At 38.5% G+C, this 64,729-nt stretch overlaps 3 protein-coding genes and 1 long non-coding RNA gene across 8 annotated transcripts in view; 2 read left to right on the plus strand and 2 right to left on the minus strand.

The window, feature by feature from the left end:
• LOC111264427 (uncharacterized) overlaps positions 1–1,053 on the minus strand; it is a 49,089-nt gene extending 48,036 nt beyond the window's left edge. For both annotated transcript variants that reach the window (XM_022840340.2, XM_022840339.2), the window contains exon 1: positions 836–1,053. The gene's annotated coding sequence lies outside the window, so the exon portion shown is untranslated. The remainder of the gene's footprint in view (positions 1–835) is intronic.
• A 10,240-nt stretch (positions 1,054–11,293) lies between these two features.
• On the minus strand, positions 11,294–26,024 carry LOC111264426 (ankyrin repeat domain-containing protein 13C-B). 4 transcript variants are annotated; one of them, XM_022840331.2, is made up of 9 exons: positions 25,893–26,024; positions 25,067–25,208; positions 17,041–17,123; positions 16,608–16,803; positions 16,173–16,384; positions 15,693–15,830; positions 15,280–15,403; positions 14,662–14,915; positions 11,294–14,357 (listed from the first exon to the last, which is right to left on the minus strand). In XM_022840331.2, the coding sequence occupies exons 2-9, from the start codon at positions 25,176–25,178 to the stop codon at positions 14,160–14,162; spliced, it is 1,317 nt and encodes a 438-aa protein (XP_022696066.1). In that variant the 5' UTR covers positions 25,179–25,208; positions 25,893–26,024; the 3' UTR covers positions 11,294–14,159. The 4 variants fall into 4 exon arrangements, with proteins under 4 accessions (XP_022696066.1, XP_022696065.1, XP_022696063.1 ...); XM_022840330.2 differs by having other exon boundaries at positions 25,067–25,195; positions 25,514–26,014; XM_022840328.2 differs by having other exon boundaries at positions 25,514–26,014.
• A 6,077-nt stretch (positions 26,025–32,101) lies between these two features.
• Positions 32,102–50,595, plus strand: LOC111264444 (aromatic-L-amino-acid decarboxylase). The gene is made up of 14 exons (XM_022840355.2): positions 32,102–32,574; positions 38,299–38,709; positions 39,518–39,673; positions 40,012–40,094; positions 40,294–40,407; positions 43,886–43,937; positions 45,125–45,195; positions 45,469–45,603; positions 45,808–45,951; positions 46,198–46,427; positions 46,942–47,032; positions 47,434–47,634; positions 47,928–48,113; positions 48,445–50,595. Exons 2-14 carry the CDS (start codon positions 38,559–38,561, stop codon positions 48,697–48,699), a joined length of 1,869 nt encoding a protein of 622 aa, XP_022696090.1. The 5' UTR covers positions 32,102–32,574; positions 38,299–38,558; the 3' UTR covers positions 48,700–50,595.
• Positions 50,596–55,895: 5,300 nt separating this feature from the next.
• Positions 55,896–60,124, plus strand: LOC111264432 (uncharacterized). Its single transcript, XR_002682859.2, has 4 exons — positions 55,896–56,003; positions 57,284–57,368; positions 58,744–59,159; positions 59,291–60,124. It is a non-coding gene; the product is annotated as an uncharacterized LOC111264432 (long non-coding RNA).
• Positions 60,125–64,729: the final 4,605 nt, after the last annotated feature.

Genomic DNA, 64,729 nt, shown 5'->3' on the forward strand with positions numbered 1-64,729 from the left:
TAAACGTAGTACAGAAATGGGAGCGAATATATCTAATAGCGTATACAACACTTACTATTATAACGTAATTAAACAGTACTAAAACACGGAAATTATGGGAGATAAACGTATCTTTGTATAGCCCCGGGGCTCAATAGAAGAAGGTGAGGATGGAGTTCTTCGTTTTCTCAGAGACACTAACAGGATACATACGGACATGCAAAAATACATAAAAATGGTCTATAGGGCCATGTCGATGGCTCAATCGAGGACTAGATGCGGTTCGTAGAGTCTGTTTTTTTATATAGACCTTTTGCTAGCAGTCCAGGGTAAATGGAGATATTCTGACAAGTTCATGCTGTCTAGAACAAGGTATTAATATGAATATGTCGTTCGTAAGCTTTTGAAACTCTGGCGCCACGTGCTGGTGATTGTATAATGTAGGAAGCAAAGATGATCGGAGCAATGACTAATATACTATCTTAGAGAACGCAACGAATAAAAAATATTACCCGATATAGCTTAGGCGTTTGCATATCCTTTCCAGTTTCAGGAAAATGTCCACCGACATTAATAAGCTATCGTTTACGAAGCAAACCTAGTAGTGCGAGCTCACAAGTACGCGCTTGAAAACTTTGGAAACGATGTATTTTAGTCTGCCTTATAGACATTATGCCTAAAAATGAGTCAAAGCATAAGGACTATTAAGCCACTGTGTATTTAACAACTACGACTTACTGATCATAAGCAAGCAGCATAAGTAAAAGAAATCAACTTTAGTTAAAGCCAACCTTTCATTTTATCAGTTAATTAGGATATATAATCATGAAACGGATGAGTTTACATAATACTCAACGTTTTGAATGATCTTTGACGTTTGAATGATTGACAGGGCTTCATTGACGAGGTGACAAACAACCGGCTCGTCGAGTGCTCTCGAAAGTTCGCGTTTCACAAGAACACCGTTATCACATCTGCCTTAGAATGCTCCCAAAATAATTGCAGATAGCACGCGTATAGAGGCGAGTTCATCACCAGTAGAAGATGGCACAGTGATCCTCACTCCGCAATAGAAGTGAGTGCAAAAAAGATTTTATGGGAATTTAACCTAGAAAGGGTTGTCTCTCCCAGGCGGGAGTGATTTGTGATTAAATGGCTGTTGCATTGTAACCACTTAATAGCCAAATCGCACGTAGCCAACACGATTGCGCATTTGATGTTTATGTTAGAGTTCTCTAACCGACCTCTGTCTTACCGCGCGGTAAGTTAAGGTATTATCATTGTTATAGATAAAGGTTATTTTATAACTTGTTAGTGATTCTGTTTTTGTTTAATATCAACGTTTTTCACTTCAATTTTTAAGTCATACACTAATTGCCAACAATGTATTTTAGCGACGAAACATTACTTGGCTGTATAATGCATTTTTTGGTGTCTTACTTAGATTTAGTAGCAATCTTAGGAAACTGGCTGTTTTAAGACCGTTAAGAGATACAAAACATAAGCAAAAAGTGAAAAACACAAGGCTAAATTGAAATAGAAAGAGAAACTCAAAAGAACCCCATTTTCCAAGTTCTAAACAAAATCCTTCAAAAATAACGTGTGAACTATTTAGATGGCTTGTTCAGACTTACGGAAAGCGTTCTGTTGCAGTTCTCAGAGATCATTCTGGCAGTAAGCAACGGGAGGACGTCCACTCGACGCTACTACTAGTTTTAAATGTAAAGTGTCAAAAAGTGGCTCGTTCTTCTATAATCAATAATAAACCGACTCTTTCAAGATAGGTAAATACTTATATCACAATTAGATTTAACCAGCTTGAGACTTACGAACTATTTCAAACGGGAGTAAGTCATTGATACTCTTACTAAGAGAAACGGTTCTCGTTTCTTCCCTGATCTCGTAGTAGCATGTGCTTATGCAATACCGGAAACGCTGCTAAGTTACTTTTTAACGTTTAACGTCATTTGCTGACCAAAAAACTGCCGACAGTAAGAACGTTGCTCGGGCTTGCCATTAGCAAGCCAACATTTCGTCGGTTAAGATGTTGTCTCCTTTGGTAACACAAAGTTGCAACTTATATAAGCGTATTGCCTAGACAGTTACAGGTTCAAGATGCACTCTTAGGAAAAAAGTAGATAGAATACAATTAGTTCTTTCACAGCAGTCGCACGACGTATAAGTGTCAATGAAGCTTCGTAAAGGCAGGGAACAAAAGACCGCATGATGCTTTAAACGTACAGTACTTTAGACATAATTTTTCATGGGAAATCAGCCTGAAAGACGTAAATGCATGTTTATCTTTTAAATATGAAACACGTATATATATGTATGTGTGTGTATATTCAGCACTTCGGGTTGAACCACTAAGACCGAACAACTATGGGTCATTACATTTTCTGCTTTTATTTCTGTTACTCCTTAAATATGAAATTTCATAAAGGAAGGCAGCTTTCGTAGGGCAATAAACCCTCATCGACGCCTGTATCTCTACAAGTAGGGAAACGCGAAGTTACTTTCAAACAACTTTTACTTCGCACGTTTTCTACATCAAAAACCGGGTTTTTTTTTGCCGGAAAAAAGAAGGGTAATCGCATTAGGCTAAAACATTTCCAATAATAATAATAATAATAGGAGCCTTTTAACTCTGAAGCCAAATCTGTTCAAATCATTAGCCGTTAATTTGTCCGTCTGCAGGTCTGGCATAGTGGCACTATGAATCGGTTATATTTACGTTTTTGCAATCAAAAATATCCATCAAAAATGGATGTTGAAAACACAAGGTCGTCAACTTTCCGCCCGGATTAGACGATCCTGCTATTTTCCTACGACCAATTGGCAAAAAATATTTTAAGTGAATATACCAAATGGTTCACTATAAAATACAGATGGCGAATATGATTTTGTAATGATGGTTATTCAGAAGCGTTTCCTACTCAGCTGAAACAAATTTAACGTCGTTTTTTAAGATGAAACATATACAGAAACGAAACTTGTGAGCGAAAAAAATGTTGAAAAACACATTCTCATGCTCGGGTCGATTACCACTGCTATTAGGTTCGATCACAACTTCGATCAGAGCTTTAAGGTGCTCACAAGTGTTAAAAAATATTTTTCAAAGTGACGAGGAACTTTTCAATGGTAATTGTAAGTAAAGCAATATCGTCACGTGTAAATGTGTTGAGGCTCCGGTTAAACATGCGAGTTACGAAAAGATCCGCGTATTCAAATTTCTGGTTGATAATGGTCCGAAAAATCCCAAATATATAAGGCCTAACAAGGAATAAAAATACGAAGTGAAGAGTTTGAAAAAGGTTAGCTGTTGAGGCTCAGAAGATATTCTTTCGTCGAAAGGCCACAAATTAGCCAGTGTTCTTCTGATTTATTCGAAGATGACTCTTTGCGCCACTTCATTTTCAGACGCCTTCAATCAAATGCCTATAATGCTTTGTTTCATTGAGAGATTCTGCGGACTCTTCGGTAACTTCATTTAAATGGAAACTCTACACAAATGTATAAAAAATGTAAGCTATACGCATCTCAGTCATTAAAATCTCAGCTTCGCTTCAAAGTGATGTCGCCGGATTGAATGAACGTGCTTCACCGTTTTTCGCAGTGTTTCAGAGAGTTTTCAAAGTCAATCATGTGCTTCTGCATTTATCTATCCTTTTGATTACTTCGATTATAGATTCATATGTTCCCTGAACTTTGACAGGAGGAAAAAGTCACAGGTGAAAGGGTAAATCTAATAAATACGAGGGTTCAAGTAACACAGGCATCAAGTTGTTCTCTAGAAACGACGTGTAAGCCGAGCATTATCGTAGTAAAAAAAACTGCTAGCTTTTCGCAGACAGCATTACTTTAGAAGCTTAGTTTTTAACCAGTATCTTGCAGTCTGGCTTTTTAAAATTATACTCAGACGACATTTTCCACAGCAAACCCATACAGCCAAATCTCATTACCTGTACTAACACGCTTGAGCAAATCTAACTCTCAGATTTTTAACGAGCCCGCACTGTTTTATATTGAGTCTTCGTCAAAAAAAAACTCTGTCACTTTTTTTTTTTTAATATACCTACCTACATCGTGCTTATATATATATAGCTTTTTTTCATGCTAAAGAACGTTGTTAATACAACAATATATATCTTTAAGTATATATGGTAGTTATTTCTCTATTTAAACATGTTTATGTGAACATATCAATAAGCTGCTATTTGAGAAGGCAATTTATTTTGTGTGAATAGAGTGAATCACATATTTCCTTTCGTATATATATATATGTATATGTATGTACTTGTATATATGAATATACAAGTATAAGAACCCCCGAATTTAGGTGGATACACGGTCAAATTATTATGTACAATATTTTTCTCTTTCAAAAAATATTACTAACTATAATTGGTTGTTTGCAGTATCTTCGGAGTTTATACTGCAGTAATATTTTTTTTCTTTGTTTTGAAGTTACTGTATTCCCAAGTATGTTGAGCAGTTATGGGTGAACCTTTTTTTTTTTCTATATTTACAATCTTACACTTTGGTTCACTGATTCTTACTTTTGTTAATAAATGGCTGAAACTCGTTTGATTGAATTTGTTGTTTTGTAGGCTTTTGGCGAATTTCCAAGACGTTTTTCACTGCTTAAATTGTCACTGAGTATGTGCGTATACTAAAGACGGGAAATACATTGTTTAATTCATATGTTGGTGGTTCTTAGGTATCCTGGGCCAAAACGCTTTGTGAACGTTTTTCTTTGAAACGCTAGTATAGGCGTAAATGTTCTTGTTTCATAAAAAAAATAATGCGCTCTTAATTGTCAGAGCGGAGTTGAAACATAAATATATGTTAGTTATGTTACTCATTTTATACAAGGTTTTCGATACATGTGCCATTTCAAGTTGTTCAGAGATACTAGTCCCAACTGTATATAGCTGTTTGTCTTACAAAGTGCAGGCAAGTTGGGTTCATTGGATGTGTTATCGAATAGAAGGGTTAAGCGAATAGAAGAATATCCTGGGATCTAAGTGGCCGTCATCGTCTTTGAGTTATTTTTCTGTTCCATATTATCAGGTGCTATTGGATTGATATATCCGTGACATTTAGCCCTGTGACGATTTGTCGATTCTTTCTTTGGGTGGATTTCTCATACCTCAGTTTTCCCTATGTTCAGCGTAAATCTCTTTATTTTGAGTCAGTAGCTGGTCGTATCTAATGCTTCGCTAAGCCAAGCTCCATCTGTCTAATGACGTTTTACCCAATAGAGACATTGTATATGCCATTGATATAGCGAATAAACAGAATCAGACTTAGTACGAACCCTTATTTATCTAAATCTTTAGCTGTTTTTTTTTGTATAGGAGAGCTTTTATTAAACTGCGGCTTCGTGGAGGCCAGCAAGGATCAGTTTGCTTGTCAACCTATTTCGATTCACACTATACTAGAAGATTAGTTGATCATTAGGATTAGGTCGGTTGGAATAGCCGTTACTTTCCAATATATTTTTGCCAACATTAGCAAAGAACATCTTGACAGGGTTGATTTTTACTGTTCGACAATATTGCTTATGTTTGCTAGTGCGTCCGGATTGTAGTAATCAACCACTTATCGTTTTAGTGCACGTGGAAGTAGAACTTTTTTCCGGGGTTGTTTCGACCACAGCTTTCAAATAGTTTTTCTAAGTAAGCTTCGTGAGCGAATCTGATTAGCTTTCTTAACATGTTTGGCGTTCTATGCTACCTGTATCTAATTAGCTTCTTTTAACTATTCTTTTGAGTAACATTTCAATCCTCCAACGTCTGCCTAATTCGGCTAGCCCTTTTGAATTATGAGCTTTTCTAAATGAAAACATGACTTCCTTCTTTGACTGCCTGTTCATTAGGTCGGCTGCTGAATTTTTATCTAAGCTATCATAGAACTCTGTTTTATATAATTTTATCAGTCGTATCGTTGTTTTAAGTATTTTTTTTTGCACGAACAGTGGTCGGGATGAGATAACACTGCCTAGTCATTAGCTTAAACTTATGAAAGATGTGATCTATTCGTATACCACTGGCTAGTATCATACCATTTCTGCACTCAGCGTCATACATACGATGATGACAAACCTCATAATCTTTGGAAAAGGGTTGCACGATCCTAGAGAGCCCTGAAAAGAGTTTGTCCTTATGCAATTACGATTCCTATCAATTTCCTTTGATACTCCACGCTGTTTTATTTACCCAAAATTTTGCACAAGCTAAATATGATCGTGGAAGCATGTTTAAATAAAAACGTTTCAAGCCATTCTTGTGAGACTTGTTCCTACTTTTAGGTAAACAATTCTATAAGCCTGAAAGCATTTACTTTTCCATTTTTAATACAAGCCTTTTTTGACCTGCATTATTGTCATGGCTTAAAAGGACTAGCTCATTTGTCGGGGTTTTTATTGCCCTGAATTGCTAAACGATCAAACATGTTTGCCAAAGACGTTTGTTCTACAATAGGCACAGTGATTTACTTTTTTAATACACCTTTCAAGAGACTTCTTGAGCTCCCGTCAGTTTGTTTTATCACTGCGACCTACTTTGCGTATGATACTGAGTAAGAACACAGGTAGGATAACTAGCTGGGCTATATATAAGCTCGCATGCGTGCAGCATGTCTGCGAATGCAATGAATTGCATTATATCATGCTAAATGAATGTTACAGTTGACACGTTTATGGCTCGACCAATACTTTTGGCACGCTCCAAAAAATATTTCCTTTAATTTTCGTCCTGTAACCATTAGTGACGGGTGGGAGCGCAAAAAATTTATAGCTATATGTATGGGGCGCATTTGAAGGAAGAATAAACTTTACTAGCACTAATATTAAGGCTACAATGTGCGTTACCTGTTTCGCTAAGTTATAAGGTACTACTTGTACTGGAAAGTCGACTAAAGTGTTAACTTAGTGATATTCCGAAATAGGATCATCAGCATGAAACAAAACACAGATGTCCTACCTAGATGGCATCGATAACCCTATTGTTGATCAGACTATTGCTATATTTCAACATATTCAAGAAATGCCAAACAGACATTTAAAATTTTCCCGTATTGCTGGCTGGAGTAGGCTGTCATAGTGAAGGCGATTGGGTGGCGCATGTGAATAGATGGGTTAAGAGCATACCAAGTCCAAACTCATTAAACATGTTTTCAATGAAAGCCAATTGAAAGTAAATTGGAAAAGTTAGGCATACTATGTAAAAGAAATAAATTCGACTGAAAAAAATTCGAGGCAAAATAGGCACATATTTTATTATAAACTAAAAAAGAAATTATTGAAAAGTGTTCCTTATAGCTTTCCGCCTGGTGTTTTTTCTAATGTTAGCTTCGTTTCTACTTCTTTCAAAGTTTGCTTTTGTTTTTTGAAAAACAAGATTTGATTGTGTGTTGAGTCAGAAAGGCGCTAGGTGGAACTTACATTAATATAACGGTAAGTGATAGTTGACAGCCGTAATCAATTAAGTACCATCTTTCACCAGCTTGACAAACATGGTTATCTGCAGACCTCCAAAATCCCAAATTTTAGGCTTGGAGAAGGATAGACCAATACCTCTCTGGACAAACTAATACAAAAAACAATACATACCCATATTACTTGCAAGTTGTCAGTATGTCTGAAAATCGTTCTGGCGCGTTTGCGGGGCCCTATCTTGAGTTTGCGTCGTAAAAGGTAAATCACCGAGACTGGGAAACATGTGGCATGTGGATTGCCTATAAATTTATATTACACTAAAGCATCATGGCCTATTCAGAGACGCGTGTTTTTTGTCGATAACTTGTTCAAAGTATAATCATTTAGCACTCTGTACTACGTTCTCTTCGCCGGTCGTTCCATGCATTTCACTGGCGGCTTTCCGTCTTTGCAGCTAGCTGGACATTTCCGAAACATTGATAACATAACATTTCCTAAAAAAAAATAAACATATTAAACATGGTCGTGATTATAAGCTATACTTTATGATCAATTCATTGATGACTGTTTCTTCGGATACATGGCAAATAGTATAGCAAAAGAAATAGCCGTTATTCTATCAGCCTCTGTTATAAAGCACAAGTTTTAGCAAGCCACAAACTCGCCCCGCAAGAACGACCTAATCTAAGAGAATGGAACATCTTTATTGGCTTCTCAACTAGCGTTGCACGCACTTTTACAAAATAATACAACGCATAGCAAGAAAGAGATAAAATTAATTGCGTAAATCTTAACTTCACGGCTACTCTACAGAGGCAGATTCAAAACAATGACTTTGAGTCGATACGTCCGATCCTTCTGGCATATTCGTAACATGACGAATGGTGAATTTCCGGAGATGTGCACTTATAATAGCAAATAAGAACATATTATCTTTCCTGGTTGACCCCCGGCATGAAGTTTGCAAACTTTCGAGTTTAAAGTCTGGTACTACTAATAAACACCGCTGAACACTACCAATAAAAAACGCTGGTGCCAATTTTCGCGCGGGTTCTGAAAAATCCGGGAAGGATTATCAGGAGGCAGACCGAAAGATTGTCAATATAGTTGAGGTTTAAAAATCCCAGAAATTAATCAAAATAAACCGAAATGTTACTTTTAACACATCTGGATTTTTTACCTTAGGATTAATGGTCATTAATGGTAGAGAGCAGAGTACCAACTTTTAATTGGGCTGTCCGTATAAGCTTCGATTGTAGCTCGTTCTAGGACCTTTTCGCCCTTTTGAACTTTTCATTATATTTATTAACATTTATTTTTAACATTATTTCTTGCATTCTGAGGTACTTTTGGTATACTAATAACAAAAAAATTTAGTTCCGCTTACTTTCTTCCATGTAGCCTACTTAAGCGGTACTACCAAATTTATACCTATCGTTGTTACTATTATAAAGCTATTTGCGAATTAATAAGAAAACATATTGGGAACCGCTAATGAGTAATCTACGGTCTGAATTGAAGATGTAATCGTTATGTTAGATAGTACATCAGAAAGGACAGTTTTAGTATATATCAAAAAGGTTCGTTAAAATAGCTGTTATTTTTTACATACAGTCCTAAAAACTCATAAGAAGAACGCTCATCCTATCTATATACGCGCGTCGCTTAGCCATCCCACCTTCAAAGGTCAAGGACTTCGTGAAACAGATTCTGGCAGCATTGACGACTGGGGAGCCGACCCTGTTCGCGACACGGCGGATCACCGCAACCATTTTCGAGGTCTATCCCAAAGCTTGCAGTGGAGCCCGAGTTCGAAGAAACACTATTACACAGTGAAACTATAAGCCGGCTGCAACTCTACCGCTCCTTCCCCGAAAGACCTAAATTTCCTCGTGCTAACAGAGAATGGGCAACTACCCATTGCCTTGCGTGGCCAGTGACTAAGTCTCGTAGCAGTTGCTGTTCGGCCGGTCAACCTGCGTACCTGTGGAAAAACTTGTCAATAAACTAGAAGCGCTGCCTCTGATCATTGTTGGCGGTTTCAACATACACCTCTACCAGCCGATCTCGAACCGCATTATGGCACTTCTAGACCCGTTCGCGGGCTTTGCTTGCTGAGTAGTAAATCCCATCTCGACACCGACCCTTTAAGGACAGGTAGGAAGTTAGTCATCGATAATAGGGTAAAATCATACAGAGAAAGCCATTGTTAGAGAACGTAAACATTTGCGCTCACGTACCAATAACGATATACCGCATTGTCTAAGTTGTGCCTGCGCGGACTGTCGAAGTCGTTACAACCCCTAGATGTAAACAAGCTCCTAGAACGCACTAACGAATTTCTTCCTGTCCCTGAACTGGTAATTGCCAAAACCTGTGCACTTACTACAGCACAGCCTTTCCGTTCTGCCAGGAGGCATAAGCCATGGTTCATCTATAGTTGGGACTTTAGACTTATGGCCGAGATACACGTAATGCATGACAAAGGCAACAATACCTTGAATGACTGGGGAAACGTTTGATGGTCGATGTGGAACAGCAACCATACAAGTGGTTAACGCGCCATGACCGGGTTAGCTCCACATTCCTCATGAATCACTCCAAGGAATACAATACCGCGTCGGTTTTCGCCGCAGTCTAGGAAAAAAGAATCCACGCGATACAAGGCGATGTCTCTCAACAATATTTCACAGTGTGGGATCTAATGGAGAATTTTAGGAGCTTATAAAATAAGAAAGCCACCGGTCCAGATAACATCTGTAATAAGTGTTTCAAATGCACCGTCGTTCTCGTCGTATGTTGTAATAAATGGTTATATACTGGTACATTTCCAGCCTAGTGGAGAAGCGTTACTCTGTTAGTGACTCTTTAAGTAAAAGATGATCCTACCGCGCCATCTTCATGGTGGTAGACAGAGATATATAGAGTTTGTTACAAGCTACTTCCCGGCCTGCTAAGAGACTGGACAGCTACTTAAGAATCGTTTACGTCATCCCATTGGAGCAATATGGGTTCGGGAGAAAAGGTTCTGCGGGTATGGCAACAGGATTCTGATAATTCATGCCAGGAGGACATTGGCCACGCCGCGTAATCCGCTATTTCCGCGGTTTTCTTCGACACCAAGACAAGCTTCGACTCGGTACTCGGGGACAAAGTCATGCTTACTCTAGCCGAAATGGTGTCCCGATGAGTGTGCTCAACCTTCTCGCTGCGATCCTATCTGAGAATAAAGTAATTATAGATAACGGGCGTTCGAACATCAGCCCTTTACACAAACATTCGGCCTGGCTTAGGGAGACTATATATATATAACTAAAGCCCACTTTTATCTCCGCTGAAAAGTTCTCCTGATCAAATAAGAAAGCCAAAGATTGACTTCAACGATGGAAAATTTTAATTCTAAAAGCAAGACATTTTTAAACGACTGATTAAATAGACTCAACAATTTAACCTGTGACTTGTTGTCTAAACTCATACATTCTTAGTTTTTTGATGTACATTTTTGAATTTTTTTTTCCATCTACTATTTACAACCATAGCTATGATTTTCGCTAAAACTGAAGCACCTAACATTAAAATAGAGCCGCCGTTTACCTTGTTGCCTGCACCAAGCTTGGCCATAAAACAAACTCTTGGATGAAATATCTAATTAAATTATTTAATAATATGAACTCGTCGGAAATGCGTGCACCTGTTGTGTATTTTCAATTGATTAGACTAAAAAGGGCGTATAGTACAAGTGATTTTGCCTACGATAAAGGTGTTAGGTGCCCACTAAATGAATAGGGGCTGATTTGACAAATATCTAAACTTGTTCCTTAGCAATCCGGTAGTAAGAAACGACAATATGTCGAAATGAGAATATCGGAAAAATTATCTCAACTTTAATCTTCAACTTTATTTACGTTGTTAAGCTTAACGTATAATGAATTCGATAGAATAAATTTGTCACCCTAAAAACTTTAGGATCATTTAAGCGCCAGATTTTTTCACTACAGTCACACTGCTCAAGTATGAAGGGGAAAACATTCGATTATGTGTCAAAGCGTTTATCGAGCAGCTCAACATATCGCACATTATAATTAGGTTCCCCTTTGTCCCCTTGTTCGTTTTCTTTAGTCACTTAAGTGCACCATGCAAAGAATATAAAATTATAATGTAAAATTAAAACGGGTGGTAGCAGATTGTATCGGTCATTCTTGTAGTATCAATTTGATTTCATTTTGCCTTCACGACTTTATTCGTTATTGTCTTGTTGTGTCACAACACATCTGCTATCTATAGAAGATGCGCCCATGCTACAACCCGGTATGCTGCTGTCGTTAGGTGATAAAATGCGGGGGTGGAAAAGGGGGGAGGCGCTCTAGTTTAGTGAATCGGGTGACATGTCCTTGATGTTCTATAACGTTAAGTAGCAAGTATGACATACTTATTATTAACTGCGAAAGGGGGCTTCTCTCGTAATTTACCTGCTTACTATACTGTTCTCCCGTCTCGCGCAGTTTTAGAAGCGACCGTGACATTGAATATATTCGAATTTATATACTCACTGACGGTTAGCTAACGAACAAAATGTTGAAACGTTAAACACAAAATGTTAAATAGAAAAACTCCATTGCGTACATGCTAACTAGACCGGTTTGGTCCACATATAACTTTAAGGGTCGGACAGTGCGTCTTGTAGTATAAAGTCTCTTCTTTGTTTCACTAACGATTAACGTTTGCTTATCAGTATCTCATTCTGTACGGGGACATATTCTGTCTCGCAAATGCGGCGACTCGAAATAATTATAGTGTTAGAACTTCACATTATAATTTTACTCTTATCATAATCCTTGTCAACTAGATCTTCAGAGAAACAGCGCTTTAGTATAGAATGGCTTTTGACTTTCAGTTGCCAGGAGCAATACATGCACATATCTACATACATTTCAACAAAACACTAGGATGTTACAAGTGTAAACATTAACGAAAATTGTCCTTTTGCACTCACTATAAAAATAAGCTTGCTTCTATCCTTGATGCTAGTGCACTAAGACATCCTTACGTCATAGCAACTACGATCTTTACCAAAATAACAAGGTGCTGAAATGCAATGAGGATACACACAGCAACCGAATGCTAAATAGAGTCGCTTTTTATTAAGTATTAAAAAAAAGAAACAAGCCTGATCACTGAATGTTAAATTATTTTTTTATGTTGCTCCTTATTATTTCTACGTTTAAAAAAAAACCCGTAAAAATAAGGCGCCGAGTTACTTCATGTTCCAACAGTATACAGAGTCCAGCTAATAAAGGACACTGAGCTATACCACTTCCGGTTAACACCGTAGCCTTCCGAGCATCATACTTCTAAATAGCTCAGTGTATATTCGCTGGGCATAGGACTAAAAGAAACTGGACAGATATAATGCATAAGTAATAACCCTTATTGAAATTGTCAAAACGGTCTTTCTGACATTCTATAGGGTCGTCATTATTATTAATAATTATCACCATTATTATTTCCCCAATTTTATTATGATGATTTTTATTATTATCCTCAATATATAGTGTATCTAATTAGTAAAACCGCCTCAGATTGATGTTATTATTAATTATTTTCATATCAGATACGATTATGAGGGACACCGACAAAAAAAGGGCTATATTTGTGGTCTATTATAGCTATCAGGTACTCTGAGGAATGAATGATATGTATGCCGTTGAGAATGATAGAAATATATCTTCCTGTAAATAGTCCGTATTCTGGTGTACGGGATGGCTCAAAAACAAGGTAAGGGATCGTATAAATAAATACTTCAATATTAAAAAAGAAACTCCCTAGTAGCAATATGATAACAAACTGACTAGTTGGTGCATGACCTCTTGACATGCACGCAAACCCAGTGCTATACTGTACAACATTATTTGTAGCAGAACTTCCATTTAGGGCGTCGTCAATTGGCTCGTTTCGTAACTTCGTGCTAATCTAAACTTGATTTAAAAAGCAATATTTGTCAAGCAATTTTTTCTGTTAATACGGAAAACTGACAAAGTTTGCTTACAGCTTATGAAATATATTCAGCATAATCGTACCGTTAAGCACGTTCTAGTAGAAGTTCAGGACAAATCTACATTCAAGTTTAAATTGACTGGAAATTCGTCCTTGATTATTTGAAAATTTGTCTTTCTTTGAACACCGCAACTACAATCGAAATAATGCAACTGGAAGTAAGCGAAATCAATTACTGCGTACTGTCTGATGCATTACCCTATATACCCACGTGGCCAGTGCAATGGCACCTAATTGAACGAATGTTGCTTCACATATTTTCGAACGATGGACAATAACTGATGAACGCATGACCATGCGAAGAATGAGTCTTTCAGATACCTACGGAGTGAAAATAACAGTGACCGATTTTGCCGGCCAGTTTCTCAAATCTTGCATCTAAAGCTATGGATTTAGTTATTCACAACGTCAATACGAGCTTTAAGCTCGATTCTCAAACTTGAACTTAGAGTTCGACGACCACTTATTGCTGCGGTAGACTGACCATTTCGCTGGGCTGCCTTAATCCGACGGCCAATATTATTGGCTTAGAGATTATTCTGGATCTTTACGGTCAGGGCTTTCAAGTGTCAACCCTAAGTTATGCAATTCCACTCACTATTCAGTCACTTTTCGTTCTATTTTTTGTTTTCATTTGCCTGTGCGTTCATATGTTTATTCACTCAAATTGTTTCTGTGTCAAATGTTAAAGGCCTGGAAAACGACCTTTGTCTTCTCGGTAACCCTGTGGAATGTGAAACAACTGCGGATGAAGATTGTCACGGAACTCGAACTCCTGGAAGGTCACCCGCGCTGTGACTGTGGGCAGAATCGGCAACTCAATCTTGACGGGGAATCCCGATGGAAGCTTCATTTCAACAAACTCTCGAAGTTTATTGAAGTGCTAGGAGACAAAAAGCCAAACACAGGCAGTTCAATTATTACTTCGAAAGCCTTCAACTCAGATTCCAAGTCGATTCAAATCGTAAAGTTTTCATGAATAGATACGGAGGTCTCTACTATATTCTATGATAATCAAATAACGCAATTAAACGTCGCACCAACTTAGCTAGGTTAATTTTTGCCAGGAGACTAGGATATTTAATAAAATAATCAATAATCATTGGTAAGTTACATTCGATACAATTGCAATTACAATTTCGATGAATATCTGTGACGAGCGTAAAGAACGAAAATTCTTCACTTACCTTAAACGGCGTTATAAACTCAAGGATGTTGAGCAAATGCTCAACCGACATAGGGAAGTCGTTGCTCATGGCAACGACGGCCTTAAAACTTTTTCGTGTGTACTTGCATACAGGCGTCCTGCCAAGTATGGGAGCGTCTTCGTTATTATTATTGTTTATATAATCATCCCATGTCAGCGTACAAGGCGGTGGAGGTGGCAGCGATTCACGACGAGTTGGATGTTCGATTTCGGCAAGCGCTGACGTTTTGCCACCTGAACGTGAGTAATGAAAAATGCAATCTTGGAGAAAGGTTTTCCAAAAAAAGCGCCAAGCCAACTGGGGGCGTTTGCAATAATCAGCGCGATGTCGTTTTAATTAGCTTGAACGATAAGACCTGTTTTTGTGGTACAATAATATTTGCAAATTTGAATCAAATACTGTTCGGCCTTGTTCAGTATATCCTGTCGAAAAATAGTTTCTTCTTCGTATAGAAATCCAACAAATGCGGCTTGCGTATTATGCTACGGTTGAAATTCACTTATTGACTCGACTTAATGAAAATCGAAATGCTATATAAATAAGTATTATTTTTGAGGTAAAAAGTATTTTATTTTTAGTGTTTTTCCGTTATAGTACCTTTGATACTATCCACCATGGCCTTCTGGTTAATGAGATCCTGTTCAGACAGATGTTCTCGTCTTTTTCGCCATTCAAACTCTAATCCGTGTACGTGATAAAAGTCTGCTAAGAAGCGCGATACCTGACAAAAATTAACTTAATTAGCCACATTATTTTACGTATACTGTGTATCTAATAGGTTTATATTCCACTAGCTAATCGCAACTAAAGTAAGGTATATTAGACAAGGCGATAGTCATATTGTACTTGCTAATAACTTTTTACGGTTATTCGAATTGAGTAGTTTATGAGGCAAATGAAATTAATAAATTTATAGAAAATAGAGAAGTCTGAAATATCCAAGCTGAAGTCGCTTGAAATTTAGCACCGTTTAGCAACGATTAAGGTTAATTAATAAAGCACGTTCGAACCTTTTCCGTACGACTTTCCCGTAACAGCCACCCAGTCTGCACGCGTGAAAAGGTGACATTCTTTGTCGAGAAGTGGGCAGACAAAATATCTGTGCTCATTAACATATCGATTTCATCCTCCAGTTCAGCCTCACTTTCCTTTTAATAGAAAAAACACTTATTATGGGATTAAATTTGACTAGATTATGCACAGTATTAGTAAAGTTATTTACGTGAACTTTATATGCTAAAAAATACCTCAGCGTATCTTAATATGTGTGCCTGCTTTCTAAAATCGTTACATCGATAAACCGAATTTTCAACCATCGGCGATTATTTAAAATGTACCTATTCACCTTAAAAATGTATTTAAACCCAGAAACTCGGTTCATTGCTATTTGTATATCGCCAACTTGGTAAACTTAATTATAATTGACTATGTGACATGTAAATATGAATCCATGAAAAAAAAATTTACAACTAACTAAAAAGGCCACTCACCGGGTAGCGCACCATTTGAAAAACCTTTTGCGTATTATCCAAAACAACGACCATTTTTCCAGGCTGGCAGTTGCCTTGCAAAAGAAAAGTGATATCGCCACGTTCCCATTTCATGTCTTGAAAGTCAATGAGAGTTGTGTCCATCCGGATCGAGTTGCCCCGTTTTTGAATTCGGCAGGTGTCCGATGGAAGGATCCTTGATACTAATGGAACTGAAAATACAGAAACAAAAAACAGAGGAACAAGTGATATTTAACTGGTATGGACGAACAATTTAGTTTAACAGAGCAGTGGTTGTAGTGTTATGCGTCAGATATTTAGGACGTATTCGAGCAACCAAAAAAGTATGGCAAATCGTTTTAAGCAAATATGATTGACGTAGCGCTTACTCCATTTGTATCGCTAACCAGTAAAATAACTGCCTATGAAACGTACTCCAGCTCTGGAAATCCCATTTTAATTCCATATAAAAGTCTCCTATAGCAGATAGCATGTTCAATAGATCAGGTCTCCGCCCTTGCATCGTATCCCGTGATTGCTGCTTCAACTTTCGAAGAAGCCCGCCTATCAACTGACGATCTCCACGGCTTACTGCTTCCCGGAGAGGTGTCCATCCTTGAGCATTTCGAACCTACGACACACAGTAACCAAATGGCAAATCTGACAAAAAAGAACTTGGGAAGCTTGTTCAACAAAGATTTAATTCATTGGTCCAGGCCATATTGAATAGGACGAACGAGGTCAAGTTCAGAACTTAGAGTTTCTTTAGTTTTTTTTCTTTATCTTTTTATATACTGTTCAGTATGAAAGCTCGAGCAACGAGTCGATAGATAATGTATTAACTGATGAGGTCGTTAGGACCACGCACCTGTACAGTAGCTCCATTTGCTAGTAGTAAATTCACGATTTCATTATATCCTAGCATCACAGCAAGATGCAGCGGCGTATTTCCTGAAATATTTTACATTCACCTAAGTTAAACACTATGCTTAGTCACTCTACCAAAATGACTGAACGTATGTTATGAAACGAAGGATTTGCAGTAATCTATAGACCTTAGCATGAGATATTCTTCGAGCCACTATCCAATATTCGCTCTAAAGGTTCCCCTATTGAAAGCTTATCGGGAGCATATATTTCTTTACAAATGTTTTACTACCCAAGCATAATTAAAAAATTCAAATATATACGTACCTACGTTCTCGTATACATGCAACCATCTTTTAAAAAATGTATATAGTACCTGATCTTTAAGTAGAGTTTATTGAGAATTTGAAAAATTCGTATAATAATTTTTGACTGCACAGTTAATACATGTTTGCTGTAATTGCGCACCTAAAATATACATCATTAAAAGCACTTGACATATACAGTCTAGTTGAATGATATTTAGAAATTTTATGGAAGAGCTCACAGTCATCTATGACATTTGTTTCAAGTCTCGCGCTATATCGTACATGATTCATATAATATTCAAAAAAGAAAACTTTGATACTTCTCCCTGAACGTGAAATGCTATTAATTTCGTGTTTGCTTCTGAATAGCCAGCCCTATTCCAAAGTTCGCCGTAAGCATATTAACAAAGAAAAAATAACAAATATTCTGCTTCTGGTCTTTGCCATCATCTACCGGGGAGCTACAACGCGAACCTGTATAACAATAGAACGCAGAAAATCGACCGTCGCCCTCATGTGAAAGGTCACCAATATGAGGTGTCTAGTTCAAATGATCGCTTAATCCAGTATCTGCTATCACAAGTGGCAACAATAGCAAATATCCAATCGTAATAGATGTTTACATAGTAAGAACAATGTATGGATCGTTCCATTATTTCAATCAAGTTCACGTATTAATTAAAGCAATTTCTTTTTACTGTGAGCTTGCGACCTTGTGTTGGCGGATTCTATATCCTCTTGAATTATCCGTCGGAACTAAGTAAAACGTAAATCAAAGAACTCAGCGTAAAAGAAGTCAAATAGCAGGTAACAGGTGTTAGCTGACCCAGCTCGTTGCGGAGGTCTGGGGCGTAAGGCAGAAGTAGCTGTCGATATAAAGGGTAAAGCGTTTTCTTTCATTGCAATTATTCTCTTTGCATAGATACATAGACAGCACACGAAAACGACGAGACATGACGAAACAGCTGCCGGAAGCCAAGCCTTGGATGACTAATTCACGATTCAGCTCTTGCGGAGGATTTCTTTTGCAGTCGAATTCACAACCATAGAAGGTTAATGTATGAGAGAAATTCATCGATTTTGTCAACATCAGCTTGTGGGGTTAGTTGAGTGAGCTATAGTAGTCGGTAGATTGACATTTTGCGTCTTCATGGATATGTAGTTTTGTATTTTGACTGCCATTCATGAGCTGTGTGTTTTAGCTTGAAACCGACTTGGAAAAAAATGTATACGTTGATAGGAAAAATGGATCACAATGTCCCTAATTGTAAAACATACACCCTCTTCTACTTCAGTAAATAGTATTATGTACAGAACGCAAGTTCAGTGGAAGCTAGAAACTGTTAAAACTGGTCGACCTGGTATAAAGCCATGGCTTAAGCTAACTTAACGGAAAGCTATGTTTGGTAACGTCATTAGTTTAATGTAAAGTACTCTTCTTTGTAAAGGAGTAAAGTAATAGATAGGTCATTTGTGCTTGCCTTAAAAACAGTTTTGATTAACCAGAGTGAACAATTTTTTATCTCTCTATTATATGGGTATGTGTAGACAGGATATTTCCATCATCAAACGTTATTGGAAAATATAATATGCATCCTAAAGCTCACAAAAACTCATTTGATATATTAAACTCTTTAAATATTTAATTTATAGTTGAGCACGTCATGAACAAATATAAATCAGAATCGATGCCACTAATCCCAACAGCCTTTGGTGTAAATTACTCTAATGACAATATGAAGACACTACATTTAAATGTACAATATCATAATGTTCATTTTCACATTCATGATACAATTAGAAAATAACAGTTTAAACCATACATTTAAATCATAGGAAAATATATTTACAATATCAATAATAGAAATAAAAATACAAGCAAGGTAAATACGAGCATGGGCTTATATGTATAAATCCTCTTAACAATGAATCTTTATCTCACATCTGATAAAGGGCAGACCTGTTAACATTTTTGGCCACAGGAAAGCAGGTTAGGTATTAACGGTTGTATCGTCAAATGTTGCACTTCCAACTTACAGTACCGGAGTATTATACCCCGTAATATACTTCTTACATAGTACTAGGCTGCTACAAGTAAATCACGAAGACTTTTTTTTGACAAAGAACTTTAGAATTACGCACCGCTATTAGACGAAACTTGGCAAGCTGACACTTCAGTCTTCTAAAACACTGAGTGGAAACTTATTGGGTTTACTTTAAAGGAAATTAGTTCAGAAGTAAAAATATTTAATAAAATCAACACTCGGATTTTAAGTTCTTGTTTGTCGAAGGTCACAGCGCCGCGGAAATTTATCGAAGATTGGTAAAGACCTTAGGTAAGAAAGCCTCAAGGGGAAGCATACTACGTGAGTAGTGCAAACTTTTCAAGAACCGAGATGGGAATATTGCCAACCAGTGTGGAGGAAACCAAATACCGGGACCCGAAACACAAGAACGTATTACCCAATCAACGAGTCTTTTCACGACAGCACAGCCTGCAGTTGTGGTTTAAAAGGCTTTGTTAGCCCGAATTGACATTTCACGTACCTCTTACAGATTTACCAATATTGAAAAAAAAAAGCTGAAAATGGGAAAACCTACTCAAAATGGTTCTCCCAAGGAAATACGTGTAGTGTAATTCACGCACAATTTCTGGATTCCTATCCAACAAAAAAATCCGTTTGGGGCATACGGTCGCCGTAGTTGAAGAGAACTTTAGTTCTCCCGGAGAGAGACCAGGGTAGGGATTGGCGTCGCTCTGGAGAGATATCGAGTTAGGTGGCAGCGTCGAGTAGATTCGGACGTAAGGTAACGGTTGTATTTACAACGAACATCAAGGGCATCTGCTACTATGGGATACTAGCCGAAAATAAAACAATGAATGCAACATCCTATCAAATTTTAATGGCAATCGAAAGTATGCATCTGATTATTAATGGCAACGCTAGACCTCATCGCCACCTTTCAATTACTTTGTGGCTTTTTACTCGCTTATTTTTCTGATCTACGTTCGTGCGATTACGGGGCTTGCATATCCTAAAAAGGCAATTGGTAAGCAAGCGTATCATACTATAGATTTACCAAAGTAAATCTATAGTATGATAATAAAAAGAAGAGGTAAATTAGTAAGTATAATCGAATGGTAGGTATAAGTTGTGCAGAAATTGCCAAAGCGCTGGCATCTTTTAAAAAAATAAAAAATAAAAGAGTACGTCTAATATATATGCCTCACCCCACATAAAAAGATATATATGTATGTATTCTGGAGTGATTGTATTAAAGTTGCTGCACAAAATGGTTGTCTCGCAAAAAAATGAATTTACAATGTGTGATTTAAATTAGGCATACTTATGTTTTCTTTTTTTATTTTATAAGCAACTAGGAAGATTCGTAATTTCGCTATATTGTTCCGCTATTATATGGATACCATACATATCTACGGTTTTTCGAACAAGCTTTGGCTATGGGATTACATAACAGTCGTTTGTTGCTCTTGAAGATGCAAAATATCTAAACTGGTTGATAGATCGAATCGAATCGCAGACCCACGCGCAATCTATCACTGAATTAACTGATGTTGCCTAAATTATTATTAAGGTTTATAATACTGACTAAAGCTAAACGACACTAGCATACTGCGTAATCTACTCTAGTGGTAATGAGGGACCTCGAAATTGTCATAATTTTATGTACTGCCAAACAGCAGCCTCCTTAATTGCAAACATCGTTATGAACAGACACAACATAATTTAAAATAGCACTAGAAATAAGAACACTGAGAAGTGCGACTTTTGTTAATCATGTATCGTTACCTAGTACAAAATTTCAATTTAAGTAAGCTCAATTCGCAAACAACGATGATCAACAAAAATAAAGTATTTAAGGTCACTCGGTACTACTTCACCAATGAAATGTTGTTTCGGCTGCCACCTAAGTAAGCTCTAGACGAAATTGCCGAATTTTTTAGACTTATTTTTTATTATTTTAAAAGCAAATCTAGTCTAAACGTTAATTATGGGGTTGCATTACATTCTACGAACTCTGTACACGACACTGACGCATTGTCGCGCCTAGTGCTTTTTTAATAATTGTGCTATACAAATAGACCGCTACGTGGTATTAAACTTTGTCGAACTATCTTCGAGTCATACGTATACGGTGGCCGGCTGGTGGGTATTTAGATAAGAGAATGTGTTGTTTTTGTTTATGGTCTATCAGATTTAAACTGTAAAACACGTGTTTACTCACCACAAATACAATTTCCATTTAAGCCTGTCATGATACTCACACTTTAAAACCTAACCTAATAATACATAGATGATACATGAACCTATTATGATGTCTAGTGGCGTGCCAAGTTCTAGACGTGTACATTTTTCGTGTACTAGACGTGTACATTTACAGAGATTTTAAATTGCATCTCTGTCTTTTGTACACAAGGTCATGTGTTCTTTTAATGATTGCTGATGTGGGAGCACTTGCTGAACTAAGGTGTCGAGAAGCACAGCTCAAAATGAACAAGCGGGGTTACAAAAAAATAAAAAAATTTGACGCGATCAAGACGGTATTTAAAATGATTCATAAAAAATCATGTAACGCAAATAAATAGACAGATGACCGATTGCGACTAAACGAAAGGAACTGCCGAGATACATTATCGAGTACCCTTGCCATAGCTGAAAGAAATAGATATCATACGGCCTTGTCCGCAAAATCCACAGGCGTTGAGGCATACGTCGGCACAATCGAAGAGTAATTCCCCACTGGCGTACTAAACACGTACTGGACACGTACTAAACAGGAGAGGCGAAAATCGTGTCGACAGTATTCAAGAAATAGGTCATATTGCTTCATCGTTGATAAAGGGTGCTTATGCGGCGCGAAGAAAAGTAGTAATCATGGCGAAAAAATTGCAATCATAGTTTTGTCCTAGTTAAAAGGTAATCAATAAAAAAAAGACGTAGATTTAGTAACGTTGTCAAAAGCAAAATATGAAGATACAGCCATTGGTTGGCTCTTATTAGGATTAGATTAGGAAGATATGTAACATACCGTATTAGAATAGGAATTGATTTCGCTATGCAACTTGACTAGAAAATAATGCGGGGCGTTGAACCGTTAACTGAACAATATATCGTTTATTTTTTTAAGAAAACCAATGCGGAGATTCATATTAAAGTAACTCATGTCCTTTTCCTAGGCCATCCTTTCTTTTTAGCACTGTTTAATCCAGATGATCATTTTTGTATCCGTAGCTACCCCAATGGTAACGTGTTTGTTTACTGAACTTTGGGAGCACGTGGTAGTCCAGACTCGAATCCATACGATACACTTTATTTCGTGCTGGCAGCAGCTAGCCGTCTAAAGCAATGCTTAACAGCGTAAATACCGGATCTATAACTCGAAACATTCATATCAGGTAATCACTATTAATGTGGCTGTAAACACAACGTGCTCGCATTATCCACTTTAAAAATCGATTAATGCACTAGAAATATTCTTAAGAACCTTCCTTAATTATTCATACTTCATATATGAGGAGCTCTCTTTTGGCCAACCAAAACTGCGTATCAAATTTTGCGTGTTAGTTAGGGTCTGCTTTATGAATTGGCCAGTAGTTTTAGGCCCTGTATAATTATTGCAGTGACTTATTGGGGATTATTATGCCCCTCAGAGGAGAGCTACCAAAAAAGAAAGCGGAGTCTTAGGTACAATTGGATGCGTATAAGCTACGTTTCACACGCTACGTTTATTCCAAATGTTCGCCTCAACCTCAGCAAATGGATGTGGGCAGCGTGAAGACCATTCCAAAACAGGCGTATCAGCTTTAATCCCGTATCTAGTACTATTATCGTGCCAAAGCAAGCCCCTTGAAGTTTAATAACCCAGTCGTTAACTAACCGCCTGATTTTCACTCAAGCTTACTAAAGGGCTCGTCGTGATGTTGTTGTCAACTGCAGGTCTCTACCAACGTATTGTAAAACAAATTATATCCAAACTTATCATTAAGTTTCAATTCGATTTTGACAATGCTCTCAATCTTTTCAACATAGTTACCTTTTCAAAAACTGTGCCCTGCCTGGGACAGCTTTTAAACTATATCCAAAATGTCCAAATAAACAGGACCATATATTTTCTAAATAAATTCTTATCTATGAGTCTTGGCAGGTGGTTAAATTTAGCACAAAGAAATAAAAGTTGCATTTATTACAGAGTCGTACGGATCGAGCAGATCAGATCTACTGTTATATAGATGGCTGAGAAAAGGTTAAAACACGAAAAAGCGCAGCTATTGCTTTTCATACGGTGGGTATGAGCCAGATCTGACAACCCAGACACGAGCTAAGGGGAATAGGACCTAAATAGAAGTGTATCATGGTTGTTCAGATTCAGAATATTCACCCGACTCAACAACGTACAAGTACACGAGCATAACGCAGAGATCAGTGCGTTCGAAAATTGGTTAACGTATTATTTTTTCCTGCCGCTTAGATCTGAACATTTAAAAATAACCTTTATTTATAGAGGAAACAGTGTTTAAATATTTATAGTGTGGATATTATGCATCTAAAAGTTATTTTGATATTCGAGATCGCGTTATCATTTTACCACTATCATATCAGACTAAAAAAACGAAGAGAAATAATACATGAAACACATTAGTATATAGCGATACCAATCTTATGACCTGACGTGGCATATATGATTCGATAGACACTTTTACCATTCAAATAAGGTAACATCAAATAGCGACTATAACCTAATAGTTCGTTTCATGATACTTTATATACAGTTTTTCATTCAATACAAGTTGAAGACACTTCTCCGCTACACATTTTTTATGGCAACATTTGATCATATATTAACATGGACAGTGCTGGTGGCTCCGTTCCTGTTTCTAAACGGTAGTGCAACGTTGTCTCTAGACGTGTAAGTTAAGAATTATTTTCCACGTTTGAAAGCGGTCAGTTTACGAACAAGCAAATTGTTGTTATGCTCTATGAAAAAAATAAACTTGCCTCTTGGGGCAAAAGTATTCACTCAATCGACTCCATCTCCCGCGCGCAATTTTCTCAGGCGGGACCTCTAATGAGCCACAAAAAACTAGCCAAATCCATAGTCTTTTCACAAAGTCGCTTTGAATCAAACAAACATGCGGATTGACATCTTAAACAGTATACTTAGGTAGGTAATAAAGTTATATATGTATGTAAATATATATGTGCATATAAATTTTCTAACTCATGCACTTGCCATGGCATTTGCTAACATCTTTCTTAAAAATGTATAGTTTTTAAAATTAGGAGAGGCAACTATGATATAAACCTTAACGTTATTCGTGGTGACAAGATAGCTAGCTCAGCACGTATCGCTCGCCCACCACTATCGGTAACGGCTTAACGTCGGTCTGTATACATGAACACATTGAGTTTCTGAACTGTATGAGAGTGAACACTGACATTTATCATAACATACTCAAAGTATTCAAACGAGCATACCTGTATACAGAAGCTTTGACTTGTATTCGTTCTCTGAATAAGCTTTTTGTGACAAGTCCTCATGTGGTGATTGTAGTGACTGGTGCCGTTTAATAACGAGCAGCTTTACGACACTCTTGCGTTTCCATCTAACTCACCCGTTGATATTACAATGTTTGTTCATTAACAAATAACTTGGCATTTTGTATGTAATGTTGCCGACATCGAATAAAGCACTCACCATATTTGTCCTTAAGCGAGAGATCAGTCGTCCGTACAAGCTCTGCCACCTTTTGGACATCGTGTTTAAAGACCGCTTGGTGCAGCTCAAAGCCTGTGCCTTCGGCGGCCATGCCATACAAACTGACAGCTGTTGAGTTACACTACAAATACTCAGCACACATACATAACAAGACCGTCTGAACATATGGTATACGGTTTTGCCCTTATTGTTTTTTTAAGTGTTCCTATTGTTGTTTTCCTTAACGCTTATCTTGCTTCTTAATCGAATATTTCAAAATGCTCGACTTCTGTTTGTCAGCTGGACTGAGCAAGGAATCCTCAACACAAGCAGTTCTGTGTGAGCCGGTGTCACTTGGGTTCAGCTAAGTGGGTTCAGCTAAGTGCATTAGAAGAACATCTACGCCTAAAGTAAATCAGCAGCAAAGAGTACGGAAAGATGCTCAACCTGATCTGTCGTTTTCTTAGTAGTCTTTAATCAGTTTCTATTATGTCATCGCGTGCTAAATATCTCGCACATTGTTCCGTCAAGGGTTCACTGATTTTTACACATTCAAGAACACTCGTTTCGACCCAGCAGCATCAGCAATAACACAACCAACCAACAGTATCACTAACAAAACTAGTATACCCTATTTTTGTACTACGACTCTGTCGTTATTATGATACAATTCCACATATATTTGCTATTATACGTATGAAGTCACCGCTAATCAGTCATTAGAATGGCGAGTCACGAAATAACGTTCGTTTGCTATGGTTGAGGTTCGGGCACACCAACGCTATCTTCGCCTTTTATCTGTCCACTATCATTAGGTCAGACTCACAGGTTAGCTGCCTTTTTGATTCGATTACTCATCTGCAAAAATAAATAAGTGGTAAAGAGAAGAATGGCGGCGGATTCCAATTTCAGCTGAATGTATGAGACGAATAAAAGACTGCAAGTAGACATCAAATTCGTCTGCAACAACAAACAATTTTCACAGTCAAAATTGTGAGGGGAGGGCACCGCAGCGACAAATGGCCTCCTAGCGGTGATTCTGTATTTTGTCGTCTGCCAATGTTTGTAGATCCATTGGTTTACGGCGGGCTGTGACCACGAACGGTTCGGTCTCTTGGTTACGGCGATAGGGTAAGCGGAAAGGTTTTTGCATGTAGAAGAAAATCGTGGAGGTTCGAATTGTGCTGCGGGAGTATGATAAGAAGAACTCTATCCGAGTTGACAAGTTATTATGGAATCGTTGCAGCAGTTGTTATAGTAATATTTTTGATATTCTATATGTACCGATAGATTGATTATGTGTAATGGTTGACGATAAATAAGCGAAATGCAGCAGTTTCTTCTGATGAAATTCTTTGATAAATTGCTAAAGTATGCAAGTGTGAGTGTATAAAAATTACAAATATTCCTAACTAATAAGTCGACTCAAAGTTTAAATAATTTTTTAACAATAAATAAGAACCTTTTAATTATTAACGGATATGGTGATGAGGTTGAAACAACGAACAATCATTACAATAAGCAGCATCCAGTTTATGAATCATCAACTCTTAACACACTAGCGAAATACGTTCAAGTTATTGTGATTAAAAAAAAATGTAAATCAAGCGTGTTAAATACTTTCAGCAAACAAGAAAAACAGAAAATGTTAATTAAGCCCGACGACAATTTTAATAGGAACCTTTGAACGCGTGAAATGCACGAGTATTCAGTCAAGTACTTTGGCAAAGGCACACTGGAGCAATATGGGAAATTTTGTTAAATACCTTTAACGGATACAAATGATATAGCTTGCAAACATATACTCCATAAAAATACAGCATACAACGGTATGAAACTGTTGTGTAAGAAAAATACCCACAGGCAATGCCAGCCTTCTGAGGGTCCTGGTGCCGTATCTTTTGTCGGCCTTGTCTACAGATCTGAAAATAAAATACTATTTTGCTGAAAAAGAACCTGGATACGGTCTGGTACACGTTACAACTGAAAGCTTAATCTTTTTTAAAGCACGAGGCTCAGTACCATACTTTGTTGTGTTCTTTTGCTTATGAGCTACATACATTAAAACGAATAGGCTGCCAGGGTGAGATTTGATGTGAATTAAATAAAATGATTATTTAAAGAGGTTTTTTGATCTACCACGAAACATAATTGTGATGTTTTTTTAAAGCAGCGTTTCTATACAGAAGAAAAGCCACGTAACTGGGAAACTTGCGTACTTGCGCTTCCAACGAAAAGTTGGAAACGAGTCCTTATGGAGAGACATCGGGGCGAACCATTTGTCTAAGCTGCCCTCATTGTTCGTAACCAGTCGATGTAAGCGTTATTTGAAAACACTGGGCCTGCCACCAGCCAAATCACGTAGCTTTGAACCGGGAAAATGACCAATCCTCAATTTAGCCCAGCAATATAAATTGCTCTAAGATACTGCCTATGCCTCAATTTATCTTCATGATAGTTCGGAACTTAGTAAAAGCGACACAAGCAAAGTATTTCTTTGTTAAAATCATAAAATAGACGGATGACATTGTCATACACCCAAAGAACTATTTTCAATTGATCAAATGATGAGATCCAAATTAATACTGACAGGATTAAAGTATTTAAATTCAATGTAGGTGGCCGTCTCGCTACTTTCAGCGAACTCAGGCAACAGAATATCCACTATAAAATTTACCAGTTGTTTCTTTCGTATTAACTAATTAAAAAAATTTTAGTTTCCAGTCATGCAATAGAAAAAAACTCTTCAAAAATTCACATTTGCCATAGCCCTTTGACACTCTAATCAAAAGATAGCATTTATGGTTAGTCATGCTGCTTAATTGAATTTTTTAAATCAAACTAATTTACAGGTTCATCATTCTTTAATTAGGAATTTTTACGGTCAATGGTATTTCTATAAAACACCTGGTAACTCAAGCTTTTACTAGTTCACGTTAAATGGGTAAATTGCTTAGGTTTGCTTTTATTCCATAGCGATGATTTCAAATAAGTTGAAGTCTATCATCTAAGTTGTAGTATATTTGTGAATGCGTATACGATATATACGATAAGGTAAATATAAACGTTATTTAAGACCGCCAGCTAAGATTACTTTCAATCAGCCATAACGAAGACTTAAACGAAGGGTTTTGTGGAAGGGACATACTATCTAATTAGGAATAGCGGTTTTTGCCTGATAAAAGGTATTTTTAATTATATGCACTCGTCCTTAAAGCTTAGGTAACTCTTAGTTCTAAAAAACCGAATTTAGTATTTGTTTACGTTAGGTTCCACGCACCTCCAATAAGAGCAAGTTGTAAGGGTACAAGTCTCAAAGTGGGCGAAGGTTACTGTTTGGTTGGTGTTACGCAAACAAGCAAAGTCAGACCGAAAAAAATGAAACTGAACGAGAAGAATGGCATGAAACGTTCCGGATGATTCGCGCTCACTCAGCCAATAAGCATCTTTGGCCTGAATTTATATAACAGCAATTTGACATCATAGTCTAATGGCGGGGCAGCAGGTTTTTTATATGTAGATCTTTGGCTAATGTACCATATTTCCACGACGCAGGTTTTTAAATGAGTGAACAAAAAAATATATTTATGCTTGTAACCCTTTTGTCATTTTGTAAGTGGCTTATACATACTGTTGGTTTGCAGCACGGTTTCATATTCATAGAAAATAGATGTATTCCTTGCAAGCTGTTAACGTAGTTTCTTTAATAAAGCTAGAAAAAAAATAAATTTGTGAAAAAGATAGAATAACTTTAAAAATATTACGTTTATACACTTGTTACTAAATAAAAGTTAATGTCTAAAGACTAAGAATACTTCTTTGTTTAGAAGGCATCTGGCCGACCTGATTTTAAGGTGTTTCGCTGTACACGACAAGTAGTTAATTTGCGCCCATCTATTTGGTTATTGGAGCTGTAGAAACTCAAGACAGCCAGTTCGTGCCTAAATTAAAGTGGGACAATAATATTGACGTATGTCATTGCCATTTTTTCCAAAAAGAAAAAGCATAACATGCTTTTTACCTATATTATACGGACATTATTTGTCTCAACCTTTTTCCACGAGCCAAACGGGAAATTCGTATACAGTTGTTACCATTCGCATCTAAATAACGAGGGGTCTATTAGGAGGGTCCTACCATTTTCGAAGAACTGTGTCGTGTGAGCTATCTGGATAACTATTAAGCTCAGATAAAATACTACCCGCGAATATCTGTAAAGGATTTCAAATAATATATTTTTGTGTACATTTCAGTGACGCACGCAGTTCACACACACCGAATTCTTCTAATAATCGGCATATTTTTAGGCAAATCCTCCTAGTACGATCACACAGACAGATAAGCAGACAAGCAAAAAACGATCGTTGTCAGTGAGCCCTTACCCCAAATCTCCAAACATTATTTTTTTTTCTATTTACTAAGCAAATCACGCCCCCGAAAAGTGGCTCTCCTTTCATACGAACAGCATCCAATTGTCACGCGTACCGCCTCAAGTCTATTCTTCTAGACAAGAGTGTTGTAGGTGGCCGATTGAGATCTCCGAGCTTACCCGATGAGCCACTGTCCTGTCCAGGGTAATTGGGTAAAATACAAGACTCTGTCTACTCTGATGTCCTCAGCAATTGTGATCGCCCCACTTTGCCCACTTGCCTTTATCGAGACGCTAATCAGATCGTGCCAGTGAAGTGGATAGCCACTCAACATTCGAAATGCTAAACTGATATGTCCATCAGATCCGAAACCCGTTTAGCTGCATCAACATCCAACTTCTAAACGACGACGCCTCTCAGTACCATTTCTGCGTTGTCATCATCGCTTTGATAGCGACAGCAGCGACCTCCATGAAGCGCATGGGCGAGGCTGAACGCACATCCAATTACATTTCTTTGTGTAGGCTAATTGATTTTATTAATAGAGTAGTAGATAAAAAGGACGACAGGAAACCGGTTAAAGTTCAGAGGCCTGTTGTTCGCTGAACTAGCCAAGGAAATCAATTCTTATGGATTTTTTTGCGTACGTGCTGGGTCAGGGCCATTTTGGTAAGATGTCCTTAACAGCATTTAGAATTCCGGGTCAATAATTCAAGTCGTAAGGAAAACAATGACGACCCATAAGTAGTAATGACAGTCAATTTTCGGTGTTGTTCAATAGTATATGATATAAATTAGCAATCTGTACATGAACAAACTTTGTTATGAAATAAAAAAGAATATAGGTTGCATTGAAAATAAAGCGACCATCAAATATAATTGATTTGATACTGTTTCCTTATATTGTTTCTTTATATATTATATATTTTATATATAACAATAGTACTTGTATGTCATAAGTAAATTCATCTCTCTTGCCAATTTAATTGGCTCGTTTTATCCAGTAGGTCATTCACCTAAAATAACAAATATCAGTCGAAAAAGGTAATATTATATTTAGCCGAAAAGGTAACCTTTTGCAACCATTTTTTTTGTGTAATCCTGCGAGTTCTTTGCTTTTCCTCAAAGCAGTCCTCTTATACATAACTTTAATTTTTCGACATTTAAAACTTCTCGTAGAGGCAATATTGTATATTTCAGTTGAATAAAGGTTGGAAAACACAGAAAACAACATAACAGATTTTTAGGTCAAAAAAAAGTTGTCAGATAACAGACAACTGTCTCAATTTTCCATTTCCCAGCGATAATTGTATCTCATTCTATAAAAGCAAGCCTTGTTTTTAAGCCTTGTTTTTTCATCTACTTTCGCCTTCGCAGTATATCAGTGTACGGGTACTGCAGTAGTGTATACATATCAGCGACCTAAAACAGCCGATGTTCAGCAATACTGACCTGTCTCCCAGGCCGCTATCTGAACAGCGGCCTTGGCACGCGGCTCGTCCGGTCTTTCAAGGTGACGGTAGGTGCCGTGGCACGCGAATCCCCTGAATTCTCTTCGTTGGACTCTCCTTCGTTGGGAAGCCTTGGAGGCCTTGTGTGACTTGACTTCCTTCGTTAGGTGTGAGCAATAGGTACAGAGGTAAGATCTGTTGCCCTAGCAGCTCGCCTTGCCTCAATTAGTTTTTGCCATCACTGGTTCTCATGCAAACACAGCTCAAGCACCTCAAACGGCCGAATACCCGTTTCGCGCCGACCGCGGCAGCTCTTCTGCAGTTGTCTCTGTTTGCGAGGCAGGTTAGGTTGCTGCAGGTGCTATCTTTGCCACTGCCAACGCCGGCATGAACGACTGTCTGAACTGTCTACGTCCAACTCGCTGCATAAAGCTGCATCCCCTTCTAGGATATACCCTTCACGTGCCACACCGCCACCCGGCCTAGAAGGCTCCCCACTGACCGAACAATGGTAGTCTGCGCTTCTGCTGTTCCCGACAGCCAAGTTGTCAAAGGAAGTTCATATTAAAGACGATATGTCATATCCCAACAGGTAGGCCAAGGGTCTTTGGTCTCAGAGCTATGTGTGTTGCTGCGGTACGGCTATGGAAGTACGATTGCTAAAGCACACGAGGATTCGGTAGCCCATGAGAAAGAAAAGTTGAGAAATAAAGATAAAGAACGAACGTGGGAAAGAGTGTAAAAACGCCGTCTGGTGCTAGCCTCTATCGAGAATCTAGTAGCGGTATGCGGCGTTCCGCAAAGCTAGTGGGAACACGGGGATAATGGGAAGTGGGGGAAGAGGGATCTAAGTTTGGCGCCTTTTCATCTCCTACTAACTACTACTATGTCTGTGTGTCCCTGCCTCTTTTGCTCCGTGAGGGAGGGCAGAGCGCGTATACGTACTGCCACAGAAGAAGGCGGCCGCAGCGGTCGTACAGCCGTGAACGACGCCTGTGCTGTCTTGTTCTGCCGCGTGCCGGCCGTAGTCGCTCTAGTCAGGCTCCTTTGACGGCGGGACAGACAGCTACCCCATCCTTCATCCCTCCTCCGCTGCCACCCGCCGCTTAGGCCTCTCCGACAGTTCCCTACCCCCATAATTCAGCCAGCAGGACAGTGCTGCTACGGAACTTCATCGCCTTCATGTCCTTCAGTCTATCTGCTTTCTGCTGCTCTTCGAACCGACCTCTCAAACGAAGTCGACGACACGGAGATCTATTACTACTACTACTACTAACATTGCGACTCGTTGTCGCAGTCGACGAAGACGCGAGAGGCCTCAGATACAGCAGACGAGCACGTGAAAATTAAACAAAGAAACGAGACTAGTGAAGAACAACAAGTTAGTTCTTTTTTTTATTCAACGTCATCATCCCATTCTTTGTTCGAAGTTTGCTTTGTCGTTCTCCAAATTGAGGAAATATTTAACCTTCTGTTCGGTAAAATCGTAAAGTTACGCTTCATAAAACGTACGTACGGTAGGTGGACCTAACAGAAAAAGTGCACGAGCATACATGAAGGCAAATACATGGATGAGAGAGGCAAAGTGTGCTTGACAAGAATCGGACTACTGAAAGCCTTAAGCGAAGAACTACATAAGAAGATCATTTTGGCATAAAATTTTGTGACAAAGGCCACAAGGTTTCGAGTGAGTTGCTAGGTAGCTTCATTTGGTGTAAAATTTTATTAAGGGATTTTAACTACTGACATTTAGTGGCGGTTTGGTCCAGAATCGTAATAAAAGTTGTCTTCGGAAAGAGGATTTTGAGATTTGACCACTTTGGTAGCACCGTAAATCGGACGTGAGCTTATCTTCAGCATTGACAATGACCTTTTTGGCGGAAATAGGCCACAGTTGCGTACCCCACAGACCGTCAAGCCTAGAAAGGTGTCGAGGAGGAACTGAATGTTTAGACAGACATCCAGAGCAGTAGTCAGTCCTTTGTAGTTCATTTGTAACGTTGATGCGGTTAGCTTAAGATAGTCCATTCCACATCCTGGGTCATAGCAACCTATAGATTAATGTGCTGACAGTCATGGGTGAGTTCCTTGTACCGCCACAATAACACGCTTTTGACGACCTTTCTTGTTGTTGTACGGCTCTACATTGCAATTAAAAAGACAATCTACAGCATTTAAGTCAACAATTCTTGACCAGCTAACGAAGGCCCGCACAGGCCTTCTAGAGTTTAGTTCAGAGCATCTCATGTATATACATATATATCTTCGAATTGTAGTTCTAAGGTATATCAAAGGCAACTGTGACCCAACCGCAACCTGAAAGTCAGCGCTAACAGGTCTCTTTAATGCTGAAAAATGTTAGGCGTTGATAGTTGTATGCAAAGTTTGAGGACAGTCAGTTTAATTTTCTAATACACAGCAGTCTTCAATCAACGGTGGACGAAAGTACTTGAACGAAAGTTTGTCGCGCAACAACCCATTGGTCTAGTTTGGACTTGCCGGACCGATAGCTCAGTCGAGATAATATAGGTTGAGACCCGCGTGTGTTAGAGCCTGACTATAGCATGCAGGTTTAGAGTAAGTGAGGGGTGTTCAGAGTGGAGATAGTCTGGGGTTATTGTCGAGGCCTTGCCGGGGCCTGTGTCGGCAAGGGCTATATGAGATGAGTGGAGGATGCAGGGGTAAATCATTCGCTGAAAATGGTCTCCCATTTTGGGCAACGAGATGGGTGACGGCAACTGCCGGGATATGCCATTATTAATATGGAAGGAATGTCTTTCATTACTGCTGCTTTTATCTATGGCTATGCGCTCTTTGAGTTATTCTAGCCGGATAGGAGTAGGCTAGTCGCCGAGAGCGGGTGATGAAATGGCTGCGGCTCTTGAACGCGGTCCAAACCCAACCATATTCCAGCCGGCAACGGCATCATGAGTTCTGTTCGGATCGCCTTTCGATGTCTGATATGTTGTTAAGTATTCATAGACAGTGTGAAAATTGAAAAAGCAGACGGGATAAAACGATTCTGCCGCGGAAGCTCAGACATGCCAAAACAGAATACCCTGTTTCCCGTGCGGTAAACGGGGCATATAGACGTTAAATCACTGCAGTATTATTGCTTCGTGTCTAGCGGATGGAAGATACTGGCAAAAGCATGCAGCATCTATCAGTTTTGAAAATAGCAGCAGCAGCAGCAGTGGAATCAGGCTTTCTTGTGAAAGAAAAGTCGTTTTTCTATGGGAACCGAGAGTAAACTGAATCATCAAAATTGCAGTGTGCACATGACTTAACTTAAATTGAAAACAAATGGGAGATAGGCCTGCTAAAAGCAGTTAGATAGATAGATTTAGTAACCGTATGGGATACGTAAGGCCAAATTACGAGTATAATGCAACGGACGTTTCAGTAACCTACATACTTGAATTACGTAACGTTCTGTTTGACGTTTAGATTTTATTCTGTGAATTGTAATAGTGGACTAGCAAATCAGATTTTTATTCTAAGTAGTGAATGTAAGAGCTGGTTAAATGATTCCATTTGTTGTTCGAGGCGCCTTTGCGTCACGTTCTACTGCACTGTTGTATACAACACGACAGTTGCGAGTCGTCCTAACGCATTGCGAAAGCAGGTCTGTGCTGGCAGATTCTGTGCTAAACTTAGCCGATAGTTGTCTCCTGCCTGGAGAATATTATATGTATTCAGATTTTGACCGAATTCAACTCCTGCATTTAGAATAGCCTAGAAATAAAGTTGTTTTCTCGTGTATGATTTGTTGACAGTTAACAAGTTCGGCGTGTCTTCCACTCGTCGTCCTGTAGCTGCTTTTCGGAAGGGGCGCCGGGGTGCAATGGCTAAGAAGATACGATTGTTTTTACTACTAGTTGCTGCACTGAACGTTTACCCGAGATGTGGAAACAGGTTTTTACGTTACCTCATGCTGCATTGATAACTGGTCAATTCTTTCGGGTTTGCAAAGGATGCCTACCACATAAAAAAGTAGTTTAATCACTTCCACTATTCTAAGCGCATAAATTAGACTGAGGTTGCAAGGCATACTTGAAAAACCTTCTACTTACATTTCGATTTTGTCGTTATCAGCCTTAGGCGGTTAAACCCTAAAGTCCCCTTAGTGTGAGCTGTTAATTTACTTGAACAGATTAATCAGGCCTGCTGGTCACCAGGCTGCATGGCAATAAAACATTGCAATAACAATGAAAAAAAGACGCATTTCGCTTCAACACGATTTATGATAAACCAGTGATTTTTCACTTCATAGCAAACAGTACAGCCGTATTGCAAACAAAAGAAGACCTTCTGTCTATATGTTGTTGTTATTATTATTATTATTACGTTACGTTTGACGCAAGACTTTAGCATTGTTTGATCGGACTGCCAGCAGTTTTTCTGCTTTGTATTATAACTCAGCCGAACAGTGTTAGAGTTTTTGAGGTAGAAATAGGCGCGTGGTTTTATCTGGTAAATCTGACCTACCTGTAAATATAAACAACGAAGGGAAGCACTAACTGTGCAGGTTACATTTGCTGCTCAGTCTAACGGACGGCAAATAAGCGCAGATCGACGCAACCAGCGCGTCTATAACATTTAAGTCGGATTGGTTGTACAGACTTATGCGGTAGGAAAGCTGCCCTTAGAGGCATGCTGAGCCCCATCAGTGCTTTTGATCATGAAGCTTCCTAGCGACCTAAATCTATATAACTGACATGCGGCAAGCCGAAATATGCTAGTCACTCGATGCACTGTCGGTAAAAAACATTTGCTTGATTGTCTAGTTGAAGTACAAGCATATATTACCTTTAAAATGTTTTCGAGTCAATTTCTTTAAAGGTTGTTCAAGCGAAAAAATAGCCTTTCATTATTCTGGCGTTTTAGTGCTCTGATTCTCCACATTTTACCACATTTGCGTAGTCACAACACGATGTCAACCAGTGCCGACAAGTGCTCCCTATTCGAACGTTATTGCGAAATGTCACATGGGCGTGAAAGGAGGCACTCACCTTTGTTCTCCCCGCACTAAATTAAGGGAAGGATATTTATAGAAGCGATGTAAAACTTGCCCCACGTGCCTACCATGCAAATTAGTGGGTTCCTAATGCAATAAAGAACACGGTGGTCAATGGAATACGATTAGCATAAATATATCGCAATGATCATGTTCGTAATGAAGCGCAGAATAAACGCAGGTCTCATATGGAGCCCAGCTCAGAGCCCACCTGACCCAAGAACGATCTGAGACGATAGAAAATTCGATTTCTTCTTTACGTATTTTTGGGCGGATGTCCTGTTCCAGCTCCCCTATCTTTATCCTGTGAAATTACCTTCTTTACACTTCGCTTACAAATGAAACTTCCTCACAAAGGATGAGCCGTAATTTTTTGTCAAGGTTCACCTTTGATGCGGCAGGCAACGCTTTGAACAGAATGATTATGATATTCATGAGCTATAGGGCTATGTTCATTGATACAGGAATGTGGCAGTATACCTTGGGAGCTTTCAGCTACAGTAGCTAAATAGAACCTTGCAATAGTACGTATATACAGGGTCTCTTTGGGGAAATATTTCGTATAACAATTGCTTCACAGCTATCTACAGCTGCATAGGATAATATTCTGTAGTCACAGGAATCATTGCTTACATCACAGATTTACATATCTGTTGAGTACGTACAATGGAGATAGATATTTTATTCTCTGTCCTTGTTGGAATATGTTGGCGTACGACAACAACGGTATGTCGTTTCGCCTTTTTATTAATCTGTATTCTATCTAAGTATTTGTTTGTCGGGCCCAAACTCCAAAGAGTCAGATTGGGCTGATTGTTATAGGTCGTTAGAATTTCATCCTGATGGCATCTAGATAGATAGATAGAGCCGATCTGTAGAGGGAAAGGTTTGTTATCTCCCACAAAGCATAATGTTAATTTGGTTGGCCGTAAACCGATGGCAGCAACATGTTCTGATTTTCGTATGCTTAAAAACAACGCCAAACCATCGCTGACAAACTCCGAGGCACGACGCCTGCGTCGTTTGTTTCTGTTGAGTGAACATGTGTATTTAACCTGCGCAGCATCAATAAGTCAGCTCAACGTGTTTGCATAATATTGTGCAAATACAATAGATTGCTGCTATTCGACGCTTTCTTTAGTTCATACACAATTAGCGTTTGAGCTATGCGTTTTGAAATCCATTTCTAATAAGTGTTAATTGAGTTAAAGTTGAGGCGGTTGCCGTAAAATCGGTTTTCGTGAAAAAAAAAAACTCCTGAACCATTTTCAGCGCAAAATAACAAACTACTAGGAAATATATGTAAATATTAAGAAGATATAAATATATGTTGTATGTAAATACTTAGGAAAAAAAAGTAGAAAAAAGAAATATAATAAATTTTTTAAACTCTGGTGACGTCTACAAACACAATCAGTATGCCAATTAGGAAATGATAAAATATTTGAACCCTTATTCAATATAATATGCATAACTATCTAATGGAAAAATTACTAGAAGAAACTAAAAAGTTTGGTGACGTTGCAGGACAGAATGAATTGGTTCGTTGACTGAGCTAATCGCAGCCTGTGTTGAAAATCAGCTAAGGACTGCTCGATTCGCGAACGTCTTTGAGAGATCAGTTGGCTCTATTTATGTGCGTCTCGAAAATCAAGTCGACATGCCAACATAAAAAAGGCCCCCTAACCACATTGTACGAAAAATATGGCCAGGCCAGTATGGAACGAGCGAGACAAATATACAGTTGGCTTAGCCTTCCGACGAACATATTAAGATAGCCTGGTAAAATAATCGCTAAAGATTAACAAGTTAAATCAGACAGGGTAAATGTTAGTTGATCTTACGCATTACGTTAGATGTAAACTTTTCTTCTTATGGATAAACAAAATATGTAACTTTGCCCTACAGATGCTCTTATGACAAGCAAGCAGAAAGCGTATACTCCCTCTGTTCGCTCACCATATGATGCCACATCTCTGATCATTGGGGAGCTGTTTTAAGATTGATTGAATCTTGCTTCCGTTGACCAACCGTCCTCATACATGCCCCAAGTATTCAGCTATATAATACACTGTTTTCCGTGTTTACGCTAGGTGCACAAGATTGAACATAATAACGACAAAACACCACAGACATGACTTCGTATATAACAATCATACCTTCTTTTGTAAAATTTGCCACTTTTGATCGCTCGAATGAATTAAGCCTTGGAGGACCACATACGTGCTAACGTATGCATACATGCGTAGCACCTGAAAAAAGCTCCTGAACAACTGGCGTTTTCGTTTGTACTGGTTTTAGGTAGATTCATATAGAAATGGCTATATCCTAAACGGGAAACGGCATAAGCTGGGACGCTCAATGCAGGTGTATATTTAAACTGCTCTCTTGTAGAAACCAAAGTCAAGCGTCGTGACAACGTCCATCGTGATTCACCAGTAGCGGCGGATCTTATTTACTATACGCCGTCGGTCGCTGCATCGCCGGTAACTACTAGGAGGCGTACGTAGGAAATTAGAAGCACCCAACGGAAGTTACTACGTAGCAGCGATATTCGTGAGCGCAGCCTTGGAGATCAGGTCGAAGACGACGAGGAGCAAGAATCCCAGCATCAAGAGGAGCTCGGTCTTTACCCTGCACGTGGCAGGGACGTCATGAACCTTTCATGGATGCAGAAACTGCTTCCACGTTCGTCGGATAACAACTCGACTCCTCAGGCATCACCTCAACACAAGTGTAACGCTAATCTATGTCCAAATACGCCAAGAAAACTCAACCAGTCACCTCATCATCGGCCTGTGCTTCGTAAGTGCTTACTTACCAATGTAATAGGCTTAGGTGACTACAGAATTAAAGATTCTGTAGTTAGTAGAAAATATGAATAGACTAATAGCTAATTTTATATTTGTATTACATATTAAATCGTTTATGAAGAGAGTAATAGAAACTGATTAATAGTAGTACATCATTAAGAGTGACGCACTGAGAGAAATTATTTATAAGCATCTCCTCATATTTTACATAAAATGTTTGACTAAAATAGTGCATTTTGGCAGGACAAGTAATGTGGTTTTCATTTTAATTTTTTGTGTTAGGACATAACAGTTAGACGTAAGCCGTAAAAGTGATAATTTTCTTTTATAAGGGATGCATTGGACAATATATTTTGTGCCGCCTTAATGCAATTTGGTTAACCTGAGGTGTTCTATGGTTGATCTAGGTAAGTATAGAGAACGCCACTAAGCTTTGTGCTTAATCGGCATGATTTGATCATAGATAACTCGTCGATATTTTTGGAAAAAAGTATATCCATTGAAACGTCTTGACTTGGCTAATATTGAGACTTTCTGTAAGATGGACAATCCTATTCATATAGCTAACGTAGTTCCAGGACGCAAAAACCATATCAATGTCAGGTCACAACTGAGTGAGAAAGGAAACCTATTAAAACCTTCATGTTTCGCACTGCTGCTATCTGTCCTACGATCCTTAAGAAAACCTGAATACCGTAAAGTGGAAATTAAGAAAATGTATTCTTTAAGTAAAATTAAGCACGTTTTTTGTATTGATCAGATGAACGGTTGTTTTACATTAACGAACCAATCTATTGCAGCGGATGGAAATGGTTGTGGCGAGAGTGTATCATGGGGTATGAGTACAGAAGAATTTCGAATAAAGGGCCGAGAAATGGTCGATTATATCGCCGAATATCTCGAGAACATTGGCCAAAGACGAGTGACTCCCAAGTGCGAACCTGGATACCTCAAAGGTAACGGACTGTTAGATTTATCTTCACGTTACTTATCTTTAGAAACACTGGCTCTTGAATTTAGGAAATCCAGCTTGTTTAGAGTACGTTGGATGCATTCGTTGATAATTCGTGACTATTATTATATATCCAGTTTTTTAGAAAATTTTTATTGTCAGTCATATTCAAAATCAAAATGAAGCGGGTCCTTGTAATTCTTCACACTGTTTTGAAAATAAAAGAGGTCTCCAAAGAAAACACTATGTCTATAATTTCGTATTGCCATAATGACAGCTTGGATGAGGCACCGGACACAATATCACTAGTTAATTATTGACTCTGACAAAAACGTGTTACAGATTTGCTTCCGCGGAAGGCACCTTATAAACCGGAAAATTGGGATATAATCATGGCGGACTTCGAAAAGTACATCATGCCAGGAGTAAGTATGTGAGTCCGCGTACATGGTTGTTGCAAGAACTTTCACCTGATCTATAAACACGCATTTACAAGAACGTTAAAACTAGTGCTATATTCGGGTCACAGCAATTGATGCGATATTAATAAAGAACAATTATAAGGTTTTTAAAAAGGTACGGAAGTTTAAAATGCCGATTCTGTTGTATATAACTGTCGAATAGGTGACGCACTGGCAGCATCCCCGATTCCATGCTTATTTTCCGGCAGGAAACAGTTATCCATCAATTCTTGCTGACATGGTTTCCGACGCTATCGGATGTGTTGGTTTCAGCTGGGTAAGTGCAGGATGTAAAAAGATCTTGAAAGTTCTTCCATTAGCTTTTTTGTGATAACATACACAGATAGATTTCTTTATTTTTTTTTCAATTTGCCTTTGCTAACGATGTTCATATATATATATATATATATATATATATATATATATATATATATATATATATATATATAAGTTAACAGCAAAGGATCCAAAAAAGCAAGAAAATGAGTTATTGAAACTAATCTGAGAGATTTGCTAGATGTTCTAAAGATGATACAAGGGGGATAAGGAGTTGCATGATCTCTATCAATTTCTCTGGAGCACCTACGTATATCGTTAGGCTCGTAGAAACCAGCTTTCCTGCAGAGTCTACGGTAGAACTCATGCACACTAATGCGAGTCATTATATGTTTGTTTAGTGTATTCGCCCCTTTCCACTCCTGGCTTTTCATCATTGATGAAGTCCCTATCAACTCCCGTGAATTTTTCTTCTACTTTAAATAGTTCTTTTTGAAGGCTTCCGTTGCTAGAGGCTTTGAGCGATGGCGCGGGCTATTCGAAAAATAGTGGTGAGTCGGCTAGAAGATACGCTAGGCGAGACCGAGTCACTATGTTTAGTCCAATGCAGTCGCCGACTCACTTGCGGACGTTGTTTACTTTTCTGGCTATGCTGCATTAACCGAAACAAATAATAATAATAATATGGTGGAGAGACGTACGGGCTGTATGCCAAGTGAAGCAGTTTCCCCTCGGAAGGCCGTTAATGCTCGTTAGGTCTTCAAAGTAATATTCAGTACAGTGTTGTCAAGATACCAATTTCATGGTTCAGACGGATGAGTTAGTTTGAGCAACTGCCTCTTGTAGTTATTTTTTTTTGGGGTCTCAGAAGCTCAGTAGTATAACACCCCCTTCCCATCCTACCATATGCCGAGGCGCAGCCTCAAACCATGAATATTTCTTCGTGGTGTTAAGTTATAAGGATCTAGTAGTTTAGCTTCGCGCCTAGAAGGGTGGCCAAGATCAACTTCTCATCGTCAGTAACGACCAGTATGGAAATTACTTTATTTTTTCTTGCAAGAAACTAAAACTAAAAAACATTGTTGAACTTTTTTTCCATTTTCACTAAGTTTTTGGGGGTTCACTTCCCCTCCTTTTCCCATCTTTTCGAGTGCATGCAAACGACTGATAACAGTCATTCGGGTTTCCCCCAGCTGCATAGAGAGCTCTCGGGTCAACTGTGCCGCATCCTGTTTAAGGGGTTCTTGCAGTTTATCGTCGTTTCGGTCCTATGGTCGTCCGGAGTGTATCAAGTTGAAATTTCCAGTTCCGAAGTGATTAAACCGAAGTTGGGAAGTGATAACATTTTCCGAACGTCTTGTTTCAACTTCGCAAACAATTATTTTTGTCTCCACTTTTCCAGCATGAGAATAGTGAAGAACAGAATGGCGGATATGCAGCACCTTTTCGAACTCTTCTTTTTTCGCTTTTCGAATTGAAGCACTGCTTACAAAGAGCTCAATGAAGATAGCAAAACAGTCAAAATAATTATCTTGAGAAGTTTAAGCTAGATACGATCGGCTCTAATGAGAACTTTATACTCGATCTTACAACTCTTATACAAAGTCGTATAAGGAAGTCTGATTTTTTTGCTTTGAGCTGTGATTAGACAGTTAAAGCATTGACTTAATTTAGATAATTTATTACTTTTTAAAACATTGTGAAGTATTTTGGGATAACTAGTGATTTGAAGAAAGTAGAAATTTAAATCAAGGTTAGCCATCTTAATAGTAAATTAATTCTGAAATTAAAACTATTAAAATCTTATTAGAGGAATTTGTGAAGAAAAAGATGAACAGCTATTCTACCTCAATTGGAAAATTAATTTGTATATTGATTTCTGAACTTTATTTATAAGTGTCATATAAAATAGGCTAAACCAAGAATTTCAAATAGTTTTATAAAAAGGACTTAAGGGTTAAATATTTAAATTACAAATAAGTAGTTCTGAAATGTGCACATATTGTCCGTCGCTTTTATCAAAATGAAAAGAGTCGTTACAAAGTAAAAATACTGGAAAGCGTTTTTGAATGAAGTGCTTATTTGAAATGATTATACACGTAGGATAAAAAATATATGATTTTTACCATTTTGATTATTTAAAGTAAGCTAAGTCTAAGCTATCAGGCCTATACGTCGAAAACGATTATTCCTTTAAAAGATTTATTTTATGCATAAAATCACCTAGAAGTACTGCATTCATTTCTTCTTCTTCTATTGCTGGGTCATCTGAAAGTTGATTTTGATTGCTATATATATAATTTAATATACAAGTGAAAGTCCGGATGGAATTTTGGCAATTCTTATGTTTATTTCACCTCACTGCACAAAACAGATCTTATATTTCTTTAAAATATAATTATCAAGTCGATTGGGACTTGGCGCTTTCTGTCCTTATCGAAAATCCTATGCGGTTTTCCTGGGAAATTTCCTTCACGTTCCTTTTTTGCCTAATATCTGCCTCTCTAGATCAGGTGGATTCACTCAAAAACGAGATAGTCTCCATTTCTATTTTTCCTACACTGAATATCAAGTACTTTTCAAAAGCCTATCACCTTTTTCTTACCTTTCTAGTATAATGACATTTTATACAGGGACATACCACAGTTACCTCAACACGCCTTCTTTCAGTTGATCGGAGAAAGCATAAGTACCGGGCAGAACGCTTATCGTCCTCTTTCCCAACTTCAGGCTATCGAATACCAGCAGATGTAAACGTTCTGTTTAGCATGCATATTAATCTGCTCGCTGTCTAAATGTGATATCCAAATTCGTTTTCAGAGTAGATGGCACAGACTCATCCATGTGTCTCCGACCGCAATGGTATTCGTCGAGGATCGTTTGTTGGTCGAAACTTCTAGCATTATAGACAATATAGGGTTCTTATAAAGTCAGAAGCTTTTAGGTGCTAATGTCCTCGTTTGAGAGCTTAAGGGTTGCTCAAGAGCGGAGTCTAAGAAAAAGTGAAACGAAGAACTTTAGGCCCCACAGTTCTCGATCGGGTTTGTTCGGCGGTAAATGAACCGAAGGCGAGTGTCCGGTAGATTTGTGGAACGATATCTCTAAATATGAAGATAAATTTTTGTGTACGTTTCCTGAGTTACTAACTGTATGGGTTGGTCTAACTGTTCCATCATAAAATGACTTTAAAAATCCTGTTCTTTGTCGAATTAATGGACTATCGTTCTATGCGGACTTACTCGTAGACGCTGCTCCATCGTTCCCTGCCTGTAGTTGTATTGCTTCATACTGGCTTCATAGAGACCCTCCATTATTTTAGATGACCTGTATATAGTATGGATTTCTTGATTCGTTCCGCGTGTATTTGCTAGAAGAGGCGCTTGTTTGTTGTCGTGACTATCGACCTTCTTTAGGTAATTCAGCATGCTTTGATTGTGCTACATTTTTAACAGCTGGCAATTTTAATTGACTTCCTTTAGGCCGCCAGTCCGGCATGCACCGAGCTAGAGATTATCATGCTCGACTGGTTGGGTGAGTACTCCGCAGTCGATTACATGTTCAACTGTACTGGCTTATAGGTATATATGTATATATATATATATATAACAGGAAAAAGCCCAGAAAATTAATTTGAAAAAAAGAGAGCATGTACAGTACGTTTGCTTTCGCTTGGAAGCAAAAGAAAAAAATGTCATCATAAACGATATCATTTCCGATGTTTATGAATTGTCACTTGTTTGGTACGTGTGTGAAACACCACGCCGAACGCTGGTTGACTAACTTTGTATTTCACTAATAAAACCATTGTTGAGAAACAAATTTACGGCTCGTAAAATTCATTTAAGTGATCCTAATTTTGTTGGACATTTTTCTATACAATCAAGCGCGCCGTTATTAGGCGAAGAGACGCATTAAGATTTGAGCTGCAGAAGAATACCAGCCGCGCATTACATCTTCGTCTCGTTATTACTATATTATTAGAATTCACTGATTGATTAAAAATCTCAGATTAGTGTTATATGTCAGCAACTGTTAGAATCAGACCACTGAAGTGCAGAAAACAAATGTAGCTATTGGTATTATAGTCACTTTGCTAAGCACACTTTGTACTTTACTGATTAACTTACGGTAGATACTGATAGTTTACTTCAAAGTTTATTCACTCGAATAGCAAAATCTTTTACGCATCCCTTCAGCACTTCAGATATCTTGCAGAATTGCCTCAAGCTTGTGTCATCGCGAAAGGATTAGCGATGCTGCTTTCACAAAACGATGGCTTTTATGTGCTTTTAAAATTACAATAGCCAGGTTTCACGGTAGTAACTATGTTTTAGATTGATTAGAATCTTATCTCCGCAATAATCACGCTAATCATAATTTTCAATTGGGTTTGGTTCACTGTCAAAAAGACACATCTACAAGATCACAATTCCCTTTAAAGCAGCTTCTTTCGACCCCTTTTCAGTGAACTAGTGGCCGGTCATATAGCTTTAACTCGTCTGCGTATAGATTATGACTAAACGCCGTTGAAGCTTCCATCTACCCCTTCTCTCTCTCTCTCTCTCTCTCTCTCTCTCTCTCTCTCTCTATATATATATATATATATTTACACAAAATAGCATTATGTTTAGAAATTATTCTGGGTAATATTCGAGATACAATTCGTAGAACTAATTTCTTTTTTAAAACAGTAACCATGGGTTTATTGTTAATTATAGGAAAAATGATTGGTCTTCCAGAAGACTTTCTCTGTCTACATGGTGACAGCAAAGGTGGCGGCGTTATACAGGTATGTAGAAACATGTCCATCTTTTCATTTTCCACCCTATGCCAAGTAAATACCATCCGTAACTAAATAAGCAAACATTTTTACTGTTGATCAGCGTTCACAGCGGAGGAGGGCACACAAGTCCAATACTCGTTACTGTATTGTATTCAGGTCAATATGTGCCGGTTGTGACGGTTTGTGTGCAGGAAAAAATAAAAGTCAGAATCTGCACGTTCTACAGGGCTTTACAATTACGTATACATATCGTTTTAATTTTGATTAAATAATTTTCAGACGTCTGCGTCGGAATGCGTCCTGGTATCGTTGTTAGCGGCACGTTACGACTCAATTAAAAAAGCGAAACTTAAATATCCCACTCTGGATGATTACGCGATTTTGCCTAAATTAATGGCCTACTGTTCGACCGAGGTTAGTGTTCATTTTGACTGCTTATTCGTTCATGGTTAATCTAGCAGATTGGCTATCGTTCTTTCTATAGTAAATATTGGCTGAGCGGGGTTAAGTTAGGTTAGGTAAGTTCATTTGCGTGAGGACTGCCAATTGGGCCATATTAAGTTTTGTCAAGACACATAAGTCACTCATTAGAAATGGGTTCTGTCGTATGTTGTACAGTCCCATTCATGCGTCGAGAAAGCTGCCCGGATCGGCTTCGTAAAGCTCCGCATTTTAGATACAGACCTGAGCAATCGGCTGCGCGGGAACGTTCTTGCAAGAGCCATCAAAGAGGACAAAGCGGCAGGATTAATACCCTTTTTCGTAAGTTATTATATTCAGTTGAAGATTCGAGTGTGTTACTAGAGTCGCATGCATTAGTTCCACAGATCTGCTAGTGAAAATAAATCCTTTTTTTAATTAAGTAAACATTTGTCGAACTATTAATCATATGTAGGGCAGCGTCGGAATAATTTGACAGACATTTTTTTCGCATATATAGATATATATCGCACGTTATAACTGAACATATAGAGGTTTAGTATAACTGGTATGGATGTTACCAATCAGGTATCGGCAACGCTCGGTTCAACATCATGTTGTGCGTTTGATCCTCTTGATGAGATTGGGCCAATTTGTAAGCAGGAGGATATATGGTTGCACGTCGATGCGGCTTTCGCTGGTTCAGCTTTCATATGCCCCGAGTTCCAGCACCTCACCGATGGTCTTGAGCACGCGATGTCCTTCAATACTAATCCGAACAAGTGGATGCTGGTCAACTTCGATTGTTCAACTATGTGGTATGTATAATGTAGGGATGGATATATTATCAACTCGGTGTAGGTCGTATTGTCTACTTCCAATAAAGCTTTCTTAAACTACCTTAAAAGCAAAAGAAAATTGACGATACTAAGCTCGTATGCTTGAGTCAGTCAAAAACAAAATTCAAATCTGGGTTACGACTCAGGGAAGCAACGTATTGCGTCCGGAGTAAAGGGGCGTGTTGGGATTGTCATTATTTTCGAAATATCTGCTTTGCTATAGACAGGCCAAAACCCGTAGGTTAATGCAGCTATGGTGCAGACTACAAAAAGCTAGATCTAGACTAATTACAAATATGTTAGCGTTTTATCTATGCATTTCGATGGCCGACTCCCAGAATAAACCGTAGTATGTTTACGCCAGACAGCCAGGTATCTTCACGTTCAGTAGGCCACGGGTACGCTTGCCTCATAACAAACAAATTTTGTTATTGATGCAGTTAAGAAATGTCGCTAATTCTGCCAATACATTTAATGATTATTCGCTTTTCAGGGTGAAGGATCGATTTAAACTAACGGAAGCATTGGTTGTGGACCCTCTATACCTTCAGCATAGCTATTCCGACAAAGCCATCGACTATAGAGTAATATACTTTGCTTACCTATAGTTAAAAAAAATATATAGCTATAGTAGCCCGTCTGGATATGTGGATCTCGCGGTTGATTCTAGCAAATATAGATCGTTCTGTGTAGTAAGCTTTGTATTTGAGATTAGGCTGTGTCGTAACTGGGCGCATTACTTCAAAAACATCTCTGTTTTTATGGACTCCAAAAACGTACACTTCAATATTTCACATAGGAATGATATGACATTTTGTTCATGGACAGGTACAGCATCCAGGTAGCAATAGATCATATAATGGCACGATTGTTGTGCATTTATTTGTTTGTATGTATGTTGGCATTGAATCGAGGGCTGATGTGACGTTTTTTTTACACCTTAAAAAAGAGTCATAGTAACTATGACAGACTTTTTTACCGTCAGCATTGGGGTATTCCTCTGAGTCGTCGATTTCGCTCGCTGAAGCTATGGTTTGTCATCCGTCGCTACGGTGTCGAGGGACTACAGCGCTACATCCGTGACCACGTACGGCTTGCAAAAAAATTTGAGTGCCTCGTTAGGCACGACGAGCGTTTCGAAGTCGTCAACGAGGTTATCTTATCGCTCGTATGCTTTAGACTCAAGGTAAAAGGTCTCCGTACTTTTTAGAATCAGGCGTAAGCTTTAACGTAACGTCGCAACGTAATTTGAGTCCGCTTTTAGTGTCCTCCTAAGCTCCAAGCCACGTAATTGGATAGCACAACAATTCACCATTTACTAGCAAAAGCCTGTGATCTGATTTGATTCAGCAACAAGTTGGTATCAGCGCTTCCCTTCTAGATGTTTGTCTTCTCAAAAATATATATGCACTTGTATAGTTTTTTTAAATTATACAACTAGTATCAACGTAGGCTACTAATACCCTGTTGGAATTTCAGGGCAGTAATGCGCTGAACAAGAAGCTTCTAACAATGATCAATGCCAGCGGCCGCCTGCACATGGTGCCCGCGTCACTGCATAACCGCTTCGTGATTCGGTTTTGCGTATGTGCCCAGAATGCAACTGATGAGGACGTGGCGCACGCCTGGGACGTCATCTCGCAAACGACCACCGAACTACTCGAGGTAGATCACTTTCAAGGTGGTGGCCTGTGTGAGGCTTCAACGGTTATTGTTTCCAAAAAGTTGGCTATATCAACGTATTGCAACAACAGCGTACCCGACCGATTTTTCGTGTTTAGATCAATCGTCGCGAGTAACGAACGAACTTCGCTGTCATCTTCTTCTTCAGTTAGGGTTTAACGCAGTGGCGATATCTCTATGTCGGCTTGAAATACGTATTCTGCAGCTATACACTACTTGTCAATGTAACTGTTTGGGTATTTGGTGATGCGAGCCGTTTGTGTATTTTGTTTGTGTATTATTTGTGAATTTCTTGGCGGCCGGCTTCTTTCAGGAAACGGAGTATGAGACTGCCGAACCGGACGAAGTCTTCATTCTCGACAAGAAACGCCATTCGTTGCGGTACAAAAGATCATTCTTTGTGCGAATGGTTTCTGATCCGAAGCTATACAACCCAAAAATCGTACGCGCGCTCTCCGATAACGAGAGCGTTAACAAGGGTGATGCCGTCGACGGAGCTGCCAAGAAAATGTCGTGTTCAGCTGAGAAGCTGCAAAATATTTCCTGCACTCAACAAAACGTCGGCTAGACAATGCTTTATGCCAATGCCACCAAATGACACTTGCAACATTAATGAAAACAAATAAATGTATCTTGTTCTGGCGACGACGGTTCGATGAAGCCAAGCCTGTATAGTAAACACTTCGTTTGTCTCGTGAACCTATCCGGCAAAGTGGAGGGTCAAAGTTAAAGGTCCAAAGCACACTGTTGGCGCTACGCTTCGTTGGTCATTATTTGGGGCTATCGATGTCCGCCCCATGCAGTACCGTTGTAAAATGGGTCTTTGGATTTAGTTTCTAGAGCCCATATAATACTGAGGTGAATGTGGGACAGAGCGCAGAGCTTGCAGTGTGTGTTACTTTGGTTCAATACACGATTGGGCTAAAGTTCGGCCCATTAACGTAGTCCACATCTTGGACCGGGCTCAATTGAGTTAACCAAAAATCCTATTTGCTGTGTGATAAATAACATAAACATCGACTATGACAAATAATATCGACATTTATTTCTCGCTCGTGATTGATATAATAACGTTCAAGGTGGGTTTAAAATGACACACAAACTAACCAGCCGTATCTATCGATAGTTTATTTGAACGAGCTGTATAATACTACGAAGACTTCCCAATTCCATACTTACTGGATAAGGAACACGAATTGCAAACTTCGATAGGACAAGGTGAAGTCTCAGGAAATGAGCGGTCCTCTAGCGATTACGTTGCATGCAACGACCTTCTTGCCTAGTGAATAGATGTTTTTGTTATGACTTGTGGAAACAGTCAGCCAGCCAGCCAGCCCACGATTGACGATGCTTACAATTTTACCAGTAAAGTAGCTATGGCGATCGTTTTTGACGAGGTAAACCTTCGCAAAATCCCGCTAGCAAAAGTCGTAACGCGTAATATAATAGACGTTAAATGCTAAGCACTGAGTAAATTCTCTCCCGTATGGATGACGCACGCCAACATACAGCGCACCCATAAAAACCTAAAATAATGCACATTATTCAGCTATGCTAATTAAAGTGACGGAAAACAGAGTTTGCGACTATTTACTCCCAAAATGACAATAGCTACGAGGAAAACAAAGTAAAATTGGGAAACTAGATATAAGAAACAGCTGTGATATGCCTGGACTGGAAACTGTAGTGGAAAAACTCAATAATATCAACTAATTTATAATAGTTCCAGTACAAAAAAGCGTTTCGGCGAAAGTATCCTTGTCTTTCATTATTGCGGACGCCATATACCAGGTGGATCAAAAGTCTCCGAAGTGTCTCGTCCGTGTATCGTATACTTGAATTCGCCTTTCACTGCAGCAATCTCCCTATTTTCTGCTTCTTTCAAATAGATAAAGTATTATAGAGTTCGCAACTGCTCAGAAACTTCTTGGGCCACCCAGTATATTAGCTACATGTGGGTTTCACAAAAAGTGACGAAATCGCTTCATGGAACGAACGGAACTTCGCTTTTTTTTTTCGACGCCCATATAGGCTATGATGTACGCTTCTTTATCGAGAGGGTTCAAGTAATCGGCTTAGAAATCGATCCTATTTGCGTGACTGTTTTACATTTCTACTAAATTTCTGACTTTCTTCTTCGGTTTTGGGTGCTCCTTACTAACCCAGCAAAAAATTAGCGAAACAAATATAAAGCCAGATATTTTTCCAAAGATTTTCTTGGTTTGATCGAAAGCTTGTGTCATTTTTTAGTTCTGCATTAAAGTTATGCGCATAGGATTACAGTTTTAACTGCTAACTGAAAGCAGTAAACACAAGGAAGTCAGAAGTTACTGCTTAGTTAGCAATGAACAAGCTTCTCATCTAAATAATAAACGACATATGACTAAATAAAACATATTAAAAATTGGCTGTTGTTTGAATGTTATGTGAAACGTTACGGAAATAAGAAGACATCTCTATGAAATACTGACTTTTCATTCCTCTGAATTGCAAGGTATGATCTGCAAGATTAATAAACCTCAAATCCCCAACAGAGGCAAAAGAAGAGGACACTACAGTCAGACAAAGTGCAGACACCCGGTCTTACCGGAGCAGTAGCTTGAATTTCTGATAGCTTATAGCTTGGTAGGTCGCCGAGCTCCCACGCATTGCCCAGGCTCGTATTTCCTTTTGATGCGTCGGCGAGAAGCTGTCACAGGGGGAAAAATGGAATCAACATATAGCAAAATCACACTGAGAAGATTGTCTTGGCTAGTACGCGTTTCTGTGGGCTTTAAATAAACTTTGATGGGGTCACCATGATGAACACCTAAATAAGGTTGTTAATGTCAAACTTCAAACTAACAGTTTAATATATAAATCTCTCTCTCTCTCTCTCTCTCTCTCTCTCTCTCTCTCTCTCTCTATGCAGCCCTCACTATTGAATCTACTTGAAAACATAACACCTTGTGGACTGTACAACAGTAACTCCCATATACTCTCTGGATAAACCATTTTATATAGCGGAATTATTATCTTTAAATGATTTTCTCCGGCTTCGTATGTTGGATCGCTGTGCCTGAAAACACGGGCCGATCCCGAAGGGTACTATACCACAACGAATATCCGTCAACTGCTACTGAAAGCATTTATTCTCTAGTAGGTAACCATTACGAAATCCAAACAATTCGTATAGCAAAAATAGCTGACATGCAACTTATAAGTAAGTTTAGTTTAATGTTTGAGCTTCGTTACCAGGCCGAGGTTGGATCACCTCTGAATTTTACCCACTATCGGCGAAAGAGCCTGTTGGCATTGTTTGGTTCGAATTATAGATCTTTAAATTGAAATATAACGTCAAACGCAAGTACGGATAGGATTCGTCCGATTTTGTTCGTCAAAAAATCTCAGAAAACCCCACAATTTTAATAAGGTAATTTTTATCTATATGATTGCGAAATAAAGGAGAAGTGTTTACCTATACATAATGAATATAACCATTCCACTAGTGGTCATAGAAGGTTGACACAAAGGTTCTCACAGACATAGCTTTCTAAGAAACAGGGTGGAAATCAGGGAAAATGGAAAGGAACGTGGCAAGCTTAACAGCCACAAGTCGAAAAACAAGGCTGTTATACAAACACATATATATACACATAGATTATTGAAGGCCATACAGATCGATAAAAAACTAGCACAGGAAAATGGTCCAATAAGTAATAACTTAGAAAATCTACTCTCCAGAAAATTGGGTTAGTTTTGTCGCCATTTTCGGCTAATGTTTCCGTCTGGACAGCCCATTGAAATTACTTTGTTCGTATAGCATTAACGACCATAAGGAAAAATTTGTTGTCAGCCATTTGTGGCCGAATTTTCCAGAGTCACAGTGTCACCACCGGCAAATTTAGACCTTACAGGATTGCTACAATGTGTTCGAATGGCGTTGTTGAAAGTGACTGAGAAGCAGATTTGTCTGTCAAGTGAACCTGTTTTCTAATAATGCTTATAAACATATAATGCCTAGATGGGTAAAGATCTGTCTCAGCACAAGGCGATCCGTGTTTTTGATAGATGCCTTCTAAAGCAAAACATAAAATAAAGACAGAGTGTTACACACTCGAGCCGACCAGGAGACCTTAAAAAGAATCCGAGAACCAAACCGTCTTGACGGAGAACAATTCGAACAACTATCGAAAAGCTCACAATACAGATAAAACATTGATAGGAGAACGTTTTCCGCTTCTATTACGAATACACTGAGTAAGTAGGCGCTTGTATTGTTCAGTAATTTTTTGCTTTTACATTATGCTAAATAACTGGACAAGTAAAAAAATATACTTTAGCTTGATAGAAAGCGATGTATTGAAGAGGAAACTGACTTTAGGATACTGTAAATTGGATATTGGTTGCTATAAAGGTCAGTGCGGCAGCTGCAAATAAACGTTTGATTCTGGTTCAACACGTGCATAGACCATTCGTTTAATTACACATGTGATTTTTAACATCTGAAACGATTGGTCAGAAGCTATTTAATCTAGTTTATGGCTGTGTATTGTAAGAAGTTTGAAAAAATTTGAAGACTAAATCAAATCTCTTCTTTCGTTATTCCAAAGTTTAATCGTTTATTCCAATGATCAGTCCTAATCATTGTGCTACTGGTAAGTTTTTAGGGTACTTGATAGAACGATACAACCAGAATTGGAAAAGACCAAGAGCTTACTGTTTATTATAGATTCATAACATTTTTATTATAGGTTAATAATAAAATGAATTGGGTAACGTTTTTATTCACACGAAAAGGCCATCTGGCAAAGGAAAATTACATTACGGAGAATATCAGGGTTGCTGGAAATCGCACGGATTCACGCTTAGCATTTCTGGCCAGCCAACGTCGAGTGATCGTTAGTGAAATGGGCATTTCTGGGAATTACGGCAAACCGTCTGGAAGAACAAGACCATGCCTGACTTTATCTTAAATGGAATTACGAGACAGACGGCGAACCAGAGCTAATTTTTACTTCATACTGTCTCGCTGTGCCTTTCTCACTCTCTCTCTCCCTCTTACGTTGGTTTCGTTGTTTATTATAAATTGTCAAAAATAAAAAATATTTTTTTTTTTTAATTATATATTGTGTCTTTAAATTTTCATATCCCTTAAATTCGACCGAAAATCAATCGATCGATCAGTCTTCGTCGATTACAAAAGCAAATTTCGTTATTTTAGAGGTTTATGTGATTTTTTACGTTATTATCCATATTCTTCAAGGTATATAAACACTGAATAGCTCATCATGATCATTTGTTGATTTTCACACCGGTGACATTGTTGTGAGACAAGCTTTGCTCCTGCAGAAAACAGCTGAAAAGTTAATTTCGAAAAGCACATTATGTTCAGAGTGATTAAAATTCCCTAACTTTGAAGTTTTCCAGTTTCGACTTCGGTGCGTCTAGATTCGAAGTATTGCTGTGAAAAAAAAGTCTCGTCCCAGATGACGCTTGCATTCGCAGTACAGTTATTAAGTATCCTATAGGAAAGCGAGGAATGCTCTTTTCAATCGAGTTTTTCCTCGTTGGATGAAATCTATTGATATAACCAAGTAAAAGTTCTGCTTGTATCATTCGAGTCTCTATTTTTTTCACCATTCGATCAAACCAGTTTTACCCAATCGGATCCTGCTTGTGCAAAAGTAGGCACTGCTTAATCCATTTTTGTAGACCAATTGCTCTACTTGTACAATTTAGAGGACCGCATAAACGGCGAGTTCTGGGAAGGCCATTGGGTATTTGCTTTCGTGTTTACAGCGCTATCTGACAGCTATGTGATGCTCGATTCCTTACTTCACGGCGGTAAACGCTGTCGATTCTTACAAGCTTCATGTCTTACTTTTCAAAACGGCCGGTTTCAGTTGAGCTGGGCAAGTGCACAGCGGAGGAGCACAAGGACTAATTCTTTAGAATGAACTATTTATTTGAAATAATAGACTAAGTGAATGAATCACTCTGTGTTATCCGTATACTGTTTTTACGTTACGTTATGTAAATACGTTTTTAGTATTACGAGGCCAGTTTTCGAGTTCTTGGAATCAAAGAGATCAAGTACAGGGTGCGCTTGACCAGTCATGTTATCAGATCTTTTCTGTTTGCTAGCGTTGTGCAATCGACTTGACTGGGTCATACTTAGGTATACTTTAAGTGCACTCTCGTCGCTCTCGACAGCAGCCCAGTGAGATCATAATGTAGTTAAGACGTATGATATTACTAGCCTAAAAAATAATTTTCACTGCGTCAGTTTTTTGTCATGAGAAAAACAATTAAAACTGTCCACTCTGTGGAGTTTTTACTATTCATATTTTTCAAGAATAATAAAAACCATGTTCTCAAAGACTCATTTTGGCACCAGCCTATATGCACATTAAAGGATATAAGTAATATAGCTAAAGGTACCGAGCCAAGATCTTCGTATTATTTATTTTGAGATACTAAATTTATCTCGAACTGCCTTTTTGTCAATTGAGAAAGCTGATCTTCAAAATGCACTTTTCAAAAACAGCGGTGCCCTTCATAACCTTTGATCCCTTCGAAATTTTCGATACTCTTCTCCACGAATAGCACAGGCATTTAAATGTACCTCTATCATAGTTAGTGTCGTGTTTTTGTATGGTCTGTAATTACCAATGTTCTAATTCGCTCAATTTGACACACACCCGATATAGACAAAGCATCAACCGTTTAATATTTACCTATCAATCAATGCTAAAATGTACGCATTTGCGGCGTTTGTATCTGATGATTTATATCGATAGCTTTACCTGTCTATATCAGTGATTTATTGAGAAGTTGACAATTATACCTGCTTCGAAATAATGGCCTGGGCTGCCCCTTTTGCCAGCTCGTATTCTCTAAACGAGCGTTCGTATCTTTGTTTTTAGTTTCTTTTTTGTACTATTATCGTGAACTGCGTGCTACACGGCCATTTCGTTGGGGCCGACAATTTCAGGGCACAAATGCCGTCGGCATTGGACAACAGTGAACTAGAGTAAATGATACGTAAAGAGAAATAGAATTTTCTCATCACTAGATAGTGAAATGATCACTCAGACTCTAGACGCTTACGGGGTCTGCAATGATTTTCTATATGTTAAAATAATAAGATTACGTGCGAGTATCTTGTCAAGCTAACCGTGCCCAAAGTGCAGTCATGAATTAGTAAGCTTTGCCTTAATACTGCTGTATTCACAAAGAGAGAACTACTGTAAAAATTGTGATAATCTAATAAAAGTGACGGTTATAATTATCAATGCAGCAAATGCAGTGATATCACTGACACGTCCATGGTTATTCTGATTATTATTATAACAAAAATAAGGTAGAAAAACTCATTGACCGGTCACTTAGTCCTCACGGTATGTAGAGGATTTTCTAGCGATAAGCCATAATTTTCGAACGTCATCGAGCGAACACTTCAGTCGTGCCTCTGTGGGCCCTCACTAACTAGACAGAATTCACGAATCGAGATTACTGGCTGCTCAACACAGGCAACTGGCATATACAGGAAGAGCCATCAAGTTTTACTGGACGTCACGTATCGTTCATATTAACACCTAAAGACGCCACTTGTGTTTCTGTTCTCATCAGGCCTGTCGTTATCTGCGCAATATTTCTATTGCCATTCGACCGTTTTTTTTTCAGGATTAGTCATTTATTTGTATCCATATGATGCGCAGAAACAAAATACCAAACGCCAAAGTTCTATGATTCCTATGGCCCTACCGCCGAACAGGCATAGATCATCATCTTTCTGTGCAACTGTGTACAGTTTGAGATATTATTTAGTTAGATATTGATTACTTCTACAAGGATGAGGTGCAATTGTATCTATTATGGTAGATAGATGTAAGTACAGGGTTTGTGGTGACTCGAGTGTAGAATACTGATTGCGCTTTACCTCTTACTTCATATAATAATTTGCTAAAATTAACGTAGAATAATTGTATCAAGGGAAGTTATCGATATGTAATTTTGTATGTATTGTGTGACTAGGACATGTAGTATTCTATTCTGGTCTGCCGATATTTCCCACTAGCTATTGGGTTTCCTGGCTTGGACCTACCTTGATTTTGAGAACTGTGTAGCGTCGTAGGACCATCATTATTAGACTTTATCTATCGCGATGCATTTTGTCGGTATAAAACATCTCTTTATAGGGATTTTTTTCTAGACGACCTTTGTCTAGCATTAATATCGTGCTGATTGTTTTCCAAGCTCCTGAATTAAACTTGGATGTGTCGTAAGGAAAAATGCAGTAGAAAAGAGATTTTTCTACTGCATTTTTCCTTTCAACAGAGGGGCTGAGCATCAGTGATGGCTTGGCTGAAGCGATTAGCAATACCTTGTTTAAGCTTAAGAGTGATTCAAGATTGATGAACGTTTATTATAGTAGGTAAATGACAACTAGAAAGGAAGCGAAGGGACCATCCTATAATATCGGTAGCAATGACATTTATGGGTTGTAATATGGATAATATACTATCGTTTTTCAACTGCGCTTATTTTCGTATGCCGTACCTTTCTTTCTGTTTGGCTGATACGCTTAGAAATAAACTTTGTAAGCTTTACGTCTGACACCGGCGACGGCTGGCCCTTAGCATCAACAAAAGCGTGCTGCACACGAATTTTTCGATATACCTGCCTGTGTGTTTTCACCGTTAGAATATGTATGCTGCATGATGCGTCTTATACGGCATTTCTATATTTCAACCTTTTCAATTAAAAGGGGAGTGAAGCTTTCAATACCACGAATAGCTAAAAAGAAATAGACCAATGAAGTTCGTCGCTCGCAGTCTCAAACAAATATTTCACGTGACATACCAAAAATGGTTTTTTGACTATTATTAAATAAAGGTAATCTACAGTGTAAGTACAATGAGCGCAGGTATATGATAGACACGTCTATAACAGTGACCGTTGCTTGTCCGGTGATTTAGTATTCAATCCATAATGCTAAGCTTGTTACGAGGACACACAATTTGCGGTTAAAAAGTATGGAAACGAGATAGGGTAGTCGTAGCTTGATTAATCATTAATTTTTTTTTATTTTATTGGCTTGACACGACGTTTTTGTTTTTTGCTAACTTTATTTCTCTTTGTTTCTTTTTTTCTATGTCGTATTCAAGAGTACGGTCTTTCTTCTATGCTGTGCAATGGATAGTGTTTCGCTTGGACACCAGATCCAAACATTGTAATTTCTGTAAGCAAAAGGTAGTGTTTATGGCATCCATAGCAAATTTCAGTGCCTTATAAGATATAAGACATTAGTAAGGTAAAAACTACGAGAATGTATAGCGGCTACTAAAATAGCTTACAAGTTAAGAAAATGTAAAATTCAATATGAGAAGGAGGTCAGAAACGAGGAAAAAACAAAACAAACAATTAACGAATACTGAATAGAGGATATTAATATAAACGTTTCGACTTTTACATCGGGCACTGCAGTTAAGTATTGCTTCAGAAGGAAATAGAAAATATCTATCTAGAAAAGACGAGAAGTAAAAATTGCGCTTGTCACGCCGTAGGAAAATGGTAAGTAGGATATGTAAGCAACGCTTGTCCTTACGCATAAGTATCTTGTCACGGCGATGATACCTAAAGTAATTAGTAGGCTCAGCTTGCACAATTGAACGCAAATCCAGCTCGTCACTTCGGCCATTTCAACTTATATCAGACGCAATATATTAAAGGTATAGCCATTTGAGAATCGTGTAACCGCATGGAGGAACACACAACCTAAACGCGAGATTCCTTGCTGATATCGACTGGCAAAACGGGACATAATTGGCATATTTGGTAAGATGGAGAAAGGAACAAATAACTCTAAGAGACATATCTAAGTCCAGAACTAGGCCAAGTGTCTCTTTGAAAGGGAGCATGACTTGCCCTTGGTGCAATTGGAAGGGCCTTATACACTAAAAAATGTTTGAACAGAATGGGACGGTCAACCTGTATTTGTTACAACAGAGTTACCCAACAGAAAAGGCCCCATAGACGAGCTTGTCCTTTTGCATAATAGTATCCGACCACACATTTACAAGAAGTTGTGTAAGGCAACGATTGCACAAGCCGCCCTGAGAGAGCCTGAGCTTGAGATTCCTTTACGGCCATTATATCATCAAGGCCTCACTCTGGCAGATTATCATTTATTCTGATCACTGGTGAATGTAACTTTTGGCCGTACATTTAAAAGTGATGAAAGCATGGCCGGGTAGGTTCTTCAACACCAGACTCTAAAGTATTCCTGATGAGAAAAAATGAATAAATAAGCTGAGAGATAGACAATGGCTACAAGCACCTGCGAAACTGATTTGTGGCTGAGATTCGAATGAGACGCTGTTGTCTTTCTTAGGGGGGAAAAAGGCCTCTTCCAACCTACTACATATGGACACACATACCCTAAGTTAGACACATTCAAGAGTCACTAATTGGATAATCGTAATGAAATGAATACCTGATGCTCGACACAGCTGTATAAATCTAACGTTAATGATTTCCGTCTTTCCTACGATAATCCTCCAACATAGACTGTGTTATATATAAAACTCTGCGCCTTGATCTTTTATTTGTGCATATTTCTCTATAGATTCAGGTGAACTAGGGATTTGGCAAAGCGACATGATGCTAATCAGACAATGATCAAGCATCTTGGCAGATTTACAGGGAGCTACACCAACCAAGTGGCCCACATTGAAAACTGTCACCTTGATGTGTTTGTATCGACCATGCGTATCATCGAATGGTATTCAATAGCAGTCCAGTTTTTCTTGCTGTGCATGATGGCCGACCCTGCTAGACGGCCACCGAAGAAACCGAAAGGACCCAAGGCAATCAATTGGAACTCATCGTACTATCAGACAAGCTTCGATCCATGTAAGCCGTTGCGCGAATTCAATCCTGTCGAATTGGTGAAGGCTCGAAAATACGCCACCGAAATATTCGCCAGGTGTGGCTCGAAATTGGTCGTCTACTTCGCTACTAAATACGACTTCCCCGCATTCGGTGAACACCCCTCCAAAGTTTTACTCTATCATAATAGAAGTGGTTATGGATAGTACGGTTTATTGTACGGTGTGATATATGTTTTTATCATTTTTTCCGGCCATGTATACTAATTAGTTATTATGTTTCAGGTCTTGTTAACTTAGCAAGACACGCATGCGTATTGCTAAACACTGGTTACGCATTTTATTCGCCGTTTGATAACAGCCTAGTGGCATCACCAAACACAACAACGGATGAGGCTGTTGTTCTTCTGAAAAAATTTATAAACGGCTTTATGAATCAGAATTACTCGTTTGTCATACGACATCGCCAGCAAAAGTACACAGTATTACCGTATATGCTATTGCATTTCTACGAATGCGGCCTTCGTTGTGTTTTCAATACGAAAAAGTTATTTCCACTCGATGGAGACCTCATCAAGCTCGTAGTAAGTTACTATAAGTTTATTCTTCTGTAAATTCGACCTAAACGTCAGAAGGTTGAAAATACGGCACCGCTTAGCTAGGGTCACGAGTGATTTTCTCAAACGGATTGTGTTATAGTGATGCTATCCATGTAGGTCTAATTTTAGCTTGCTTCTGTATTATCGGTTGCGTTAACGAGAGCTTAGACGCCATGCCGAAAATATCGAAATTAACATCTATGAATCGAATTTAGTGCTACCATTTGTCTGACTTTCCAGCGTCTGTACCAATACCTCTTGTGATCTCTAATAAACTGTGACTGAATGCACGGATTTGTTAAAGGAGTGTTTCTTTTTTCTTTATGAGAAACGCTACATTTACCATATGAGGGCAAGTTGCTCAATCCTGAATATCTATAGGGCTTCGTACCAAAACGCTGGGTACTATTGACCGGACCAGGATATGCGACTAAACAATAGCGGTACGAAGTTGGTCACTTGGGCTTCACTGGACTGATGCACTAAGAGTCAGCGAATAAATCCTTCTATACTTTATGTCTACCTCTTGTTTTTATTGTCGTTCATTTGCTATTTTTTCCCCTTGTTTTCCGTCTCTATCTGGTCGCTTTTCTGCCATCGGTTTCTATTCTCCTTTACTCGGACTTTTTAGATGTTAAAAAATATAATTCTTCAGATACAATGCACACATAAGAAAACGCTAGATGAGCGTTCACCGTACATAGGAAAGTCATATCTGTTGTAAAGTAGGTAATCGCTTTAACCCACACCTACTCGACACTTGTCTCGCGTACCTACGAGCGTTCAATAATTCGACGGATTTCGATTTGCCTAACGGTTCATGTGGGTTAGAATTTTGTCCCGTAATACGGAAAATCCCAGTGGATCGATTTGGGTGTTCTGTGCTTAATAGTTAGCTACTTAGCGGAATCAAAGAACGTATACACGACTATTCGTAGAGAACGTACATAATCGATATCAATACACAGGGTTTGACAGTTGTTTTTGTAGGCCCATCTATTTCACTGTTAGTTACATAAACGTGCTCCAAGTGCGTTTGCAATACGGAACAATGTCGTTTGGCCATTTGAATTACACGTGTTGAGTACATTTTGATGTACGCACGGATCATCAGCGTTTTTTCGTGCATTGGCTTTAATGGAGACTGCTTTAGCGAAATGACAAGTGACGTTAGTTAGATAAAGATCACTCTCGTTAACTTTGTGCAGCTGTTTAGCGCTGCAAGCAATAACACTGAAGAATGAACTGGAAGAGTGTGGAAGTCTCACGTCGGCCATGGTAGGCATAGAAAAGGGAGCATACATTTAATCGTGTACAGAGTTACAATTCGTTTCGAGAGGAGTATTCTGGTGGCATGCAATTTTTTCCGTGTGATTGGCCTATTCGGCGCATTTTTGATCGGCATAATACGAAGTCACTAAGGCGTTGATGGCCTTCCTCACATCGCGTTCAGGAACGGTTATCTTTTACCTTCAATGAATTGAGGATTGACAATTTCGACAGATGCTAGGACCTGTCCGAGTGACCGATTTGGGTGTTCTTGAATCATGTTTTCAAGTTACGTTTTAAGTCATTTTGTGTTACGTTTCTTGTGAAAGTTATTAGTTCGGCTGCGCTGTGGGACAGTGCACGTTTGACGTGATTCAATTCCTGATGACCTGATAATATCTCGGAGTGTTCGTAATGTGACTTCGGGGCATCGTTAGTGACGGTTGTATATCGATTACGAAAATCACTCAGACCATTCGGACTATGCGTCGACAGTACTCAAAAACACTTTCGTATCTAGGGTACTAGCAAGATAAAAGTTTTAAAATGTCATGCAGCCATAAACTATTCTTTGAATAGGTGTTTTTGTTGGTTTTTTAGATTGGTTAGTACAGCTAGAACACTATCGGGCTATGTTCTTCATGCCATTATCGATCCAGCCCTACATATATTAGCCATAGGTACCACAGATTCAATGACGAGGTCTAGTTTCTCTTTTGCTGCTATTACGAAATACGAAAATGGCAATTGATGCTCAAAATCTATAACTATCCTCGATAGGGTCACGCGGATCCTACCAACAGTTCAGTAATAACGGCAACGAGGGAGGAACCTTGTGACAAATGTCCTGGTGTTCGAAAATTAACATGCCACCAAAAAGGTTCCTCGTTAGCACAGAGGAGAAGATACGATTTGAGCTTTAAAAATTGAACGAGATGTTCCTCGAACACTACAGTTTACATATACTACTAAAAATTCGAGCCCAAGTGAGTCGCGGTGGCGCGATAAGTTATTTAAAGATACTTTTTACCTTAATCGGTCGTTAAGCTGTAGAAAGGACATGTTGTTCAAGATGACGTGTTCGAACGGTTTCAGCATAAAGGTACGCCGGTGAAATTATCCGCCCTCGTTTAATGGCACGGATTTCCTAATGAAGGACTCAAATGCCTTATGTAGGCTTGTAGTCTGATAAAATTTGAATACCATCTAGAGGTACCAAACAACAACAATACCAACAGTAGAGATTTTCGTCGGAATCCGCGAAGATCGAACATGCCCAAACACACGATTCGACCAATTTACTACGGGAGCCCTGAAGGGCCTGTTATTGCAGCGGTCGACTTCATTAGTAAAAATCTAAATACTAAAACTAGACGTAGACAATAACGATAAAGCTTCTAGTAGAATGTATAAAACCGTAAAGATATAGCATAAGGAATACAGTTGAGACAAAATATTAGACCTGATCTTATTGTGAGATACATTGGATAAACTAGTAAGGTTCCCACTGATCCTTTGTAGCCATTCACCAAGTGCAACTCATACGCAGAAACCTTGTTGCTTGAGCTACGTAACAACCACTACCGAGATAACTGCTGTGTCGTTGACCACAATATATTACTTTGTACGATGTAAAAAGCTATGGCCAAGAGTACCCCGAGACACAGTAGAAGTTGAGAATGGTATTACCCTTAGAAAACTAAGAAAGAACTTGATAAATAACTTAAGGCAGACATATTCGCAAACTTTTGGCCAAACGCACTAAAGTAAAAATTTACTTTCGAATGAAATCCAGAGCAAGAAAAATATTAGCTTCAACCGAGTTTCGTACTACATTCTATCTAAAATAGCAAAACAAAAGGAACAATTATGTAAAATTCACGTTTGTCACACAGTCGCTCGCGCGCTACTTCAGATGCTGTTACAGTGGGGTAGTCAACAGTGACATTGGGTTAGGCGTAGGTTTTTTTCACCGGTCCCAAGAAGACCATCATTATTTACTACCAAAGCCAGATAACATCTTTACTACACTTAATGGCGGAAAATATTTCTTGACCATAGATCTTGCAGGGCATATTTACAGACTACAATCGACGACAAATCGTAGGAACTACTGAGAATGGGTGATCCCAAAGGCCTCTATGGGTACAATCGACTCCATTTTAAAATAAAAGCAGTCCATACTATCATCTAAAAGCGAATGGATTCATTGATAAGTTAGCTGGCGTATCTGCTTACTTCCACCATCATAGAACATAACAAAAAAAATTATAACATAACAAAAAAGAATTAAAGACGTTGGATTCAAAGTCTAACTCGAAAAGCATAAGCTCCTTAACATGTCAGTTAAGACTTTTAGTTTCGTTATTACTCCAAAGGTCTCTAAATGCGACGATAATCAATACGAAGAATATTGTAAATATACTTTCACCTAGATAACTGCAATTATCGTCACTCGGGAAATCACACACTACCTTACATTTGTAAGTAAACTAAAAAAAAGTTGTGGACTCCTTGATAAACTCCTTCTGAAAGATAGTTTAGAGTTTAAAGGATCAGGAAAACGTCAGAAGTGCCCTTATAAGACTAAAAATCTGACAGTCGGGTCTGCTATTCACTCATCACGATCTTTTAGTACCAAATCTGGTTGCAGCTGACGTTAGCCAATATGACATTGATTTAAAGAATGCCTTATTTCAGAAACATCAATTTAGGCCAACGACGTGTCCCGTTTGATTTCAGAAGTACTTAGTTTGGTTTCCAAATGTCCAATTTAGAACCAACATACATTAGTCAAAAGAAAATATATGAGTTGGATTATACGAGTGATGTTGGTTTTTTCAACATTACTCCAACATAAACGTAGCATTCCATCTTAACTCTAGTAACAAATGAATATATTATTTAATTTTCCATCATCTTCCACGCTCTTCCCGTTTCAACAATCTATCGATTCCTTCTCACTGAAAATTTCAGATCTAATGTTGAAGTAGCCAGGCTTTGAGATTTTCGGCGGACACAAACAACGATTTCGAATTTTGCCTGCCAATGTTCGGAGAAGGTAAGAATCCGTGGGGGGCGAAATCTGGATAGATTTTCCAGACGGTGATAGACTTCTCACATGCCATCTCTCACGATCTGAGCCGTGTCCAACCTGCCGTCGCTGTGGAATAGGACAATTTTTTTGCCTCGTCTATTTGTCCTTCTCTCTTCGATGGCTAAATACATAGCCGCTTACAGTACAACGAACATACAGGGCACTTTAAGAGCTTTGTTGAATCGAAATAAACGGTAGAGAGATAAAAGATAAAGGCTGTATTTGGAAACAAAACCGAAATTATTTATTATATATAGGTATCTTTCTATGTCTAGGCTCAGTCTATTAGTTAAATACATCTTCACGTTTTCTATAATTAAATATTATATGTAAAACTTTCATATTTATAGTTCGCTAATAAAGTTGTTGTAGGTAGACCCAAAGGCCATAATGCGGTATGTTACGTAGCATAACATTAACAATGGTTTGAATTGTTTCGAAGTCCTTAACCTTGAAAGCATACAATATTATTTTTAGTTTATTCAGGATTTCCTGGTAGAACTACGTTATGGAAAAACATTGAAGATAAACTCATTTTCTAGCCCAAATACTACATGTGGGGTAGAGGAAGGTTTACAGTGAAGTAAACTGGTGACCTATAATTAACAAAAACATGCGGCTTTAGTTTACGCCTTGCGCGTTGGACTCTGCGAAAAATACAGTGCGGAATGAAACTATCGAAACCAGGCTCTGCATTATGCGATAAATCAGGACAATGTAATAGACCAAAAAGATGAAACCAAATAAGAGCGATGTTAT

The sequence above is a fragment of the Varroa jacobsoni genome, unplaced genomic scaffold (assembly GCF_002532875.2).
Source record: "Varroa jacobsoni isolate VJ856 unplaced genomic scaffold, vjacob_1.0 scaffold_858, whole genome shotgun sequence".
Lineage (NCBI taxonomy): Eukaryota > Metazoa > Arthropoda > Arachnida > Mesostigmata > Varroidae > Varroa > Varroa jacobsoni.

What these genes read in the sequence shown, in the direction of transcription:
- LOC111264426 (XM_022840331.2), bottom strand. Translation starts at nt 25,178, where the DNA reads ATGGCCGCCGAAGGCACAGGCTTTGAGCTGCACCAAGCGGTCTTTAAA. An exon ending in CTCGCTTAAGGACAAATATG is followed by an intron (nt 17,124 to 25,066) that starts GTGAGTGCTTTA and finishes AAAATATTTCAG; the next exon opens with GAAATACGCCGCTGCATCTT. An exon ending in AGTTTATAACGCCGTTTAAG is followed by an intron (nt 14,358 to 14,661) that starts GTAAGTGAAGAA and finishes TTTGTCTCCTAG; the next exon opens with CACTTCAATAAACTTCGAGA.
- LOC111264444 (XM_022840355.2), top strand. Translation starts at nt 38,559, where the DNA reads ATGAACCTTTCATGGATGCAGAAACTGCTTCCACGTTCGTCGGATAAC. An exon ending in GATGTGTTGGTTTCAGCTGG is followed by an intron (nt 40,408 to 43,885) that starts GTAAGTGCAGGA and finishes GACTTCCTTTAG; the next exon opens with GCCGCCAGTCCGGCATGCAC. An exon ending in TATCATGCTCGACTGGTTGG is followed by an intron (nt 43,938 to 45,124) that starts GTGAGTACTCCG and finishes TGTTAATTATAG; the next exon opens with GAAAAATGATTGGTCTTCCA.